The sequence below is a fragment of the Scomber japonicus genome, chromosome 8, assembly GCF_027409825.1.
Source record: "Scomber japonicus isolate fScoJap1 chromosome 8, fScoJap1.pri, whole genome shotgun sequence".
Lineage (NCBI taxonomy): Eukaryota > Metazoa > Chordata > Actinopteri > Scombriformes > Scombridae > Scomber > Scomber japonicus.
The window spans coordinates 27,138,177-27,210,265 of NC_070585.1; positions in this window are offsets into that span (position 1 = coordinate 27,138,177).

The following is a 72,089-nucleotide window of genomic DNA, read 5'->3' on the forward strand; positions in this document are numbered from 1 at the left end:
TTTTTATTTTTTTATAAGTACCCTTGGCTGGGAATCATTGCCATAGATAACAAGATAAACTTCTCAGCCTGAAGGTGAAGACTGTGGTTTCCTTTCCGCAACCTTTCAGTGACCCAGGATGTCAATTTAAGATTCAAGGACAGTTTTTTTTTAAATCTTTTTTTTATTTACTATCAGCAGCTGCAGATCTGCATCTGAATAAATGTATTGATATCATCATTTCTCACAGTGCACTTATAATAATGACATAGAACTTTCTGTACTGTTTGTAGCTGCCAGGTTGGCTGCAGAAACATGTTTTAAAATATTGAATTAGTTGCTTTTAAATGAAACCAAAGCTGAAAAAAACTTTCAAAGTAAAATATAAAATCAGTTTAGCACAGAGCAACAGACTTGAACCCCTTTATGTGGTGTAATAGAGCTGAAACATTCAAACCTAATCTGTGTGGTTCTCCTGGCAGGACAAAGCAAATACTGAAATGAATCGGCTAAATGACATCATAACTCATTTGCATAGCATCCTTCTCTTTCACTGACCCACATGACAACAGTGTGGAAAGCTGAGAATAAGTTACAGATCGACAGCATTATTTATGGGTTTGCATCTTTTCCCAGAATACACTTGTAATAACAATGCTCCTGTCGCCTAGCAACTCCCTCACATAAAATTGGACAGCAGCTGAGCATGAAAGTCATTCCATAGAGCGAGGTAAAGAGGATACCATCTATAGCCTCCACAAAATTGGTGATTTGGTGCAGGTAGGAGTTTTAAAATTGGAAGAAAAACCCTTGAAAAGGTTTTGCGCTGCATTTATTCTCAACACATTTCCACCCTCTGTGGTGATAGAAGGTATTACAAAAACATTAATACCTGTTTTGTCACAATTGTGTATTCATAGTTATTCAAAGCCACTGTTGTGGAAGAAATCATAATGACTAGTATGGTGTTATTGAACCCTCTGTCAACACTGCAGCGTTGACCATTCGCCGGGCTCTGCGATAACAACTCTGTCCCTCTGCAGGCAGATTACAGCTTTGATGCTGTAATTGAAATTTCACAAAGGATTTATTTGAAACCAAAACTCGTTGCTGTTTAAGTGAGGCAGACAGGTTATTAAGTTTCTTTCACAGCATGATCAGCTTATTTCTCAGTGGCTGTTTCACCAGTGCAGATGTACTGTCAGTTGAAATAATCCTCCAAGTCACCGGCGCATATCCATAGAAGATCTTTGCACAGCAAAAGCAATATCAAATCATCTTAACATTATTCATTGAGCATTATGTTTTGTTTTTAGCACATTTTCTTAAAAATGTGTTATCTGTTTGAAACAAATACTTGTCTGTCTGGCTTTAGTCACAGCCTGACTCTGGATTCTCTCAGCATATTATTATTATTGGCATATTCTTAGAGAGTCAACAAATATAAAACAAGACAGCAGGGGACTTGTTTTCTGTTCCTATCTGTGCCTCTTGGTATTTATAAATAGTTTCTGGAATAAGGAATTCAATTTCCTCCAGATGTCATCTTCCAATCAACAGCGTCTTATGTGGATAACATCTCTTGGCAGTCAAATGAAATTATTGGCTTTAACACTGGCATCCTTTAAAATAACTCCTATTTTCTCTCCGTTGCATTACATTCCCCACGTTGTATGTGGTGAAGCAAAACATTTTATCAGTGTTTCTGTGTGCAACTGTTGCCATTCAGCCTGCTCCAGTGTTACGTATGGCTAGATCCAGCTAAGCCCTCTATCAGCAGAGATAATCAAGCCTACTTAACATGACAGGAGATACGACCAGGAGGGAACCTAACCTTGTCAATAAACTGGCAGACCAAAACAGACATTACCCCAGACCATTTCACCCAATTGAAGGGAGAATAATGCTGATGAAAAGATTATTTTTTATTTTTTTATATAGTCTTTTTTTCTTTTGATGGGATTTAGTGTCCAGCTCCACTTGACTTAACCAGAGGCCTAATAGTTCTTTGTTGTTAGATGTTTCTAAAGCTCAGCACTGACTGTACTTCATCTGAGTATCATCTGATACTTGATGGCTTCTGAACAGGCAAATGCACTGTTGTTATTTCCCATGAGCCAAACACATGTGTACAGTGCTGTTTTGTGAATATTTATTATGTTATGTAATTATGTAAATGAACTTTATATAAGACATATATTTGTTTTATTCTCTGCCATTTAAACATCTGGGCTGGAACAGCATATGAAAATGTTCACTGTAGGCAAACTGTCCCATTCACAGTCTTTTCTACTGTTAATCAATGAGCACCACCACTGTCAAAGTTATTATGTGAAACTAAGAATTTACAACTTGTGCATGTAACAAATATCTTCAGAGCTCAATTGGCAGAGCAAAATGTCATAAACTGGCTCAGGAAATGTGATAAGGAGGGAGTCCACATAAGAATTATTCTTCAAACAAATGCAATTCATTAAAGTCAACTAAAGTCAACAGAAAAGAAAAAACAAACAATATTGTGTGTGCAGGTGAGCAGCATCAGCAGTGGGAGCAATGCATTTGTGCGTTATGTGCTGTGCAAAATCAAGAAAGAAGACATAAAAAGGTAATGCATGGTAAAGGAGGGATGTCAGCTGAGGAAGAGAGAAGGGAACTGATTTTATAGCTTCTAAGCCCAGGTGAACTATAGGAGCTGACAACCCTTCCCTGTCAGCTAACTGTCTGCTGAGCCTCCTCCACACAGACATGTCACAAATTTAAAAAATATGGGATAATAGACAAAGTTCTGCCATTCTTCACACTTTCAATACTTCTTAATGAAATGGCATCAGTCAGGTATTGAGTAGTGACTTAAAGGATTCTTTAATTCACATGAATTCTCATCATTAAGCAGATATAGATTACAAGTTAAATTTTACAATCTTACAATAAAGAGATGCCTTGAGTTTGATTTGCCTGAACTTTTAGTGACCTTAAGTATCATTTTAATGTTTCAGGACCAACATTTCCCTTTTTCTCACACTGTTTGCATTGTTGCTGTGTGCAGTCTCATGATAGTATACTACAGTGCTATTCTTAAATGGCCCATTTATAACATCTCTCTATTTCATTGACCCATATGATAATGATGTTGAAGGCAGATAATAAGTTACAGATCTGGTGAATTCATTTATGGGTCTCATCATTTCCCAGAATACACTTGCAATAAGGATGTTCCTGTCGCCTAGCAACTCCTGAAGATAAAATTGGACAGCAGCCAAGCATGAAAGTCATTCCATAGAGCGAGGTAAAGAGGATACCATCTTTAGCCCCCACAGTATGCCCTACCGTAGCAGTAATTTGGTGCCAGTTATCTGCACTACATTTTGAGGAAAGTTAATCAGCATTTTAACTCCTTTGACTGGTTATTTAAAATATATAGATTTAAAAAAATATGACGCCTGTACATGATTTTTATTTAGTGACTGGCACTGGCATGTGGATGCAGTTTTTGTTAAAATGGTCCAGGTGTGTGTGATGGAAGATTTCTGTGATATAAATTGAGCTAAGCTGTGTAACATGTGAGTACCACCCCACTGGGCAGAAGTTTCAACTTCACTCCAGTTCAATGCTTTCTCTTTCAACTGAGCAATAAATATATCTTTATAGAATGAGTAAGCCAGAGCTTTCCATATGTTCACTTATAAAACCTGTGTAAGTGTAATATCTGTCTACGACAATTAAGCATTAAGGAAAGTAAAATGATAATCTATAAAAAAGTGATATTGCAATACTTATATTGTACTTTTTATCTAGTAGTTGACACATGAAAGCCCCTACACACCTACATTTTACCCACACAGGTGCTTTTAGTTACTCTGACTGATTCTCCACAGGACTGTGTGGGAGTGCACAGATGCTGCTTGATTGACGTTGAGACTCTCTCCTCTGATTTCATACTAAAAACTGATTTTAAGCAGGTTAGTATGCACTCACAGATGTTAGTATGCATACTTAATTAACTTTTTTTCAGTGTGCTGTTGATGTACATTATCTGACAATGTAATGTACAAACAGAATAGAAGAGATACTGGCTGCTGTAAATAATTTATATCGCAGGTGAGAGTTGAAAAATATCTATATTTGTCTCTGAAAAATATTCAGCTTTTTATGTAAAGTATATTGTCGGTATGCTAATTGGAACTCTGTTGTAAAAACAGTGATGTATGATGATTTTGTAGTGTAACTATAAAAAAAATATATTATAACAAATAATAAAAAGTACATGTAGGCAGTCACTATGTAGTATAGAGGCGGGGACACATAAAATATACTATGAATAATACAATGTAGCTCATACTTTATACTGTAATATGGAGTCAGGACACAGCTACAATTTATAACTCTTTTGAGTGTTTGGAGGTTTGTAACCAGCATAGCTCTCTCCAACTTCAACCTGTGTTTAGTGTGATGAGCTGGTCTCAGTGTGTTTGGCCTTTACAACACCTCACAACAATGTCATATGAATGTAAATCACATGTACCAATGTACTGATTCAAATAATTTTCTCAAAGCAAAGCAGAAGTTAAAATAGTGTAAAGTAAACCAGCAGCGATGAAAAGGTGCTGTGATGAAAAAAAAAGTTGAAGGTCAGATTCTGACAGACACTTCATTTGTTCCTGTAAACACACGACAGGTGCAGCTAAGAAGAGTCTCATTCATTGAAGGGATCACAGCAACAGCTCGACCCAACGATCCAGTCAGCTTGTAGCTCTGCACAGTTAATGTGTTTTTGTCAGTGGGAAAATTCCAGTGCTGCACCGGGTCCCATGTGGTTGTGGTTTGGGTGAGAGGCACAGTAATGCGTTTGTGACGCAAGAGGGAGGAAATTGCAGAAGCTTCCTGCACAACTGTGCTTTTGTACCACTTCCAGGTGGATACTGGGCCAGTCTGCAGGCAAACAAGACCTCTTCGACTTTGAATGGAGTGCAGGAAGATGGTGCAACAGCACAACCCCAAGGATGGAAGAGGTACTTTATCTGGGCAGATAAAACATCTTCAGTTTCCTAGAAACAGGAATTTGATACAGAAGCATCTTCTGATGTCTGTTTTGAGGTGTACAATACACACGTGAATACAGTATGTTGATGTGGAAAGCTGTATTCAATGGAATGATTATGAGGCCCAGATAAATTGTGTAAAGCTTGTGTAAAGCTAAAATGTATTATCATTATTATAAGCAAGGTCTAGGGTATTTTAGGGTCCATGTCAAATCTGAATATTATTTGTACAGATGATTATTAGTGCCCAAAAGGCCTAGTTACAGTGGAAAATAACAGAGTGCTTTACTCTAGTAGAGTCTTATGGAGCCCCCCTGGGGTCAACTGAGGAAAGAAAAAAGATCCATGTGTGTATCTGTGTGCCCAGTTCATAATATATGCACTCAAATGACTTTTTTCTTCAGAGAACAAGGACATTCACGTATGGTGCACTTCAACTCTGACCACGAGTAAGTTCAATTTATTTAGATTTAAGAGTAGATTTGATGCAATATTGTGATTTGAACATTGGTTGATCGAAGTCTGTTTGAAATGTCTACATTAATGGTAGAAGTGAGTTAACTGGATCCTATTCAGTCATATATGTATGGTTTAGAGGTATTTGACATGTATTTTTGATTTAGTGCAGTTTGCGTCTACAAATATGTTACAAATACTGGCACTGTAACTATACATGCAGAGTAAAAGTAAAGAAATGTTCTAAATAATACAATAAGTGTCATGTGTCCCTATTTGACAGGTATGATACCCTCTTTAGTAGGCTGATGGATAAACTCACCCTATGACTGCAGCAGGATAACCTGGAAACTGCCAGAGGGAAACTAACAGCTGGTAAGTAAGCAGAGTACAGTCCAAGCTCTTTACTCTGGTCCTCTGGAAACTCTGCAATAAAGGAAAATGTTTTATTAAGTTTAAAACAGATGTATTGAATAAAGACTGCATAAAAAATAAATGACTATGAATAAATGGAAGTCTCTAATGACACAAAGTTTGGCTGGCAAGTTAGTCTGGGAAGCTGAAGTTAGTAGCTGCTTCCCCGCTGGCCTCAAACTGAAAGGTTGGTTTTGTAATGAAAGCTGTGAAATGTCCAATGTACAACATAATGTAGCATTGAATCTACAATTAAATCTAAATAAATTTGAGTTACTGCAAATCCAAGAGCGCGGTTTACAAATGTGTGGGCATGTTTTACAAATCCATAACCACAGATTATAAATCTGAGAGCACAGTTTATAAACTATGTGTACAGATTTACACATGGAAAAATGTTTCCTCGGGGGTGCTCCATAGAGTCTTAAATACTGTGACTTTGAGTAATTTCTAACTTAAAATGTACTCCACTACATTTAAAAATAAAATATACTTTCTACTCCATACATGAGACAAATAAAACTATATTCTGTATCTTTCCATTGTGATATTACCATGTTTTGCACCAATGATCAAAGTGTATTTATGCAGCATAATAAGGCAAGGCAAGGCAAGGCAGTTTTATTTATATAGCGCATTTCATACACAATGGCAACTCAATGTGCTTTACATAAAACAGAAAAACATGTAATTTGAGGAACATTAAGACATACAATTAACCCTCCCACACTAATAATAAAAACAAAGTACAGAAAAATAGAAAGAGATAAATAAAATGCTAGAATAGAGCATTAAATATAAGATTGCAGCATAAAATAATAAAATAATGATTTTATGCTGCATATTGTGGTACAAGCGACCATGTATTCACTGTCTGCAGGGGGCTGATTGTCACAGGTGGGAGAAGGACTAGAAAAATCCCACTCAAGTATACTGTAGGACTGTTTCTCACCAATATTATTTATTTAACTACAGTTCAAAGAGCCAAATCAAGTGAAATTAATTATCATAGAAATGTAGAATATATACAGCAGCTTGGTTCTGACCTCAACACCTCTGCCAAAGAAACGCAGCACAGCAGGGGAGAGATGACAGGGAAGTGTTGTTGACTCAGAGACTACAGGTGGATGCTGAGGTGGAGGTGGCTTGACAATGGCTAAATGAAGAGCGGTGGCAAAATGTCAGCATTACTTTCAGGTGAGCATTGTGGCTTCAGACATGGCAGCAAAAGACTGAGCAGAGCACTGATGGTATATGTGCACAGCCATAATCAAAAAGATGCTGCAGTAGAAAAAAAAAGTATCCAACATGAGTGTAGCTGTCTGAACTGGCTTGCAGTGTTTGCTTCATTATAAAGAAAAAATACTTTTTAATTAGCACTCTATGTTACGTTTACTTATTTAATTATGGTATTTTTAAAGGTCCAATGTGACATTGTAGATATAGCTTTATTCATTTTCCCTATCTTTGAAATATATTTCTAAGATGTATCTAAGATATTTTCTTATCTTTTAAAATCTCATTGGTGGTGTGGTTCTTGCTCATGAAATCCCATCTAACAGGAAAACCCACCTAACTGTACCACAACAGTATATGCTACCATGAAATTCTTCACTTCCTGGAACTATTTGACTAGCCTGCAATTCAAAATCTACTTTAAAACACAATGCCATCATTGCTTTTACAAGTACATCACAAGAGTACAAATGTAAGTTTTATACTTTTCTTCCTTGTCTATATTCTTGGTCAGTATAAATGCCTCACTGAATTATTTGCCTGTTGCTGTGGTTTTTGATTGTAGAAGCTACATTTCTACAATGAAGACACATATAGATAACAGTGCAGGGAATGTGCAGCATAAAACATACAAAATCAATTCACATCTTGTAATATTAATCATTTTTTTCAATATAGATGCTTCAACCCAAAGGACTGAACCAAGGAAATAAAAAATGTGTCTGGATGATAATTAACAATGCTTGTAGTATAACTTAATGAGGATCTATTGTGAATTGATGTAAAATATGAAAAATAGGTTTTGGGGTTAATCTTAAATTCTGGCATTGTATTGTAGTTAAATGATAATTTGTACGTCACTTTGGTGAAACTTCTTTGGGTTGAGGGTAGGTAAATATTCTACTTTCAGTGTTTTTTTTTTCTAAAGCAACACCAGTTTGTAGTTTACAGTTTTTACATTAAGGTTCAGTTTATGTCTAATTATACTGGCTGAATTCTGATGTGTTGAGTATTAGTGTCCCCAGCTACAAAATACAGAAAACAAAAATGAACACTAACTTCTTTTCACTGTATTTGGCTCAAATCACAGGGGAAGTTTAGTCAGGAATAATAACCATTCACAATCTGCCATATGCCTTAATATACTTTAGTCTAAAGTGTGCTTTTTCTTCATAATTGAAATGCAACAATTCCCATCTGGCACAACCATGACTAACATTTCCCATCTGCTACAGTATATTCATTTTATATTTTCCTGTCTCCAACTAATATCTTGCTCAAAAGACCCTAATGGCCACCCAGGGCAAAACATAATAATTAAAAATTAAAATCTTACTTTTGAGAATATATTTTACTATAGAACTTCCATTTCTAATGTGACAAATTTAATATTGTGACATTTCAATGCCATATTTTCATTAGAGAGTTATCATAAGGGACCCAAGTGTGTGTGTGTTTGAGTGTGTGTGTGTGTGTGTGTGTGTGTGTTTGAGTGTGTGTGTGCTTCTTGAGCTAAGGGATGTGTCTGCACTGAAGGAGCTCTGTTGTGTCCTGTTGTTTCTTGTATATTTTAAGCTCTAGCACCACCTAGTGTTTGATTATTGTTACTACAAGTTAATATCATGTATTTTCTTGAAAAGGGAACATAAAAATATATATATCTGTGAAACTAAATATCTGCCAAAGCAGGATTATCAGGATCTATGAATAGGACACTTTTCACTCAGATGACCTTGACAGATGTGTCCACTGACTTCTTTCATTGCAAACATTTATTTGGATACCATTTTCTTAAAACTCCTCATATTAGATTTAATTCATTATTATTAGATCTAATTTTTATTATATTGTTGAAATATTATACCATTTTAAAATGCATATGAATAATTAATAATAATACTTTTAAAATAAATACCAAATATTATTATTTGGTATTTTATGTGTTTTATTAAAGGTTGAATATGTAGAATATTTATTAAAAGCTTTATTTTTTTAAAATAATACAGCCACGGGGCGTTTTGAGTGGTACAGAATGAAAGTATTGCTTTTCCATAAAAAAAAAAATTTAGTCTGAATTAATATGTTTAAAATTTGTTGACGGGTTGCCAGTGTTATCTGTTGTTCCGGCGCAGCTACTGTAGGCTGGCACTGGGTGAAATGGAGTTGTAAACAAGTAGAGCCGTGTTGGACTTACTAAAACCAGCGTTTTTTGCTCTCAAGTACAACTTTTCATCACAAAACTTCGAAGGTAAGACAGAATATCTGTTAGTCGCTGTAAATAAGTGGTTGTTTAACTTTGTATTCTTTGGCTTCTGGTTCACTGAGTTTTAGGCGCAATAATAGTGGTACTGTTGAACTCGCCAGGGTCTTAGCTTTCATATGAGATGCTATTTGTTTGTGTACCATGAAGTATCAAAACGGTAGCAATGGAAATGTGGAGAGTGGGTTGACTTTCTGACGCCATTCGGATTTTGATATTTGATCATTAACCTCTTAACGCACGCTGTTCCGTTCACGGGACAGGACGGATGTTAGGAGGTAGCCACGCGTTCTTCTGAATGTTTTAAAAACCAACCCTTAAACATATATACTCATGCCGTACATTGTTGGAAAGCTTAGATTGTTCTGATTCATTCAAGACCACTCAGGACTTATATGGTTGCTCACAGCCGTAATAGTATTAGCGATTAGCTCGGCTAGCCACTCAGCTAAGTGAGAAAAGCTATAATGCCTACATACCTTCAAAGTCTTCCCTTTATCCACAACGATCATCTTATGACTCAGCACTTTCTGTACAGCTCGCCAAGTATCCATTCTTGTGAAATATGAAATCCGTTTTCCATAAAACCGGAATACTTTCCTCAATATGTCCATGTATTTAGTCCAACACCTAACGTAATAACACAAATAACAAACCATATACTGTCCGTTTACGTCATTTCCTGACCTGCGCGTCCATCTCAGAGTACACGTGACTAGATGTTTACGACCGTGAGCCTCTTCTGCTTCTAACGACACCACACACAAGCCAATCGGTGTTTAGGATTAGGCAGTACGCAGAGACATTGCTGCTACTCCCACTGGCGTTACAATGTAATGTACCTCGGTGGTTTCAAGTCAGTTACAGCGAGGGTATGTTCGCTTCCTGTTTTCAAAATAAAAGCACCAACTCTATCGTTATGGTTTTCTTAATAATAAAAGGCAACGGGTGTTTTATTTTGTGAAAATGACCGGAAGTGCGTTACTCGCTACGGCTAACTTGAGTGGCTCCGAATTCGCAGGAACAAAACTTTAAACAGATGTTATTTGGACAAATTAGCGTCACATTGTGGATCTAAATGGCTACTTTCTCGTCTAAAAAGGTTAGACATGTGGATAAAGTGGTATATTTACAGAGTTAGAGCTAAAATAAAATTTGGCACCGGACCTGGCAACCCGACTGCTGGAATTACTTTTTGGTTGTTGCGACTACGATCTCGAGACATTAGATGGCGTTGTTCTGCTCATTCTACATATTCTACCTTTAATATTTTTATGAGGTTCATTTCTTATAATGTGAATTTTATTTCACAAATTGGAATGACAATAAAACCTTGAAATCTAACTGTAATTACTATTACCCTACCTGCACCTCCTATAAGCGTCCTATTAGATTGGACTGGAGGATCTCTCTCTAAATTTAATTTCTTCCATTCTTGTTATTCAAGTTTTTATCAGTATAATCTTTTCTTGTTTTCTTAGATATTTGGTTGCGATGGAAACCATTGCTGTGTTGCGAGCCTATAAAACTAACCAAAACCCAATTTGTGATCAGGACAATGGTCTCACCTGTTGAGGAGCTTTAGATCTGTTCCTGATCAAAATCAAAATCCCACAGCATCTACACATCATAAATCCAATCAAGATACAATAGTACAAGAGGTGAAAAGGGCAAAAGAAAAAACAGAGCAAGCTATAGGCCAAATATACAATCAAATATAAACTCTGATAATATATGTGAGTGCAGATTAACAGTCTTTCCATACTTTCAGGGTAGGAGTCCCTTCTCCTAATGCACAGGATCATTGTACAGTCTGATTACAGTTGGCAGGAATGACTTCCTGTAAGCTTTTTTTTCATAGTGTAGCTGAATAAGTCTCTTATTGTTGGTGTTCCACTGATTTACCAGCAGGTCATGCATAGTTTTTAGAGGAACTAAGCTTCGTCAAGACATAGAGCCTGCTCTGTCCCTTCCTGTAGACAGACTCTGTGTTGCCTTTCTAGTCCAGTCTGTTATCGAGGTGGACTCCAAGGTATTTGTATCCCTCCACTAACTCTACCTCCTGTCCAAGAATGCTAATGGTGTTTATTCTAGTTCTGGTTCTGCTAAAATCCACAATCATCACCTTGGTCTTGGCCAGATTCAGGAGCAGGTGGTTGTTCCCACATTACACCACACCACAAGCGGACAAGCGGTCAACCACTTCTCTGTACTCTGCCTCCTGCACACCGCTGACTTCACTCCATTACTCCTGAGTCATCTGAAAACTTTTGCAGATGACAGGACTCACAGTTGTACTGAGTCAGAGCTGTACTGGTTGAAAAGAAAAGTGAGAGGACGGTGCTCATGTGCTACTGACCACCAGCTCAGAAACACAAACTGTAGTCTGACTGTCAGTAGTCAGTAATCCAGGAGGATATGGAAGCGTCTACCTGCGTGCTCAGGAGCTTCTCTCTCAGCAGTACAGGCTGGATTGTGTTAAAGGCACTGGAGAAATCAAAGTCTCACAGTGCTGCCTGTGGTGAGAGAGGACTCAGTGAAGCAGGTGACATCAGTGACATCATCAACTTTAACCTGAGGGTGAACAATCTGCAGCTGGTCCAGAGAGGTGCTCGGCTGAGGTCTGGAACTGGCCAACGTCAGTTTCTCCAGGACTTTTCAGGATTATGTGATGTGGAGAGATGAAAGCTAATGAGTGACATTTTTCCTCTCCTCCAACAAAAAATACGAAATGCAGTTGCACAAGCCTTTGAACTCCCACGTGCCAGGTGTGAATATGTGAAACTGCTGAAAATAACAAGCATGCTCTGCTGATAAGTAAAGTGAAAAGTGTCTGATTGCACTCTGAGAGGCTGTTAATTAAAACCACCACCGATGATTGTTTGAAATATAACAGCTGCTTGAAATACACACGAGGAAGGAAATCAGACTTTCTTTTGTTCCCCAGCCAAATTATGACATCTGAATGCAGCAGGAAAATGACTTCAGAGCATTTATGATCTGTGTGCGTGTGTGCATGAGTCTTTGTGTGTGTGTGTGAGTTAAAGAAATATAACAAAGCATAATAAAAAGAGTCACGCACAGGATTAACGTTTCGACTCTCAAGTAGTGAAGGAAATACTGACTCAAATATTTTACAGTTTCTATACTTACTCTTGGTACTCTGTGTATTTATTATTGCGGCCTTGCAGAACTTAAGACATATTGTGCTGTACAACCCGATGTACATTTGTTTCCAATAACAGCTTCATCAGAACCCCTAAAACACAAAAATAGATATGCCTATTGTCATTCCAACACTGAATTTCTGAAGAACTCATCACAATAGTTTTCTTCTTCTTCTTCTTTTTCTTCTCATTATTATTATTATTATTATTATTAATGACATTATGAACTTCAACCTGAGGGCGAACAAACTGCAGCTCTTATCAAATATATTTTATTATTTTTATTATTTATTATTTTAATAATTTATTTTATTTTATTTGTAACGCATTTTACATTTGAAGCAAATGCAAATGCTACAAGGTAGGAGCATCAACATAAACGACAGATAAAAACATAACATATCATAAAATAAGAGCATAAAAGCAGCAACCAGCAAGGTAATTAAAAGTAAAATGTTCTGCTATCATTATTATTATTATTATTATTATTAATAATAATAATAATAATAAAACACATTATAGTAAATCACAATGCATACAATTATGAATAACAGCATGCACAGTACAAATAAAAATAATGTTTCAAATTTAAATTATGTAAATTTAATTATGTCTGTTTTATGTATGTATTTATTTTTTTTATTTGCATTTGGTATGAAAAAATGCTTGTCCATTTCATCAGTTATTTGTACCATTTTCTTTTGTTTTGTGTTTTGTTTGTCAGATGTCAGATTTAGGAATCAGAATGACCGCTTGTCCTTAGTGTGTGTGTGAGGAATCACAACAAAGTGTAATGTCTTCATCTGCCATGAGGTGGCAGCATTATACAGCATTTAGGTGAGAGAAAATCTTTTCCCATGATAGGGAAAAGGTGTTAAAGAAAAAGTTGAGGAGTGTAGAAGAGAGTATCACAATTTGACAGCTGCAGATGTGCTATGAGTACAGAAATGTACAGATACACACACACACAGATATACAGTTGATTAGCTTGATTATCGCTGCTACATATCGCAGCAGTTTTCCAGAAGCAATAATATCACACATTGTAACGTTGCTTTTTCAGATGAAAAAAAGAAAGTAGCATCAGTATTTTCCCTTTTTGATTAAATTACATTTCAATAGAGAAAATTTGTATTTTAAAGAAATCGGAGAAAGTTCACATTCTCAACTGATGGAATTGAAAACTCAAACTAAAGATAAATCTTCTTTATGTCTGTGTACGTTACAGAGACTCAGAGAAACAAGTAGCTTTCAGAGTGAAAGACATGATAACAGAGTCTATCTCAGCGCCATATAATAAAGATCATGAAAGCAGCCTGGACATCTCCTGTGTCTTTGTGTTAATAGAAATGAACAGCAATACTAACCAGGTATTTAAACCTTGAAATTAGCCTAATAGAAAACATTAATGAGTAATACTCTCCTTAATCCACATTTATGACCTCAATGTACAGTGGTTGTGTTTCCCTAAGAAGATTATTTGAATCTGCTTATTTATATCTAAAATGTGCAGCATTTGTTAAATTATTAACATCATGCAGTCTAATTGGTATGTTTATTATATCTCTGCATTGTGTACACAGATTTAATTGTATGTTTATGAACATACAGTATGATTTACTGCATGTAGTGTAAAGGTTGTTTGAGCATGGTACTGTGTTTTCGCCACAACATAAAAATGATGCTGAGTTATAACCTCTAATCAGATTGTAATGGGTATATTTGCTATTTTCTAGTGTTTAATTTAGTTTTTAATTGTATTCTGGTTAAGATTTGAGAAGATGGTTTGAATTAATAATGAATTACCATACTACAGTACCCTAACCCTAACCCTACAGTTTTTAATAATCTATTTATCTCTATAATTACTCCACTTGTGCTCAAAAAAGTGTTACTTTCGGATATTTTTTCTTATTATACACATTCTGAAATCAAATCTGCAGATCTGTGATATGTCTGATTTTGGCAGATTTTTCACATAGTTTAAGGTGAAATGCAAATATGCAAACGGTGCTACCAGAAAAAAAGAACTTTATATGTTCATGGTATTGTCTAAAACTAACCTATTATTATAATACACAAGAGTCCACAATACTATTCAGATCATGGTCTTTTGGCCTTTTTTCTGCATTGCCATATTAATAAATGTGGATAATCTATAAAATAAAATGTCTTGTCCTGACTGGCTGAATTCTCAGTCCAAACCATCTGTTGCTTTCTGTTTTATGCCTCTCTTAACTTAACTTGCCTGACTTAACTCACCACAGGCAGGAGGATCCATATCATTTCCAAAGGAATTTAACCATTCACAGTCTCTAAAAACTCCACCTACCTCTAAATAATAGCAGAGTTTTTTTTTCCTTTTATAGCCCCACTCTCTCTCACACACACGTATACACCCTCCAATGAATGTTAATGCAATATGGTCACAGCCTGGCCAGGGGTGGGGATTGACTTGTTTCCAAACACTTAATTCAATTTGTCATCGCCATTCAGGGAGGCTCAAGTGGTCTAATTTGTGTTAATGAGGGGTAATAAAGTCATAGCCCCCTATATTACTGCCAGGGGGGCGTAAGAGAGTGTGTGTTAAGGGTGTATGTGTGTGTGTGTGTGTGTGTGTGTGTGTGTGTGTGTAGGGATGGGGGTTGTAGGTAAGCTATTGACTTGCTTTGGTCTCAGGCGGCCTGCCTGGCTGTTCTCCTTCTTGCATGCTGTCCATCAGGAGACTGCCGCTCCCCCTTTCTCTCTATTGTACCCCTAATTAGATAGCCTTTGTTGGGCTAATGCTGCCGCCATCTGGTCGGCTGTCCAGGGGTGTTGGCCGGAGGGTTGAGGTGGGAGACCCAGAAGGAAGGGTCTCTGTGGTGGGGAGGCCACCTCCCATCCTCCTTTTCTGCCCTCCCCTCATTTAATAGCACTGGTCAGGAGCATCTTCCCCCTTTGGCTGACACCACAAGGACCCTTTCACACTTGAAGAAATTAGTGAAAGATTGATGTCTCCCTCTCCCTCTGTCAATGTGAGAAGGCGTAGCGACACAGCGGTGGGACTTTCTCCCTGCAGCCGCCGTATTGTGTTCCCCATCCAGACTGCAGGAGTGCAGGTTTCAGCAGGCAGATAAAATGTCAGTCTGAAACGTTGTGAATTGTAGATTTGAGTTTGGTATTAAAACAGTTGATGGCCATAATCATACTGGATGTCTCGCAGGTGTGTATGTGAAAGAATGTATTGCAGGTGGTGTTGAAAGTGAGCTGATTCTAAAATAATGTGACATAACAGACAACAGACTGGATTTGATTGAGTATTCGTCTTTATTGGACTGCAAATAAAGATGCTCTGAGCGTTTTTTTCTGGAATGTTTTCTGACAAATCTAGATATAAGATGCAGATATTCATTTACTTTAACAGCAGCCAAAGTTGTAATAAAACTCCATGATGCAATTTAGCTCTGTGCACAGACACATTAAATGACATGAGTACATTCAAAAGACAAACATAATACAGGTGCAGGTCCAGATGCACATACAGGACAATACATGAATAATATACATAGCTATACTCACTGTACAACATAACCAAGCATTTCTGACTCACCTCATTCTCATTCACTTATGTATCTGTGAATAGAAAACTCTTTTATTCATGTGTAAAGAGAATAAAAACCTGAATGTTGCTTTTCTTTCTTAAAAAGACAATATTTGGCTTATATCCACCTTACAGGATTAACTGCAGCCATCACAGCATCTTTTTTCTTCTTTCTTTCTCATAATTATGAAGACTCTGACTAATGGTATATGCTCACATTGTACCAGACACCTCCTTTATAGAGATGTGGAAAAACTCTAGCTAAACAACATATATCAATGGAAGTACAAACCTCCTAAGAATTTCCAAATGGACTTTCTGTATCCAAATAAAACTAAACACAGAAAGTAGCATATTGTAGATAGCTGAATAGGGATCTACTTAAGGGGCAGTTTCTCTTTAACACTGTCATTTCACAACAAAACAAAGTTAGTTTCAGACAACAAGATGAACAAAAAAGACGTGCATAAATAGCCTGATTATTCCCCTTAGACAATCCTTAGCCAAGGCTCTGACATCAAAACTCCTACACGGTTTGGATGAATCAAATGTGGTGGATAAATTTGTCCATAGTGATCAATAAATAAAAACTGACTTGAGTGTATATATATCACAAGACACCCATCACCATGCAAATAATTCTTTGGTTTTAAGCGGACTGCGACCCTGCACAGACTAAGTTGGTGTGCAGAAGTTCATGGATGAATGAGTTTCAGACGAATGTACTGTTTGTTCACTTCTAACACTGAAAATGTGGCACAAGTGGGAATGTCTTAAAACTGGAAAACAGAGTAAAAAGTCATTATTGCACAACACACAACTCAACCCAATCAATCTTTCATTTGTTCCCTCACAAGTATTGATCATCATCTTCTTGCATAATGCAGTATATTATGGTCAGACAGTAAAGACCATACTTGTTACCACTTTGACACATTATGGGGGGGGGGGGGTGATTACACAGAACTGCCCAAAGTTTGATTGACAAGTGGCCTCTGTGCTGTGCTAAAAAGAAGAAAAGCTAAAACTCCTCAGAGCAGTTACACAACAAGAACATTTTCTCAGTGACACTCGACTTGTCTTGTCAATCAGTGTGTTTGTTCTGTTAATAATGTTTGTGTTAGGGATCGTGCATGTGTGAACGTGTGTGTGTGTGTGTTGGGTGGGTTGTTAAGATTCTGTTGTTGATGTCTTAAGTTGCCCTGCCTCTCTCTTTCAAGCGGAGAGCACAACCCTTACATGACCCTGAGCAGTTGGCTGACTGTGCCTCCTTCACGCCTCTTTCATCCCACCCAGAACAACATCGTCCATCTGCCCCCCCCTACTCCACTCCCCCCGCCACCCCTCCCCAACAGCCTGGGACACAGGCTGCCATGTGCCTGCAGAGACACAGACTCGAGTTTGCTGCCTAAACTTTGATCCATGCTTTCATCACATCCACAATTGACTACTGCAACAGCTTTCTTTATGGCACATCATCCAAAGTCCTAAATAAACTCCAGTGCACCCAGAACTCTGCTGTTTGTCTGCTCACACGCTACCGCTCCTATTTCCACATCACCCCTGTCCTTCAGAACCTCCACTGGCTCCCTCTCCCAAAACGGATCCAATTCAAAGTCCTTCTCCTCACTCACAAAGCCCTCCGTAACCAGGCCCCCCTCCTACTTCCATAACCCGCTCCTGTAACGCTAACCTCCTGTTTCCACCACTCAGGACCAAGCACTGGACCTGGGGGACATCTTCTCCATAGCTGCCCCCTTCCTCTGTAACTCCCTCGCCAAACACACCTGAGACCGCACCGATCTGTCCAGGTTCAAATCATTAATCAAAACCCACCTCTTCAGAACTGCTTTTAATGTGTGATTAATGATGTGTGTTACATGTTTTAGTGTGTTGTTTTCTATTATCATTTTAACTGTAAAGTGTCTTTGAGTACCCTGAGAAGTGCTTTATGAATAAAATTATTATCTTCAATTATTTTTTATTGTTGTTGTTGTTATTATTATCATTTTTGTGAGTGATTTAGCTTTCTGGTGAGAATTTGGAAAGGTTATAATTATTACAGCTGCCAAAAGTATTTTAATACTGTCTGTTGCTGAACTATGGTGATTCCAGTTCCTGCTCATTAAATCTTTTAAATGTGTTGCTGTGCCTGGTTGGACTTTATTGGAAAATCCCAAAGCATTTTAATAATTTTGTTATGTTTGGAATGAGCAGTAGTAGAAGCAGTGATAGCCACCATGGATAAACAGATACAGGAAACAGCGCCATCTACGGAAAAATAAATCCAGGAAAGAAGACATCTCCCATGAAGAAGACATTATCTCATGGCATCTGTCCAGCCTGTTAACTTAGATTTGTCTTTGCTCATTTCACCAGTATTTTTCGAGCAAACAGAAGGCAGAGTTTTGCTTTTTCCATTGGCAAAAGTGAGCCTCACCATACTCTCAGTACTGTAAAACTGTTTTAACAGAAATTTAAAAAGTAGAAACAGTGCAAGAAAACATTGGCACCAGCTACTTTGTTACATTATGAACTATATTTACAGGCAAAATAACCAGGATCATACATAACTACACTCACATATTAAAAACACAACCTTTTTGCACAGTGTTAGTAGCATACAGTGTATAGCATATGCATGAAAAACAGTACACTCAAAGCATGTTTTGCAGACACTGAGCTTCATTCCAGCCATTTTTACACCGGCAACGTATCCTATTGAAATTCACAAAACACTGCGGACTAAAGCTCCAACAGCAAGCAGCTTTGAAATGTATTATTTTAGCTGTGAAAGTTTTTCTTGGAATTATAAACTGTGCATAACTTCAGAGCGATTTGGGCCTAAATTCCCTAATCCTGAAAGTCAAACTTGATTAAAGCTTTTGATTTATCTTCCAGTGCTCAGTCAAATTTTTTTCTCAGCCACATGTTGAGCACACCCTTCGTGTAATGGTCTTATTAAGAGGGAGTTGGTTTCCAAGCAAACTGGCCCGTGTCTCCAATAGCAAAATTAGGCTTGAATGAAATCAGATACAATTAAGGAACTTATTAGTTCTTGTCATATTCTTGCGGGTAATACAATAAACACAGCTCTCAAATAATCACAACCATCAGGGCTGCAATCATACTAACAATTGAATTCCCCTGAACAAGTATGTCTGCATAACAGTGTCTTGGCTCAGCTTGATTCAGTGTTATTATAGGTGTCTTTAAAGCCTACATCCATTGTTCCAAAGGTGTTAAGCAACACTTCAGAACTGTAAAAACATTTTCATAGCCCCTGTACAAATGGCATTTTATTATATAAACACTATGTGACCAGAGGACATAATAATAATAAAGCTAATAATAAGTGTCATCAGGGCTAAATGTACACAGGTACTGTAAAACAATAAGAAGATCATTTATTAAGGTTTGTGAAGATTGTGTAATGCACTTTTTTGTGTTGTGCAGTGCAGGACGTATACAGATCCCTTACTAAAGGTTACACCATGCATGGTGTCTGCTGCACTGTCACCACTAGGATTAGCAAAAGTCAAAATTCCTACACAGGAGGGGGTTATAAATAATAGTGATGCACAATACTGCCTTTCATAGTGTCAACTGATTAGAGATGAACTACTGTACCTTATTGGATCATTATTACAGATATTACAGATGATCAAATAGTCTTCATTGTAGGCCAAGAGCTTTAAACTGACTCTCATTAGTTGAGTTTGTTCACAGCAAATGAACAAACTGGTTAATTGCCATGATGAATGATTGATTGTTTAGTGTATAAAATGCTTTTTTTTTAAAAGTGACCATCAAAATTCAACGACGCCCAAGCTGACATCCAAAACCAATAGTACTTCCGATTACGATCTTATAATCAAAATAATAATAATATATTTTTTAAAAACAGAAAATCCACACATACGAGACACTGGAGCCAGTGAATATTTGTCATTTTTTATTTGATAAATGTCATTCAACAATTATGTGATGATCAAAACTTTTTTCAGATGTTCTGTTGATTTAATTTTTTTATTATTATTATTATTATTATTATTATTATTATTATTATTATTATTATTATTATTATTATCATTATTATTATTAAACTTTTATTTAACCAATAATCACATTGAAATGACAAAATATCCTTTTTTGAAATTAAATTAATTGATTGAGCACAGCATTATCAAGTGTAGTTTAATTAATAGCAATGAATCATGTGCAGATGATCATGTGTTGTATGTACAGTCTTAATCTGCAAAGTAAATCATACACATATACACTGAAGTAAATGTAGTGAAGGAAAATGATTAATCATTATTCTTATTATTACAATTAACTTCCTCTAAAATGTAGTGGTGTAGATGTAATAAGTAGCTAAAGATTAGACAGTGCAGTCCTTGAGTGTTGCGTCTTTTAACATCATACTCCCTCCACCAGGTGACCCAGCAGAGGTTGATCATACTGCTGCTTGTGTCCAGATGGGCCCAGGGTTGTTCATTCTTCAGCCATAGCTAAGTAAAGGCTCTCGCTGCTGCACTGTTGGGCTTGCAAATGGCTGTTTTCTGCTTTTTTCCCTCCAGTGCTCAGTGTGCTATGAGATATGGCTGGTGAACATTCAGCAAATCATTTACATCCAAGCTCTATAACCCCCAGACACTTGCTGATAACATCTTCATATATGGCTTAGCTATAATTTTCTCTCATGGGTTTCATCCAGATTTTCCTCCCATATTACTGGCAGCTCCAATAAGATGGCATGCTTGGTGGAATCTGACCAGAGAACCACATCCGGATGTAGGGTGGTAGCCGTAATGTGCCGGGGAATTTGAGCTGTGTCCTCAGGTCCACAGACATCTTCCAGTCTTTTGCCAAGGCCTGGATTCCTGAAAAATTTCTAGCAGCAGGTGTTGTTTGTTCCCCAGCTCTGACAAAGTTGATGAGCTTTTAAGAGCAGGTGTGCCAGTTCGTCTCCAGTCCTTCGTTGATGGTTTGAACAATGGCCTTCAGAATCTGATCGTGGCGCCAACAATATCCCCCGTCTGCTGAGGCTTTTGGACAACCACTGAGTATTTGCACCACATCCTCACCACAATAGGAAAGTTGTTGACTATTTTACCCCACGTGTGGAGATAAGTAGCCGGGTTGAATAGTATGTCATACATTGCCTGGATGAGAAACTGTGTGTGGCTCAGACTTCCACCAGGTCCACTCAGATCACTTTCCTTTCAAGAGCATTGTCTCATTTTGTCCAGGCTCCTTGCTTCTTCAAGCCACCAGCTCTGCTCGTTCTTACTTCCTCCACAGCTGCCCTCATCTCATGCTGTACCAGGTGCCAGTTTTCCTGACCGCTGGTGTTTATATGAGGGACAGAGATGCTGTATCGCTCAGTGAACGAGTGCTGTTATATTATTTCTTTTAAATTAAAGTATATGTTTTATGTTGAATGAATTTTTAAACTGTTTATATAAGAGAATAACAAAACTCAGGAAGCCTTTTTAAAAGCACACACTATATATTAGCTGCAAAGAAAAAGTGTCATGAAGAGAACGTTTTTTATCTTGATTTAGGTTTTACTCTGAGTGACTGTTCATGACAACAGTAATAACATATATTGAATGACATACAACAAATCTGTGGGCCAACAAAAACACTTTAAAAGTTGAGAGATATACTATGTGGTGTTAGGGGGGGAAAAAAGCCTGTGCTACACTTTACACCTCATGGTGGCGTGAACCACTACGTCCTCACATAAACGAGCAAGGACCCCAGAAAAGCTCTTCACCCTTGAGTGGACACACACACACACACCCACACTTGAAAACGCACACAAAGACATTCATGCACACACACACACACACACTCACTCTATCTCCAGGCCTTTACGCTCCTGCGCCGCTCGCAGGGTTAAAATAAACGTTACTGCTGAACCATATTGTACCCTCCCTCCTCTCTCCATATCCTTTATTCACAGGCGCGTAATTGGTAGTCAATTTGAGCTCCCCCTTTGCCTATTGTGGGCACATTTTGCTCTGACAGAGTGCGGAAGATTAATGGCTACGAGCAGCCAAGGGAGGCTCGCCTCAGCAAGCATGAGCGCCCTAAATTCATTACACCAATTTCCCCCTGTCCTGTGCTCCCTTCTCGCACCCACAAGAGAGAGAAAAAAAGGGGAAAAACAAGAATGAAAAGGGATAAAGGCAAAATAGTCAGATGGTGTTGGTGAAAGAAAGACAGAAAGAGGTGAAGAAACAAAAGATTAAAGAGATGGCTGCGTGTTAGTGGTGTTTCTGAGGCTGCGCACACACAGTCTGGCACTGTGGTGTCAAAAAAAGAGCAGTTTCTTTCTGTAGCAGAGTGTCTGTTTAATTTTCAGTCATTGTTGACTGCTGAAGTACTTACAGGGACTGGTGGGGCTCACTTCCCAGATTCACACATACTCACACAAACACACTTTGATACTGTGCATACATACTGAATTGTTCTCTTGTGCATGCACTTAACACACACAGCCCGATGTGTACTACATGTTCAATAGATTACCCAATTTAACTGTGAAACTTACCTTCATCAGAACATCCCAGCAAGCTTTTAACATCCAGCGAACTGCCGCAGCATCAGAAGTTGTTCAGAAAATTTTGATCATGAGAGGGCAGTGAACATTTGAACTAAAATAGCATTAGCAATTCATTTGAAATGATACACAGAGACTACGTAGGCTCTAGTTTCACAAAAAAGATGCAGTCAGCAGCTAGGACCTGTCACAAATATCATCTTAATGTTTATATCGTTGCTGCACTTCAACATTGCTGCTTCATCAATATCTCATCAACGTCAAAACCCCTGCTGGGATGTGAAGTATCAGCTCTCTGCTTGTGCCAAGCATTTCACAAGCATCCAGGGCACATTCATATCTCTGTCACTGGCCATGGGTCTGCTGGCAACAAGGCCTGGCTGGCTCGGATGAGCAGGAAACACCTTGAACTTGGGAATGATAAGGGTGACCTGTCCCTATTTACTTGGGCCGGCCCATAATTGCAATGATTTATATCTCCTGTCAAAGCTAAAGGGAATGCCCCCAGCTGCCCCTGTGCATTTATGCTCCCTGTTTTTTCCCTCTTTTTTCTCTCACTGACACGCATTCTCTCCCTTTTTGTATCTTGGCTGCAGTGTGCTCTCCCTGCTTTGAAACATATAAAATGTGAGAATCTGTATGAGCACGTGCAAATGTGGTTAATGTACAGTATGCGCACATGCATTTCTGTGTGTGTGTGGTTGCTCGTAAATGCAGTATGCCTGCATGTATGTAGCTTTCCGCCATGACAACCTATCAGCACGACTGTGTGTTTGACTGTCAGATGTTCTGTGCCCCCGGCGATGGCACCACGCCCCAAGGACTCGCACAGGCCGCTCGAAGAGGATCTATGTCACGCCGGAGTCCATTGTCTGGCAGTGACAGGCCTCATGGACGACACCGTGAGGGATGCCACCGGGAGCCCAGCAAGGCCCAGCTCCTGTAGCTCCACAATGAAAATGTCTGTCACATGTCGCCTTCCCTCCGGCTGTCCTGCCACAACGCAGCCAAAAACACCTCCCCCTTATGTTCCTGACACTTCTTGTCTGCAAATGGATGGAAGTTCTGCAGAAGGTTTTCAAATGGCAAAATCAAGACCCTCTAGTGGCCATTTTGGATGTCCTTACTTGTAGACAACAATAACTAATGGCAGATTGCATACCCACATGCAGGCTATTGACCATATCGGCTGAAACAGGATCTTCAAAAAGAGCACATTTACAAGATTTAATTTAGTTTTTTATAGTTTACCATCCAACTAGCATCTTGTTGTCTTGCAATCGCTATATGAAATGCAAACTAGCAAAATTAAACTAACTAAAAACAAATAGTTTCTTTAGATAGTTGCAGCATCTAACCCCCCACTTCTTATTTTTTTATCATTCTGTTTGTGTACACAAATTTAAAAAATGAGATCCATACCAATTAGTAAGCATTAAAGGTGATGGTAGGTGTATTTTGGAGCAAGGCTAGCTGTTTCCTAGGTTAATAGCCTCCTGTCTTTAGCTCCATGTTTACTGTACAGTCATAAATAGGTTTTCATGTACTGTATCCTTTAGCTTGAAGTTTCATCAAGGCCTAAATCAACCAACCAGATGTGATATGGGACACCCATTAGATAATCCTGTTGACATAGCTGTAAGCACATTACATGTCACACAAAACCGAGGTGGCTGGTGACTAGCCTGAACTGGCATGTAGATTTATGATGCCATATTCAGCAGTCATCATTCTTTAAACAAATTAATCAGGCCTTGGTATGATCATCCTAAATATATATGGCACTTTACCATACTTTGTTATTGGTAAACATTCAACAGTGAGCAAAAGAGTAGCTTGCTTTTTTAAAATTATTATTATCCTTTTGAAAAAAATACAAAAGGAATACCAGAGGTTTCAAGAGTGCACGGGTACTGAAACCACTGCACACATAAATTACTATGTGTACTTTCAAATCAAGTTAAAAAAAGAAAAAGAAAAAGGAAAGCATGTGGTTTTGAGTGACTGGTAATTTCTTGACCAAACTTAGTCAAAGTTGATTTAATCTTTGTCTTAAAAAAATAAATATATTAAGGAAGTAGTTTGCAGTGGAGAGATTTTTACACAATATGTACCTTCATACTTATGCAAAGTGTACGATTTCTATGGAGCCTGGTTGGCTGATATGTGGCTTATATTTATATTATAAAAATACTTGTTATGCTGCATGTATTTTGACAATATTCCAGCTGTTATATTTTCAACATGTGGGTAAGTGAGGTTTTAGTTTGACTTATTTGTTTTGTACTTTCAGCCTTCATGTGTGGTTTAAAATAAAAATTCAAGTATCATAAAAAATAATAAGAGAGTTTTACATTTTTTGTTAAATTGCAGCCAAACATCTCTAGGCTAAGAATGAGCTTATGGTTGCGATCAAAAGTTCATGTGAACGTCATGAAGAGTCTCAGCTTTGCAGCACAGTCAGTAACAACCTTTGATGGTGGCAGTTGAGTCCAGGAGGAAGACTTTTTCTTCTTTGTCTCAGGGTAAATTCACTTGTCCTAACCCTCAAAGCTCTTGGCAGATTAACACAGCAACAGTGCTGTGTGATTTGGCCTGCCGTGTAATTTATGTACCTTCTCAGGCTCACGGTTTGCACTCTGCACCTGTTCCAAGCCTACAATAAGCACTGTTTCCATGCCAAGGCCGCTTTGGAGAGAGGGTGACAGTGGAGGTGGGTGTACAGGTCAGTGCTTCAAAAAAAAAGCTGCACACCATTCTCTTATTTTATTCTCCTTTGGACTTGTACAATAAAGGGATAACTTAAGGGGGTTGGAGGTTTTGGGGGGCACTTCCAGGCCAAATAATAAATCAGTGTAGGGGAGATAGATTCATCGATAGGAGAGCAACATAAAAGGCCTCCATTGTAGTAATGTAGACAAGGTGTGCAGGTTCAATCCTCTGCTGTTCCCCCTTTCACAACTCTCTCAAGATGGATACTGAGCAAGTTTGCAAGGTTCCACTTAGCAGCACCCTTCGCAGAGTCCTGGAATCGGAAGACACTCCAAATGTTTCGCATTAAGGTTTCACCATCGCTGGGAAGAGCTGCAGCTCTGGAGTTGGGGGCGAGTGGGTGACAGTTGGGGGTGTGGGCTGTAAGGTTTATTGTGAGGAACACGGCAAGAACTCCAGTGGGTGATGCGATGGGTAACAGCAAGTGTTCATAAAGATGTCACAAGAAAACTTCAGGAGACACAAAGTCTCCATTTCAGCCAAGGTGCTGCCAGCCAGATGTGGAGGCAAGGAGCAGCAACTGGATCACAACCTGCCCGTCATCCATGCCAAATCTGAAGCTAACAGGCAGAACCTTTGAGTTCTTTTGAAGTGGGTGCCAAGAGGTGTCCAGACCCTTAACGACCTGCAATTTATTACAACACCGTCCAGCAAGGAGTGAGAGGTTGAAGTTTGTCCAGTGAAAGGTCTCTTCATTCCCTCTTTTTTCCTCAGTGCCTGCCTTCACTCAGATTATTTCTCCCACTCTCTTCTCTCTTCTCGTCTCGCACCTGTTTAACACCTTGACTTCATTTACGACCTTTGTCAAGCTGCCGTTAAGTGTTTCATGTTACTGTTGCCTTCGTAGGAGTGGAGCTGGCTAAGCAAATAAGGGGTTGCATGTGATCTTTGAGGCTTCTCTCCCAAAATGTTCATCCTAATAAACAGACTCAGAATTAGACATTCACAATGTACGGAAAAAGCCAAACAATGGTTGTGGTTAGTACGATATGATAAGCATTCAGCTGTGGTGGAGGGTGCTAATTATTTTACTGTACTAAAACATTTTATGAAAATATAATAGAGGGTAATATAACTGGTACTTTAATGGCTATCACAGGGCACAGATGGGCACCCATTTGATAACCCCAGGGACATAGTTGCAGCAACATTACATGTAAAAATTAAGTGGCTAATATTTTGTGTTCATGGTTAAAATGTGGTGCCTTGTTAACACACATTAGATTTATGACAAGGACTTAAATTATTTAAATGGTAGATAAAAATGTAATTCTGTATCATATAAAAGACTGAAAAGAAGGCTTATCCCAGTTGGAGACGTGATAACATATGGGATTATTAGCTTACACATATCTGTTATCACACCAGTTTATATTTTGAAATGGTCCCCGTACTGCACGCCTCAAGTAGAAAGAAAAAACAAAATCCCTTTTCACTGATGTTAAGTGAAAGTAGTGTTTGACCTGGGAGTGACTCAGGCCAAGACCAGATGGCCTGGTAAATTAATAAAAAAAAAGCAAAGCCTTGTGAAACAAAGCATATGGACTGGAAACGGCAAATTCCAAGGGGATTCCCCCGCCTTTCATTGAGACAAGCGTGCAGCCGCAACATTTAACTGAAACAAAATGTGAGCAAATTGGTACCCATAAACGTGAAATTACTTTTGCTCATTTTAACCGCCCTTATCTCCTCACTGCTGCCAAATAAGTCTTTGAGGCTTTGCACAGGCGTGCGCACAAGAAACAGAGTGATGTATACAGAGAGTGAGGTGGAAGAGGAGAAAAAAAGAAATCAAAGAAAATATCTGGCAAGGAGATTTACAACTCTGGTGAAACGTTTCCACTGCTGCTCGAGCAGAAGCAGCAGCAGTAAGTGTTTTGAACCTGAGGTCTGACAGCGCAGGAAGGGTGGCAGGGGAGGGGGTGGAGGAGGGAGACGCCTCAAAATGGCTTTACGACTCTTGTTATCAGGTCTAAATAAATCAATAAAAATCCCACTTAAGCGAGGCTAACATATTTCATTCTTCAGCTGTTACTGATAACTCCAAGCCATTTGGCCCGCCTGGAGTTTTATATTTTAAAAATCATGGTGCTTCAATTTGTATAGATACGCAGCTTGATGTGGTGCAGGTGTGGGGTTTTGATGTTTGAAGTGCATAAACCTCTGGTGTGAACCTCATGGAAAACTCCACAGCCCCCCTGTGGTAATAGCAGATTATTTGCAGTGGTGCTCCGTGATTAATCATGTAGTATTATCTAATCTGTTGCTTAATCGTATTAAGCAACAGTGTTATATATTTTCACTATCACATGATATAATATTGAGATAACATGCTTAATAAAGACAGCATATTGACTCTACATGTGTTTTGTTTTGAATGATGAACACCTGTTGTGCTCCAGAGTGACAAATAATGTGGTCAACTCAAACTTAGCACTTGAATAAACATTTTAGCCTGATAACAAAGCATTTTTGCTGTCACTAAACATGTGTTTGTAACGTAAACAATGTCATATCCACTTGTAAAGGGCTGATGATGTGTCCTTTTGTTCATTTTGATGATCAGAAGTGTTTAGACAGGCTGAACTCTTTGGAATGGATAGAAACTTTCCACAGTTATGCATCCATTTAGCAATCTGAGAGAAGGAAGTGTTTATTGTGTCAAGGGAATTTCAATATAAACTCAGACAGACAAGGACACCCTCTGCCAAATTTCTGTCTCTCAGGATCAGGGATGCCTGTATAAGTACGAACATGAACTACACTGGAACTGCGATGTGTTTTTCATTGTTATCTTATCTATAACAGTACACAGGTGAAGGAGGACATTTATTTACACGTGTTCACATTTGTGACGTTGTTGTGTGAGCGCACAATTGTGGATATATGTTGCGTGTATGTCAATAGATACTAATGTGTGTGCTGTTCCTCCCAGTTTACACTTTCAAACACGCCTGATCTAACACATGCCTAAGCCGTTACATCTGTTTCCACATTTCACTTTAGATGTTTGGCTTTGCTCACAAGAGTCACTCAGGCATTTCTTGGGCTCTGAGAAAACAAGACATAAAAACAAGATGAGAATCTTTCTGTTTTCTCTCTTAATTAGTCTCAATATGTTCGTATTTATGAAATTATACACAGATCACAATTTGTGATCATGTACATTCCAGCAAACTAAGTTTTGTGTTTGAATAAAGTAATTATGAACATTGATTAAGCATGCTATATCATGATCATTTTGCATTTTTATTGAGCTTTTTTTGTTAAAATAAAATTATAGTTGCACATTTGATAATCAGGGTACTGACAAATAAGCAGCAGGAGGGATACTTGTGTTTGGTGTATGTGAGTACACTGAATGTGTGTCTGTATGTGTGTTACGTGAAGGGGAAGTCCCATCCTACTATACTGTAAATTACAGCATGTAGTTGTGATAGGACATACTGCGGAGATACTAGAGACAAGATTACTAGAATATGGGGAGTTGGGGAAGACAGCCATGCTTCCCACTCATGCCTCCCACATCCCATGCCTGGCACAGTGGGGGGTTCCTGGATGGCACTGTCGCCCATATGGCCAATCACTCAAGCAGGGCCGAGGTGTTTTCAAAGGGACCCGGCAGCAACTTGACGCGGGACTGTCTCCACAGGGGTCAGCGGCCGTCTGGGCAAGAGAGGCCAATCTCCTGCTGGCCTTTGAGAGACAGACATATCAATTCTGAGTTGTAGCCCCCTTCTGCAGCTCCACACCCCCCTCCACCCCCCTGCCCCACCCACACCAACCATCAACCCTTTCCATGTATAGCATGCGGGGCAGCCATGGCCTGCTAACGGGCCAGGGACCATGACCTTGAGAGGTGGACAAACAAACGAGGAAGCAGTTTGTCATGAGAGAAGGCTGACTAACCAGCCTCTTATTTACGAGTTTATTTTTACCTCTTTAAAATTGTACTCAGTTATAATGACTAAATATCAGACTTTATTTATATATTTTCAAACATTTAGTAGACTGTGATGTTCAAAAATGGAACATGTATAAAAAAAAAGAAAAAAAGCAACTTATATTTATTGTTGATTTATGGCTCATGGTTGGCAGGCAAACTGGCAATAACATTTTTGTCCCTTGTATGTATCTAAATGTGATATTAAAAATATGTCTGCATCAACAGGTGAACCAGCACCTCCGACACAGTGTCAAAAATACTAAATTAATAAAAACATTTCTTACAAAGGCAGTATTCACTATAGAGTTGTTTTATGTAATGGTGGTAGATTATACAGCTTTATCTAATTTAACAGTCACAACATAAACTAATAACTTGGTGCTTCTGGAGGATTTATTTAGCTAAAACTGTGATCTATCTTACACGATATATGTGACAGCCCATCTTACCTTCCCGTCACCCTGCTGACGTCAGGAAGTGTGACAAATATAAACATGATAACTGAAACATGACATGTGTTTGGCTGGACATAGTTTGACCTGGTGAAGCTTTTTGCTAACTGCGCTAGGTGTGGACATCTATAATTAACTCCACCTTTGTGTCTATTGATTGTAAAATTGCCAACACACACTCTGAAGAATGGCCTCTTGCCTGAAATGTCAGTGTGGCTATTAAAAAAAGTCAATTTAGAGTGCTGTCCTAATGTTTCTTTTTAATTAATTACTATTTTAAGAGTGTTATGTTGTTTCTCACTAACTGTGCTATAGGGCATGTATAGTATAATAATAAAGCTCTTGAAAGTACATGATTAGAAATAACTGGATCTCTGTAACAGTGATCACATTTTTTGTTTGTTTATCAAGAATGAAGATTTAGTTTGTGTATTTAAATATTTTACAATTACAATTATTATTACTATTATCATTATTACTATTATTACAATTACAAGGAAAAAGAATTAAAGCCATTCGATTAAATAAAAATCTTATATTCATGTGACTAGAAACTATTTTTAATTACATGTAAATTATGCAATGATAAGGGCATTTCTTGGGGTTACGAAGGTCAAGGGATGAACCCTGTTGAGAATGCATGGGAGTGTCTATAGATTCAATTTCTCAGTCTCAAGACGGCGTTTACGAGTCTGTGATGTTATCCACAGCGACAAAGTCTCACATCTGCACAGATTTTCAGCTGTTAGAGTCATTCACAGGGGCTACAGACGTGAGCGGGTGTTGGCCTTGAGTTATCGGTGAACTGTAAAGGGCAAATGGAAAACAGAACATATATTTGATTGTGCCATGACCGTTTATTAAATTAATTACTTTGGAGATTTACTTGTTTACTTAGAGTAACACGAGTATAATGTGAGAAATAAATGGAATTCCTTTGCAAAATTAAACATAAAATGTCAGAAAAACTAATGAACACTATTTGTAGATCTCAGGCTTCTAATGCTTATGAGATTTGATGGATTGATGGATCACGATTTAGCAGACTTTTCCTCCCTCCTTCCAGAATCCAGTTCTTCTGACAGGAATCTAACAGTTTCCCAAGGCAGAAAACATAAACCCAGGGTTTTACAAGGATAACACGGTTCATAGCAAATATGTCCCTTACTCAGATGTCTGGCTCTATACCACACATGGAATAAAAACCTGGTCTGATTTGACGATATGCCAAGCCTAGCTGGACTACTTTTCCTCTTTTTTTTTTTTTTTTTTTACATGCACACAGTGCCTCCCTTTAGAATAATAAGGTTTATCTGCATTCTGAGAGGTTTTGAATTATCGAGGTTTAAAGTTTTGACATCCCAGTTAGCAAAACAACAAAATATACCATATAGTTCTCTTTTATTTGTCAAAATAATAGATACTTTTAATGTACTCAAAAAATATATCAAAATCCTATAACATTTTTTAATGTTTTTTAATTTATTTCTATTATTATTATTAGATGGGTTTCAGATAGAACCTTAACTTGCTTTTTGTTTGAGATTATAAGGGTCTATCTGCCGATTCAAATAAACAAAATCAATGTATGAACGTCTGAAGGGAGTCATAATTTAAAATTTAAATATAACTACACTTGGTTTTCACTGACAGATTTGACCTGATAACAGCTAATCAAGTTATACCGATGACAAGACAACTGGATACAGAGGCATTCATTCCTACGTTTCTTAGTGGCACATCAGGCCAAAAAAGCCACTTCCTGTTGTAATGAAATACCCAAATAATACTGTGCATGCTCTATGGGCCCAGTGCATCCACGGAGCATGCTCAGTATACTTAGTAGCGACTTCCCCCGGCCAAGACTGCTGACTTCCAGTTTAGCTCTCCAGCTAACTTGAATGAAAAGTGATCAAATCAAATGGATCAAATTCTGATTTTTTCGGAGCTCTGATGCTCAAAAATGTATCCACTGAATTACAGATGACTCTTTCACAATGCCAGTCTATGGGGAAAAGTCATTTTGGGCCCAGTAGCATCACGTGAGGTTTCAAGGTTTCAAAACTTAAAATTGAGCAACATTTCATGATCTTTTCAGCTCCTTTAACCACAGTCACAGACTGCCTTGTAGGTGGAGCTTTATAGAAGAGATGGTTGAGAAAAGAGAGTCATTTACTGTAGATGTGTCCCATGGGTTTCCCCACTCTACTACCTTTTAGGAGACTAACAACAGGTCAGCAGTCATTAGTCTATTCACTCCAATGAGAGAAGTGAACATGAGCACAGATTATGACCTATTCTTTTGCCTATAGTTGCCAAAGTAAATATTGGACACATTTGTTTTATAACCCACATACTTGCCAAACATTCTGACTCTAAAATGGCATTTTTCAGAAAGACAAATCAGTCGACCTTAACTGTGTTTGAGACCTGTCTCTATCTCAGTAACACACTCTTGTGAAACATAAGCCTAACTCTTTTCTTTGCCAACCTTCATTTAATTCCTGTGAAAATAAACCAGAACACCACAGTAACCCGTAAAGCTCTGTATTTGTGTTGTTTGCATGTTTTGTTTAATATTTTGTTGTCATGTCAACTGTCTCTCATCGCGATGTTTTGCTAAATGCTAACTAACTATCCAGTCGCTATTGCTAATATTAGCTCAGCCATACATCTGACTGCTTCCTGCCTCATATAGTCAACATAATGCAATTTCAATAAAGGTTACACACACCAAGGTTGATTACGTTGGGAATTTACACCTTAATAACTAAATAACTAAATTCCACTGGAGGTTATGGCAGGTTGAGTTTGTGGGGGTGAAAAGGCAAAGCTAGCCTGTTAGCATAGGTTGTGTCTAGATGAGGTTAGGGGATGTGGATAGTCTACGATTTCATACCGCTGGCACAGCTAGTAATGAACCATCCTTTGTTATAGAGCATCTTGGTTTATAGCACCAAGTTTGAGATTGATTTTGACATAGAGCCTTTTCTTCTCTCAAATTTCACAGACAATAATTCAGAAAAAACCCTACACAGAATGTGAATAACTTGTCAAAAATAGTTTCGTGTGAATAACTCAGCATTGCCAAAAATGACAGATAAAAGTTTTTAATTTTAAGGGGACAAGGGAGAACAGAACTTTTACCATTATAAAATCCTTCTGAACCAGACGGATAGGTTATATAACTAATAGTGTCTCAATCAAACATCAAACTATTGAAAAAAAAAGTTTGTTTCATATATACAAATGTTATAGTTTCTCTATTGACCCAAACACATTTGATGTTTTCATCTGCCTCCGTTTTTTGGTCTCATTAGTGAAGTAGAAGCTTGAGTGATGTTCAATAATGCTTCAAGTATATCATGATTCATTTGATAAGTCTGTTTCCATTGCACTTTCCTGCTTGTTATTATTGTCAGTACACAAACTTTTCCACCGCAGCCAAACATAAAAACGTTTTTGGGACATTTCAACCTTTTTTTCCACTCAGTCTTTTTTATTTGCAATGTGAAAAACTGCAACAACAACAAAAAAAACACTGATAAATGCAGATGTCATCTTAAAAGGGATATATTCAGTATGTAATACATTACACAAAGAACACAAATTAGGGAAAACTGGCTAGGAAAACTAAATACACTTAATCATAGTAACCAACAGATAGTAATGAAACAAAGCACCCGTTCAGCCAATTGGAAATGCAACAACAGTTCTCATATGATTCTGTGAAAGTGAGGAGTTGACGTTACCTTCTCAGATTTGCAGCTATCACTGCTACACAATGCATACATCTTAACTGTAACATCTGACAGACAAGTAAGCATTTTTCTTAGTCAGTGAATGCTCCAATAGTAAAGGCTGTGTGATAGACGTATTAGTCATTGTAACATTGTAGCAGACTGCATTTGTTGATTTGTATTTAATACAAAACCTCTGTGCTGTTAGCTCAAGCAAAAACAAGTGCAAAAAAGTGCTGATGGTTCCTTGGATCATTATCTTCATTCATCTGGACCTCAATCACTATTAGCTCCAGGGTGCTTCTCTGTACTATAGCTGACCCTGAGCTTTGACTTTTCTCTGGAGGGCATTCAGTGAATAGAGAATTTTCCCTTTGGGATCAATAAAGTCTCAAATTATTGTTATGTATTCTGGAAGATCTAACAAACAGGAGTAGCGCAGCCAGAAGCAGAGTGTCTCCACTGCTATACATGGCTGTAGACTTAACTCTGTTGTCAGCATTCCTCTTCTGCTCTCCTCTTTCAGCTGCCCAGTCGCTCAGCGCGCCCTCCTTTCGGGGTGATCGTGAATCATGGAAATTGATTACGCTGTCACATCTCAAATCCCCCTGCCCAGGGCTTGACCGCAGAGTGTGTGACTGCAGGTCGGTCAAGCCTGCTTAAGGGATGCACTGTTGGCTGCCCTGGAGAAGGGCCAGTCAGCCCCTGCAGGGTCACGCAGCTTCCAACCGTGGCGAATGGAAGAGGATCACTCACGTCGGCAGGAAGGAATGAAGATGTCCTGCTTAAAATACAAGAGTCCAGGCATCACCGCCTGTTACTCTCTTGCCTCATTTTTACCCTTCCAGTTCCTCGTCACCACTTTCCTTGTGTGTCATCTGTCTTTATCAGTGTGCTATGCTAATGACTTCATCTCTGACTTCAGACCCTTCCTCATAGACTTCCATTTAAATTCCTGAAGAAGTCTTGAGTAACATCAATGAGCTGCCAGAGAAGTTCTTGGGGTTTTGAATATCTTCGCCTCATCACATATGACAGACACAAGAGTGATTCCGGGAAAAAATGAAGAAACACTAATCCCCCCGAAAGCACAAACACGAACTTGCTCCTCCTAGAACCTAATTTTGCAAAATCAGGTGTAGTTACATCTGTTTTATATACACAATTAAGACTTAAGATAGGCACCTGTATACCCCTGAGTGTGAAAAAAGTCCACACAGAGAGTTGTGATGCAGAAAAAAAAGGCATGAAATTCTTAAATAAAAGAAATAAGGTCCAGACATTTACATAATTGATTTGGACCAAACAATGTTTTCCTCTTGAGCCTATTTATCTCTTACAAACAATAAAAATATGCAGGATATTCAGTCATTCACAGAAAAAAGCAAAATCACTTTTCAAGAAGGTTTTTTGCTTAAGTTCCAAGTGTTTGTACTTCATCATATCAACATTATTTTTCAGCAGCTTCTGGTGCTGCTCTGCCTTTAACCCAGAGTTTCCAACAGACTCCCCTTAATGATTTCTGCAGATTGTTGTTCTTTTTTATTGTGAAGATAAATCTGCTGTAACAAGCTGAAAACACCCATAAATCTGGAGCTGGGCTCAGGTTGCAATGAGACTTTAAGGGTCAATGTTGCTATGGCGACGCATCAATCCTTCTTGGGGCCGAGGCGAGCACTATAAAAGAGGTGAGTGTCTGTGACAGTGTTACTGTTGTTATTGTGGGCTCGCCATTAAAGCATTTTTAAATGACACAGACTGAAGGGCCACTTAACCTCTCTCAGGCATGTCTGCACTTTAGGCCTTTACCGGATTACTGTTGAATCAGCAAATTTCCAACTCTGCTTGTTACTGTACTGTACTTTTCATATGTAGACATTTATTTAATCTTTATTTACAGTATATGGGAAAGAATTTGCTGAGGACGTAGGTTTTAAAGAATGTCCTGCTTCGCTTTCATACGTCCACCTCTGGGAACTGCCCTACTCTACCCAGATTGAGTTTAACTGCCTTGCTCAAGGGCTTCTGCACAGAAATTGACGAGACGAGAGGGCATTGTTCACCTTTGCCTGGCTAGATTTTTCCAGTTAAAGTTTCCAACCAACAACACACCTTCATTCATAACTTTTTGCTCTTTTGATGAGTTAAGCCAGTATCTGCGCATGATCTACCAAAAATATAGTGTTTTCTAAATTAATTTGTCTAAGCCAGTGCACACCAAGAAAATCCCCTAGAGGAAGGTAGTCTAAGATCAGTTTCAGGTGGACTGGGGTAGAGTAAGTAGACATATCGCAATCGACAGAAAGAATTTATGTGAGCCCTTCATGATAACAGTGGTGGAATTCTTGCATTATTAGCACAATGAAGAGAAATGTGAAATACCTCTCAGTTGTATGAACAGAGAATAATATTCAAGTCAGACCTGATGCCACAGTGGAAGAGTGGTGCTAAGTTTGTATTGTTTCCACCTCATATAGTTGGTTGTGATACTGTCGGTCCTGCTCACATTGCTTTGCTCTCGTAGTTTACTTTCCCTCGTCAAAATGGCCACCATCATCATTTCCTGGCAGAGGTGGTGAGCAGGTGCGCTTTGATGAGGAAACCATTTCGCAACTATAGCACGAATTAGAACAACGGTAAAAGAAATGTTGGCACTGAACGCTCAAAGACTCCCCTGAACCCAAGTTTTTGCATAATCATCCAATAACATTGTGTTTGTCCAGCGTTTTGAGAAATTTGCATTGGTTTTAAATTAAATTAATTCCCTATTACAGACAAAAGACAGACCAAACATGCATCAGCAGATCAAAGACAAACACTCTGTCATAATTTGGTGTGCTGCTCTTTGTTTCTTGAGCTTCCACCAGCAGCATCTGTCGGATGGAGCGCACGCCCAACAAGGTGTCTCAGCAAAGAGCCAGAGCCCGTGCTGAAAGACGCATCTCACGCTAAAACTGCACTTGGTCTCAAGCAAAGCACTCACTTGTTCATTTATCTTTCCAGGGACAGTTCACTCTCTCTACCATATTAATGAATGCCAGTTGTTCCTGTGCTTCACAATCAGGGACTTCATATTTGGCCAAGGATCAATCAAATACAAAAGACTTTGCAAAAGCCAGGTATGTGCTTGCTGATTGACCATTTTTTTCTCTTAATTTTTTTTTTTATCGTTAATGTTTGGTATTAAATAGGAATCCACCTTCATGTATTTATTACATTGTTTTCATTTGATAAAAGTACCAGTATTTAATATTATACTAGCATAACACTCATTAATTCTTCAGTTAGTCCTCCAAGCAAATGACCACGTTGCTTTAAAATCAATTTATCATGTTAAATGTTGCAGCTGTATGAAATTGGTCCGGAGCGTCAAACTCACCTCAATCAATCAATCAATCTTTATTTATATAGCGCCAAGTCACAACAAAAGTCAACTCAAGGCACTTGACACATAGAGCAGGTCTAGATTGTACTCTTTAATTTATATTAAAGAAATACAACATTCCCGCATGAGCAAGAACTTGGCGACAGTAGCAAGGAAAAACTCCATTTTAACAGGAAGAAACCACTGGCAGAACCAAGGTCTAAGTGGGCCGCCATCTGCCTTGGCCAGTTGGGGTTGAGCATTATCAACTTTTAACTAATCACATGACATTAGGTTGGACTTTCAGACATTTAAATCATCACAAATCCTTAAACTATCAGAGCACTCAATCTCCAAAGTATGTGTTTTACTCTGTATTTCATGAACAGCAAGTACAGGAAAGGCAAAGATAATCAATTGAACTTTTCTTTTCACAAATAGCCTATTAATGCCAGTTGTATAGAAACAAACATATTACAATTAAGTAAAACTGATCAAGAGCATTTTGAGTCAGTCATTTGTTCCGAAACATCAGTCTAGATTAAATATGATTAACAGTAATCTTGAACAATGAATGGTGTACAAACATGTATTCATCCTGTGTGTTTGTTTCCAGGTTACATCTGGACTGGTAAGACCTCTGTTGGTTTTCAACAAAGTGCTTACAGTAGTGGGACAAAAGTAACACTGTGTTACTTTCGTCCCTCCTCCGTCCCCTGGCATCAAAGATAAGCTACCATTATATTAAACCCTGATATTTAGGAATACGTCTATGGACAGCCTAGACAGATAGGTCTATTAGATATACATTTACAATCTTCAACAAAAACATTATTTTAAACAGTAAACACTTTTATATTTCTTTTACTTAGTGAAAAATCTGTTTTTCTACTGCAACTCTGGCAAAACTGATCAGAATAAGGCTGGTTTCTAGCTGTGGATCCAATGGTGGGGTGGACTTTCTCATAGTTGTCCCATGGTTTCCACCCTGTCCTTGGACTTGACCCCTTGCCACTACTTGTCCCTCCACCTGACCCTAGCTCATCCTACCCATTGACCCTCCTTTATCTCTATCCTTGAACCTTCTTCACCCCACCCCTCAACCCTCTTTCAACTCTCCCCTCAATCCCTGTTCATTCAACTCTCCTTCATCCCATTGTACCTGACCCTCATCCAGCCCTTCACAAATTTACCAGATTTTGACCTCTCCCCTTGCTCTTGGAGACTCCTAAGTGCCATCAGCTAGCTGGATGCCATGAGACTGGCAGAGTGCCATGACACCCAGCTCGTGACACCTAGACTCACACCAAAACACATACCCCTGATGGCAGATCTTCTCAACTGTTGCATCCAAACCCTTTGCATAGGATATCTATGCCCTTTCATTGACCCATCTCTTGAATCAGTGTCTCTGCTACCACTTCCACCACTCTTACAGCACACAAACCTCTCAGATATTTCCAGATACCCTCATATTTGATTTCACACAAAGCAAGACCGACCAGCTTGGCCACTGGGGTAACCATATTTCTCTTCTTCCTAAATTCATATATGTCAGTCATTTGGAACCAATCTAAGGCATTCAAATAAGGAATATCAGACCACGCCATCAAAATTCTCGGCCATCTCCAGCTTACCACGTCTACATCCACAGCTTCTCAACCAACATCCGAAGACCCCACTCTCACCTCGTCATTTGAAGCTACATTGGTGGATGATGAAGCCGAAGCTCATGGAGACATGCCCCCATCCTGAGTTTTGCTCCTTGGGCTCCTCGACATTCCAGAAAAACCAAACCCTTGTTTATACCCCGACATTTGACCCGCTTTATTCCTCCTTTGGAACTTCAAATATCCCACCATACACAACCCTCATCCACCCGTCAAATGTATTCTGTTCAAATGGCAAGGTCTTGTTAGTGAGATTCTATGTAAAAGTTTATATGTCTAGTCGAGTGCCTCTGTTCCATCGCCACACCAAACGATAGTCTGTTTGAGGTTAAGGAGTTGTGAGTTTGAAGAAGATATTTCTCAGAAATGCACTGGCACAGTAAAGTCTTTAAAGGAATAAAATTGCTGTGCTGAATCATCTGACTGAGCATTTCATCTCCGTCCAGTGAAGGAAGGCCTGTGTAGTATGATAGAAACACCAGCATCTTCAGAGAAATCTGTTCTATCAACAATGTCATATATTCAAAAGTCGAGGTAAGTCTTTTTCCATCTTTCCTCCCCTCCTCACCAAGACTGCAGGTCTTGTGTGTTCTTTTGCACTTTTTGATGCATTGCTCCTGTTGATTAGAGGCTTTTAGGTTCAGGTTCAAGACATTTTTGTCCACTCCCTGACCGATGAATTACACCACAACCAAAACCCTTAATTTTAGACGTCAACATTTCAGAGCCTAAGCAGCTAGCCACATCAGAATATGATTGCTTTTCAAATACTTTGACCCAATGATGGGATTGCCATGAAACAACCATCTCTTGCCAGGGTTGCTGGAGACTGAGTAAACAGTCCTAAATGTACTACAAATCCCCCATCAGCAGCTCCACGCTTGATGACAGCTAAGCGAAACACACATTTCCTGGCATTAAGGGAAAAAAAGAGGGTATAAATAAGAAATTCAAAATAGCTGTGGTTGTGTGCCTTCTTAACAGAGCATCTGTTTGGGATCTGTTTTTATTCTTGCTCATTAGATCTTTCTTTACTACAAAGATCAGGATAGCTTTCTCATAGAAGCTCAGCACTGTTGCAGAACGCTACAGGATACGTTGATTTTTCAGACAGCTGCCAAAGCTGGTTATCACTCCAATCACGCTTTCATCAATTACTTAGCTCTTCTTCGCCATGCAGATCAAACAGCTCAGCAATCCTCTGGCGACATACAATCCTGGACCATTCTGTTTGCGACAGGAATAAGAGACTAGAGAGGAAGAAAGAAAGAAGTGGATATAGCAGATTAATAAGAACCATTCAAAAATGCAGTCATAAATTGTAATCATATGTGTAATCATATGTGAAATGTCTTCATCATCACGTGTTACTGAGAAGAAACATTCATGATCTTACAGAAATATGCACAAAACATTTGAATACATGTGCATATGCTACAGTTTTCTTTATTTAAATTATTGCAGAAATATATATTTTCTTATTATTTCTAATACTATTTTGTAGTATTACAAAGCAGAGGTTCTAAAGCTTTGTTTTCACAACATCGCATACTTTACTGAAATGAATTCCTTACAGAAGGCAGTTGACTTTATTTTTCTTTTTTTCTTTTTTTTTTACACATTTTGTAGACTTTTGTTGCACATCTCCAAGGCTGTAATATCTCTATACTCTATACTCAAGTAAAACACTGGAACACTGAAAACTTTGGATTGTTCAGGCAAAAAAGTGTAAGAAAATATTTTAATTTCTACAAGACGCCTCTAATTTTAGCTAATGAAATGTATTGTTTGAGCAGCATATGGAGAGGAGATGATCTGTAATTGCCTGCGTAGAAAGGGTTTCCCAAGAGGTATCACAGCAGTTTGTGGAATAGTAATGAAATTTAATTTATAGATCAGTGTACATGGATATAAATTTAGCTTTTTTTCATGACACTCAGTGACTTTCAAACTATTATATTTCAGCTGGAAACTGACTACCTCCTTCAAGTTAAACCTTCATCGTCACGGCAACAGTAAACACCACGAGAATTGTAGTTAATTATTTTAAAAAACTGTCTGAACTCATGGTTAGAAACACGATACTACCAGTTGGAAGCAGGAAGTGAACAGTGGTCTCCTGTGGCAAAGGTCATTTTTTGCAATTATCCATCTGTCTAACCCGCCACCTCCAAATATGCAAGTTTGTCACTTTATATTTAAACGTCATTGGAAATGCACAAAACAGTGGAAATTAGTGTTCATGCACTAAATTAGGTGACTATTTCATGAACTGCTGTGATCTTGGTCTGATCCATCATATAATATTGTTATTGCCTGGAAGATGAGCTGATGAGATGTCAGCTGTTGTTTAATAAAAGGGATTAAAACGTTTGGATAAGATCCCCAAGTGGGTTTCTGTGTTGTATATCTTATGATCATGATTGTTCACAAACATGTACTTAAAATAACATGGACATTATACAACAGTACAGTACTGCTTGTGTCCAACATAAAACCTGACTTTTTTTACAGCAGGATGTTTGTTGATTATCTGCTATGTGAGACTCAATCTTTGTCCACCGTCTTTTATGTAGTTTGAGTCTCCCTTTTCTTTCAGTCACTGTGGCTCATTCTAGGTAGCCAGTTTATTTAGGGTTTATTTCGTATTAATTGTTTTGCTTTTATTCAATGTTGACAGTGACAGAGAGGAATTAGTAGTAAAGAGAGGTTATGACTTGCAGCAAAGGTCCATGACCAGAATTGAACTGCAGACATTGGGGCTATGTGTCTTAACTAGTAGGCTACCAAGGCGCCTCAACAGTGTATTTCAAACAAATAGCTGTTGCTGCTTCCAAAAATGTAAAATGCATGACTTCCTGTGCACCAGATGAATTTTCCTTGGAAAGAACAACCAGTCACCTAATATTTGGAACAGCAAACAAAAAGCCTTTCATGAACTGTGGGTTAACTCACCACTGTGTTAGATTAAAAGAGAATACAAAGAGATCATTTTACAAAAATGTCTGATTATTTCTTTCACTTTTTACTGTAACAAGAGTCAGCCCTTGCTTTCAGCCATTAGCAAAGCTGGAAAACTACTCTTTATTAGTAAAGTATGTCTGCTCCCACTTCCTGTCCCACTGTGGAAGCCCAGAATTTATGTTCCGTAGGGAGCGCGCTGGTGAACAGACGACTTACGTGTCTTTGCGCTGCTTCCCTGCGGCCTCCTTTAAAGGCATTCTGAACTGATTTGGGGGATATTGTAAAGCAAATGATAAATTTGTACCCCTGTCAAGTGCGGCTGTGCACTGACGATTTGCTCCAGGAATCATGTAGGAATGCCATATATCCCGACTGATTGCTACTCCCCGCTAGCTGATGGCAAAATACATTACATCATTAAAGGTATTGGAGGAAATAACTTAGGCTTTGTTCCTGCTATTGTTCTGACATCGAACAGCCTGTTTGATGTAATAAAGATGTATGCTGAGAGACAGACACTGAACATGTGTCTCCATACTAAAAACAAATACATATTCATCCACTCCCTGCTTCACTGTGTTTTCCTCCAAAGCCTCAACATCCTGCAAATGGTTTCTGGCAAGTGGAGATACTATATCTGCCATTGTGAATCGGCCTGCTATTGCATTTAGTAATATACATCCTTTTCATGAATGTGCTCTTTTGCATGTCTTTGATTTTTATTTCTGCCATACAGAGGATATTGTTTTACCATAAAAGAACATATTTTATAATCAGAAAATAATATTTTTGTGCCTTAAGACATAACACAAGCAATATAACTTTTGAAAGGCATAATAAATTGAGCAAACATTGAACTGTTTTTTTAATTCAAAATATATGATTGCTCCATGGCACAATGAATCAATTAGCTATTTGAACAGGCCGCTAGAGGAGTAAATGGTATACCACCCTGAATCCCTTTGTATTTGGAAGAGATTAGCAGGATTTGAGCTGTTCTTTCAGATTAGATGGCGTGAGAAATGTGGCTTGAAGGTTCAAGGGAGCAAAGGGGCCTGATGCCGCCGACATGGCGGCTGCCCCATCCCTGCCTCAGGGGTGGCTGGTAATCCCCTCGGGCAGGGGCAATAAAACTCCAATTTCTACTGTACCTGCCAGCTGAGCGTCTTGGTGCGTTCCAAACACAGGGAGCATGAAATTCCTGAGGAGCCATATCAAAGCACCAGCCCCCTTCATTATGACATCAGAACCTTCTGAAGTCAACAAGCATGAAGGCAGACTGGAGCGCTGCGTGGGTTCACAGCCTTGAAGGGGGATCCGTCGCTATTAAGGGCTGTGCAGGGGGATAGCAAACAGAGGGCAAAAGGGGGAGAGAGGGATTACATCTATCACCATGCATATGTGCTCCCATCTAAAAGGCCTGCCTGCCATTTTTCTGCCCCCAGCAAGTCCCCCAACTGTTATGATAGCCGAGACAGTAATAAAGGCTTTGGCGGTATCATAAACACAGCATGATGTTGGGTATCAAATACTTAAGGGCCCGTGACGAAGATCTGAGGAGAAGCCCAGAATGTTGGTAGAAATGTAAACATGGTAATGGTGATAATTACAGCTGGTTGTGACCACAGTCCATTTGTCATCTTAATAAACGCTTCTTAAAGCAATAAAGTAAAGCTGAAATGAAAAGCAACTATAAACTCAAAACGACAGCATTATAACATCAACATTATTGTCAAAATTATTTTTCATGCTGTGATCAGATGCAAAAGATTTAAAATGTTACTAAAACATGTCAATACTTTTTTTTTTAAGTAACTAACCCCCCATATAAAATCTGGCCATTGCACTGAAAGTGACAATGAGACAAGTAAGATAAGTAAGCAAAATAAATCAGTGGGAAATCTTTGAGCAAATATGACATTTTATGTGGTTTCTTCTAAGGCAGATAATATGTTTCACGTAGAAAAAGTGAGAAATATTTGTGTTCAGCCGAAGCCCGGACAACCTGGGCTCTGATCCCAGCTTGTGTCAGTACTGTGAAAGTTTTATTTCCAGTGAGTTTTTCAGTATATTAAAATAACCTTAAATGTAGTTGTTTTATTTGCCTAAGCAGAACTTGCATTAAAAAGAAAAGTTCTCTTATAATAAACATCTGAAAATATTCAAATTCTAATATTTTCCCTCATGGTATTTATGGATTAATTTTCACTTAAAATCTAATCATAGTAACACAACAATAAAACCACTTTATACACTGTATTCTCAAACTGAAGTTAAGTCATTTTAACACTCCACGCAGGTCAATTCAAGTCCAACGTATTGTTTCTGATTATTCATCTCTCTGTTTTCATCCAGGCTGTGTAGACCCTGACTCTCGGATACTATATCATACACACGCTCACAGTTTTCTTGAAGGTGTTGACAGAGGCAGACTTCATGCATGGCAGCCATTACAGTCAAGCCCAATGAGATGGCCCATTGGAAATGAACAGATCTGTTTTTGTAAATGACCATCAGCGACTGTGATTAATTATTTGGGCAATAATTAATCATGGGGGGTTCCAGTTAATGTTTCACAGAGGAGGTAATCTCAGGCAGGGGACTATGTTGGCTCCTTCACAGCAATGTCTATGCAGCACCACTGTGTAGTATTAAGTTTTTCTTGTGAATAAAGTTCGGATGGTCAGGTCAGGATGAGCAATGATCAGACAATGTATGATTGCATAAAATCCCTTAACATGGTTAAACGTTGAGTATGATATATATTTGGTCTTTTTTTTTTCGTGAAGCCTGGACTGTGATCCTGAGTTTGAAATAGTTTTGTGTGTATATGTGTGTGTGTATGTTTGAACAAAAATGAAACAAAATGCGAGTTTTCAAAGGAATGTGTTTCTTGACAAATACGATAATTTATTAGAGCACTCATCAAAGCTGAACAATCCATTTCTTCTGTGGGCTGGAGTGAGTGGACACACATGTTAATAATCTAAACTGTTTCCACAATTGTTTAAAAGGAAATATTGGAGACATTTAAAACCAGGATCGAGTCTGGAGTGGAATGTGCTTTAATTGCCGTCCTTGGCAAGGGAAACAGGCTTGAGTATTTGATCTTGCCCAGTGTTGGCACCGTTCTGTGCAACACGCCTCCATTTTAAACACGGCCAGTCACTCTCTTCCTGCCAAATCAATGAAAGACAATAATTGTTGATGATAACAATGACTGTGCACGCTCTGTCCACAGTCCAATCTGGCCAAATTCTGATCATTTCTGTGGCTTCCAAAACAACACGTAGACCACATTAAGGAGCAAAATGAAATTCCTCATGATGGATGACTTTAGGAGGCCCCTGGACGGGACTGGCCATCCAACGCTGGGATGCGATCCCAAATCTTTGCATAATGGCTTCAGCTGCCTTGTCAGTCACCTGAGCCCATTCCGCTTTTTAATCGAACCACCAGTAATGAGTCGGTCAAACATGACCTGACAAATTGATTTGGATTCCCATCTGATGAGCCTTTCCATGAAACTATTTCTCTGTACGTTGAGCCAAACATTGTCACGGAAAGAAATGAAATGAAGAAATGCAACGAGCAGAGATGCAATAAAGTTCCAGACAAGCCTTTGATCAATATGGAAGTTGTATAAAAATGATTGTGATCTGTCTGATTTAAAGGGACAGATTATCCAATTAAGCTGCAGTGATGAAAAAAAGGCTTTATTGTTTGATTCGATTGAACTTTAGATGAGCACTGCGGCTGCCGTAATTGCCTCAAACTAATATTCATACACATGCGTCTTATTGCAGCATAATGCATGTGCAAACACACATGCTCAGTTACACAGACACACACACACACGTGAACACATCTCTAAAAAATGACATCGCTGAGGATTCCTTTGAACAGATGATCTTTCTCATCGTCTTGTATTGTTATATATTATTCAAAAGTTACAAAAAAATATAGCAGCAAACGAATGATGAATGCAGTATTTTATATCATCATGAAAACTGGGATATTAGACATACTTATATTAACAGCCTCAGACCACCCAAGTTTCTTCTATTATTCAAGATAATGCTTAATTAGATTTTTTGGTAGTTTTTTGCAATGACTAGTAAGGCAACGTCCTCCAGTGATTTAAAATAATCACAGGGAGATCAGTCTCCCAAACTGTATTCCAGAGTCTGGGGAGGCCACGAGCACAGCATGAGGATTCACTTGGGAGGCATTTCACTGTCACTGACACACAGACTCTTTATCAAATTGTGTCCGACAAACACATCTCACATTCTGCCTCTCCGTGCTCTCCAGACTCCCCGGAGGAAACGTCTTGATGTCCTATCTGCCTGCCTGAATGATGATATCTAAATCTCTGAGCAGCTGCTCTGCCAAAAACAATGAGGAGAGTCAATGGGAAGGGGATCAGGAGCAGTCAGAAACATGTTGGGATTCTCCAGAGACAAGCACAAGGCCCTCATGGAGGAGGGGGGACAGTGAGGAAAACTGGACTAAACCAGAGTTTTGTTACAATAGTAGGAAGTAAAAACATTTGTTCTTTAATTTGGTTTTGCCTTTAATTTATTCATACCTATTTTTGGATTCCTACCTAAGACATTATCAAACAACATTCAAACTAATTAAGTAATTTGTAACGCTTGATATATAGCATCAAAGTCTTTGACCAGCAAAATAAAAACACTTCTATTTGTTTTATATTTGCAGGATATTGAATTATTTTTTTGTGCTGCCAGAACTGTCATGAGGTATAATATATAACTCAATTTCTTATTTAGTTGCTCCATGATAAAAAAAACAAAAAACGTTCAGGTATCTACGAATACTGCTGAGAATGTTACAGCAGTTACAAAAATATTAAATATTATTAATAAATACGTTGTATCGTAGGTCGATGTTGTGCAAGAGATGGCATGCAATAACTTTACTGGTTCAGTCCTTCGTGTGAAGTTGAAAGACATTTCCCCTCCTCCTCCCTGCTGAGTGAGGTGAGGCGAAAACTTTCCGAGCGCCATTGGGAAGCTAATTAACAAGGCGGGTGTGAAGAAACTCTTGCTCTTGGTTGTTTTTACCCCCCGATGGGAAACACCCACTCACTCAATCGTTCTACCTCAGAGTGTGTCTGTTACTTACAGAGAGGAAGTTGGATGTGTTTTCCTTTACTGCCCTCCCAACTCCCCTCCAACTCACTCTTACTAGTGAGCAGTCAGTCACACACTGGGAAACACACACACACACACATACACACAAAGCACAACCGAACACACACATGCACAGATACCCAGTAAATGAAAGTAGCGGATCAAACACAATATTTGCAGGTCTTATTAAATTCTTGCTGCAGTAGAGCAACTTCACAATAACTTAAAATATGCTTTAATGTCTTAACTTGCTGCAGTGATGTAGAAGTGCACTGTTGGGTGTGGTTACAGGTGTAATAGTAATATTTTTCAACAATGAGGCACAGCCTTTTTATTAAAATGTTGCGAGTCTGTCAAATATGTATTCTGACATGAACAACAAATACCACAACAATCAGCAAAAAATAACTATTTGCATTTTCTTTGCAGATGCTGAAAATCAATGTGTTTGCATGCTAAGCACCCAATAACAAGATCAACAGAGACAAATAAGTCTTATCTGAATTGAAAAGTCAACTCCATCTGCGTTTTGAGGAGAGAGCCGGGAGCAGAGCTGGAGCTTTGGGATGAATAACACACGGGTCACACCGGATTCTGCTCTGATCCGGAGCCGTTTACTGGCAGGAGAACAGCTCAGAGTTTATTTTTTAAACTTTGAGCAGCAGCAACAGTGAGTTCTCAGTCTGTCTCTGTGGCCTGGCTAGGAGATGTTTATCGGTTCATATTTAGCAACATCATGATGCAGAAATCTATGTCAGGTCATATGGGCTTGGAAAAATGGCATTTTGACTCTAAAAGATGCACACTTCAACCAAAATTCAAGTTTTTGGATTTGAATACGTAACACTACTGGAAAGCCACAGAATTATATAAAAACCTACAATAAAAACAACAAAAAATGAGCGCGCCCTTTAAAGGAGGATACCTGGGTTTATCATTAATATCCAAATATGAGTAATGTTTTCTTTGGTTTATTTTTGGACTTTAAATTGATAAATGAAAATGACTTTGGGACTGTTTCCAGCATTACAAAGTTGTGACACAGAGGCATCCTCTCCCTGTTTTGCTTTTCGTGAGCCAATGTGAATGTCGCCCAAGTCTCAACCCTCTTCCATCTCTGTCTTTCTCTCCTTCCTTTCTTGGGATCCAGTATTTTGTTCATGTGCTGTCCTCCTGTTTCTTTTGGCACCTTATTAGCACTGCGGCTGTTCTCAAGGAGCACATCTGGACACAGATCGATGGGCAAATGGCCACGACTTTTGCTAAGTGCTCTATATATAATCTTTGTATTTTTAAGTCTATTAATAACGCACAGTAGGTTTGATCTATAAATTGTCTTTAGTGCTCTTGAACAGTCGCTGGCTGTTTGTAATACCTCTTAGTGAAGTACTTTATGAATTTATACATTTTTCCTGCCAAATGGACGAAGCAGTTTCAATTTATTTCCTTATCTCAGAAATGGTGAGCTCTCAGCGGACAACATGAAAGTGTTTTTAAGTTCACATTAATTATTGGCTGAATTGTTGGAGTGAAGAATATCTTTCATTCAGTATAAAATTATTAACAGTCAAAGTAAAAGGTGAAAATTATGGTGCTTTTTTTTTTTTAAAGATTTTATCCAGACTGTTTTTAAAAGGCAGCAGGGTGGTGTAACAAGTCAACAGACTGTCTTTGAAACAGACTGTTCAAGTTCAAAGCTCCATGACAGCAGGTGTCCTTGAGCAAGACAGTGAATCTCTGCCAGTTTTATGGTGCGGCTTTGTCTGATCCTGACCCTTGAACTGCTTGTAAATAAAGAAATAGTAGTAAATAGTTCCGTTTAAGCTATCACACTACACAACATAGTTTATCAAATGTTCAGGTTTTATCTCAAGTTAAAGTTATTTGGTAAGACTAGACCTCACATTTGCAGCATTCCTAACTAAAAATTGGTAAGGGCTAATAATGTAATGTAGTAAGGTTATAGTGTGTCACACATTGTATGAAATGGAAAAATCGAATCACTCCTCTCCCCCTTTGCTTACTCTTTGTGTTCATCTTTAATGGGAAATTTGAGATAATACTGAGTACAGAGCTTAGTCTGTCACATCACATGACGCGCTGCAACTAATGCAGCCGACAAATGGGAATATCATGGATCCCAGTTTTGTGAACGATCCCTCCTCAGAAACAGGTGGCAGCCGCTGTAACACCAGATGTCCCAGTGCAGCCGTGGTAAAATGGGGTCTGTCGCAATACAGCGGTGAACAATGCGTGACGAAGACCGAAGGTGGTCCAGCTTGTGTTCAAGCCCCAGGAGGGCCAACAATGGGGGTTAAGTCTAGTAAAGGGGGGGTTGGGGTATGCAGACTCTCTTAGACTGCCCCAGTTGTGCCCAGTGTCTGGTGTACATGAAAAATATGATCAACCCCACCTTTGAAAACCATCCCCAGCTCCAATGTGAGGAAGTGGATGCTTTTCAACAATGAGGAAGTTATCTCAAACATCCCCCTAAGCTGCCTTTCCCCTCACCACATAACACTTCATATCCATCGGTTCCTTTGTTCAGATATCTCTGCTTGTTAATGCTATGCCACAAAACCTGCTATGACCATTTGCTCGCACTGTATAAATAGACACTGAGCATTACCGGAGCGATGGAAGTAAGGTTGTGGACTTACGCCAACCTCTGTTGAAAGCTGTCGCCAGATGGCATGGGATCAAACCATAACTTGACTCGGCTGTTACAAAATTAGCCGTAACACTTTTGCCCCATATACAGCAGCTTGAATAGTGTGTTTTGACATGTTGTTAGTATTTTATACAAATATGATGAGAAGATCTGTCCAGAGAAATCTCCTAGAGTGAAAATATGGGAGTGTGACTTGTTAAATAGCAAATGTCTGAATCAACAGGTGTTCTTGAGAGCTGAGAGCACGAGAGTGCAATAAAAAATATCAACGTTAAAAGGCTTTACTGTACACTGATGAAATTGGCTGACACATTTCACCTTAATAGGTCTTTGCCACTGCTGCTGAAAGTTTTCAGGCTACTAGAATCAATTTAATGGCCAAGTTAAACACAATGTATAGGTCATACTGTCAGTTAAACAAGCTATATACAGTAGCACTTATGAAACTAATGAAAGAAATCAGTATCCTACAGCTCATGGTATTAAATAAAGCTGTATTGTAATAATAGAAATATTCATATTATGACTGTTTAATTGATTCCACCATGCAGTACAACATAGTGGTGGTACATGTTGAAATGCCACTGAGCTTTGTGCTAAGCTTATTGTGTAGATGTAGTCTACATGGTTGTAATTCATGTCATAGCTTGAGATGGATCAAAAGGACATGTATTTAATAGTGCATACACTGGCATGGCTTGAAAGGACAAATCATTCTTCAACTACTGCTCATGTCTATTTGTAAAGACGTGTGTGAGATACTTTCATTCTTTCAGGTGCACATGTGCGAAACAGAAATATTGCCCCTGCAGCGGAACTGATGCAAATATTGACCTAAATCTTACTCATGAATTAATACATATTAAATATTCTTTTGATGATTTGAGGTTGCTTTTCAGAATATTCTTATTTTTATGGCCATTGTAGTGTTGGAGATTTGTTTGTGGTAAACAATGAAGAACAGTTAATGAAAGTAGGGGATCAAATATGATTTTTCACTACACTAATCAATATTGTTGATATTATCAAAGAATCAAACGTATCTGCAGTAAGATATGACAGTTTCATTTTTCTTGTCCCTGCCTGCTGTGACTAATTGTGCATGTTATATAAACGTAAGCTCATAGTAGACAAAGATAGTAGTAAGCTGGTGAGGAAAGTCGAACTAAAGGAAACATTTGTCTTGGGAATTGTTGGATACTAGAACAGAGCTATGAAGAGAGTAAATATTGGACTTCTGCCCATCATATTGACAGAAACAAAACAGTTTCATTAGCGTGTTATGACTCATCCAAACTTGTTAGCCAAGTTACAGTACAGTATGTGTAATGTGTGTAAATCTTGCAGCTGAGTGGAAACAGTGTGGCATGATTACTGCCACACTGTAGGGCCTCATTTACCACTGAAGCCTTGCAAAAAATGAGAGATCCTTTAAATTGCATTGAAGAATTACTCACATTACTATGTGGTGTTAAAGTTGAATAAAACCTCAAGCTGAAATTGTAGTCAACAAGAGCAGTGAAGAAGATGACTGCAAGTTAGTAAACAAGTATATAAAAGTGCAAATGTTTTATGAGGAAGGAAATGCATTAGTTAAACCTCAAAGACACACACACAGAGAGACTGTGTTGTGGTGAGAACAACTTGCCTTTTTATGGTTTAAATAAATATTTTGTAGCACATTTGCAGAAGAAGCAACAGAGTGTGACTTGATTTTTGTATGCTTCTTGTACACCTCGGACCAATAGTACTTCCAAACTGCAGCTACTGGATTTCATTGTTATTATAGTTTGATGGAAGTAATAATTAAATTTTTTAATGAGTTTTAATACTATATTTAGATAAATTGAGATAATGTAATGACAGAATTGGGGAAAAAAATAAGACGTAGCAACTTTAGCGGAAGTCAATCAAAAAAATGTACATATATTCCAAAACTTCATCTGTAAATCATAATGTAGGTGAGTAGTAGCCTAAGCTCTAAATAACTCATAATGACCACGCATGCTGTCTTTGGCAGAGGTGTGCATAAAAAGCCATATAATATTTGACATTTGGCATGCTCTTCACATAGCGGTCTCCACATAAAGGTGGTGATCCAATTTCATGTTTATCACGTTAGACCTGCCCACTGTCTGGGTGTGACAATGACACTGTAAAATCAAAAACTCAAATAAAAAAAATATGCATTTCTCAGCTTGTGGATGTTCTTTCTTGCTCTTCTGTTTAGTTTTCCTTTTCATCTACTGTACTCCTTTCTCCTTCCCTCTCTCTTCTCATCTCCCCCTTGTTTCCTCCCCTTCTCTCTGTCTCTCTGTGGGACTTCTTTCTCCAGCAGGTGGCTGGTCAGTCAGCAAAGACTTCTCTTGCTGTTTGACACCATGACAACAGGCTTAGAAAACAACACACACATACTTGTATGCAAACAAATGCAAATGCATTCACACTATATGCTTGCATGCAAACAGAAATGACTGTATGGACACAGACAAATAAGCTTAGAAACCCATGCACACAAGGGGACAAACTAAGCCTGCACACACACAGTTGCACACTTGCTCACACTGTAGTACTTGCCACAGCTCCAGCAGGGATTTTTTTTTTTTTAAATCTCTCACCTCATAGCAACATTTTTTACAGCAATAAGCAATTTAGCACTTCATGCCAGATCAAGCAAACTGTATCTAACTGGCTGGAGTTAGACCAGACGCTAACGTTAAATGCAATACCCCAGCAACAGGTCTTAAATACAAACCTCATTTCTGTCAGCAGGGGTCAGACCTCAGCTTGGTGCCTGTCCCAGCCCGGCTGCCCGCTGGGGAGAGCTGCAGCAACAGAGGATGCATGGAAAGGAGAGCAGCAGCCAGAATTGGGGTCACGACAAATGTACAGAGCAGGACTGTGACATCTTGCCAAGTAAAGACAGCGCAGTCCAAGTCTTTTCCACATGTTTAAGTTTAACTATTCCTCAGAGTCTTAGCCCTCTGATAGACACTTTTATTCAACGTGCCTAAAGGAACACTGAGGGGCATTCTGTACATTTCCAAAAGAAAGTAACAGCTGAACGATCTTTTCTTAAAACTTTATGCAACTTTTTCACACTGCATCTTGTATAGTTACACTAAATGCTCACTTGGTTTTTCAAAAATATGCAGTAAATAAATTCAAATAAATAAATGCTGGCTTTTCTAGTATAATGACTACATGTACAAATAATTAAATGCTGGCTTTTCTAGTATAATGATTACATGTTATAATATCAGTTGAGGGTAAAAAGTGCAATTGCCAGTTTATAAATGTTTGAAGAGGAAAAACTAAATTGAATATGTTCACAGTAAAATTACATAAAAAGACATCTAACACTAACCATTGTTTCCCCTCAAAAGTTAAAGAAACATATTTTATATTGTATCAAAAGTTGATGATGTAGAAGATTTATCAATATTACTGTCTCTAACAATGACACATTGCACATTTTGGTTAATTCATACCTTAAAATATAGCATTTTAACTGTATAACTTGTTAAATATTAAACAGACAGATATTGCTTTTCATACAAAAAGGTGCACATTTTTCACAAAAAGAGGCTTCCTTACTGTATAAGCCAGGTTATCTCAGGAGGTAATATTTTGTCCTCAGGATAGTTACGTGCACTTGCAGTCTCTTTCTAACAAATTCCCACTGTGAGAAATCATAGAGAGCATGTCCAGAGCTGTCGGCCAGAGTCTTAAGTCTCTCTTGCACGTGAGGATCTCCCGAGCAGCACGAAGAAAGGGCAGTTCATTCATAACCTCTTGGTGACAGGAAACTAATCAATCAGAGGTGGCAATTTCCACACTCAGCTAGCATGAAGAATAACGCACCACTTACTCCCTGGGGCTAATAACATGGAGCTTGGTTCCCAAAAAACACCTCATCAAGGCAGGTCAGTGAAAAAGAGGGGATTCCAAGCAATTGGCCGCTGTCAAAATATCCCATTATGGTTTTATGGGGGGCCCTATTTTCTCCCTCTCACGTGGAGATAAGGGAATTTTGATGGCCGCAGTCATGTGATTTGGGATTTTGGAACAAAGGCATAAGCGCAAAGACAAGTTTGCTTAACAACTACTAATCATTTTCAGTTGTATTGCTTACAGACATTACATGCAGGTTTTTCCTAAATATACTTTCTAAATATGCTTTCAAATAAAATGAGACAACCACTGGTAGAGTGAGAATAATGTCCTAATTGGTCCAAGTCAAATTACAAAGTTTTTTACTTTCATTGCTGCTTACAGACATCTTAATTACTCCCCTTAAGACATAAACATGTTGAAAAGACCTTTAATAGATGCTTAAGCAACTTGAAATAGTCTTCACCACATACTTTTGAATTCAATAGAATAGACAAAGAAAGGTAACATCTATCTTTTGTTTTCAGGCAGTTCATAGCTTCAGCAGCAGCTGTAGGAGGACACATATTTTGGGAAAGTTAGTGAACAGTCTGTTTTAATAGAAAAGATTTCAGAAAAGGTTTGGAAGAGCTGCAACAAATTCACAGAAATGAACCTCGCCTTGACCTTGTCCCAACCCCACGTCCAACTCTAACCTCCAATAAAGAAGTCCTATAATGTCAAGTTAACTGTGATTAATGGCAGTACCAGGCACACAAAGTCTTTTCTTTGTACAATACCCAGAACCTCAATACAGCTCACAGCATTTCAGCAGTAATCTAAACAAATATTTGAAGATGTCTACTCCAAGACTTTGTTCACTACATCTGTGTTACAAATACTTCACAGTTTTAAAAAAAATTATGGATGATTCAGTCTATATAACTGTTAACATTTAATCAAAACTAGGATGTAGGTTACCATGTAGTGTTGAAAAAGTACCGTCATGTGTTTTCATTTTGTGTTATTGATCATTGTGTGCAAGCAGCTGTCACTTTTCAAAGTGGTTGATGTCTTATTTTGGGGCTGAAACTCTTCATTCCTGTCCACCTTATAGGTTTATTAGCTAATGTGAGAGCTAGCTGTCGAAGTGACACCCATGGCAGGGGAAAGTTTATCATTCTGCTGACAGGCTAAATAACTTGCGCCGGGGCAACAGATAACAAATGGGCTCAAGTTGTGGCTTGAGTGTCTGTATGTTAAAGACAAGAACAACTGGGCTGCAGCAGAAATAAATGGTCTTTACTTTTTGGCTCGTAGCCATTATTCTTGGGGCACCTGAAGTACACTGAAGATTGATAAGTGCGTCTGTGTGTGCCACAGAACATGCATTAAGTATAACTGCAAAATAATACATGTTAACATGTTAAAAGTGTTTCAAAACTGTCAATGAGCCATGAATTATGAGCGGTGACAGTACAGTTGCAAAGAAGAATGCTCTGAACACCAGGCTGTGCTCACCATGAGGCATAAAATGTAACCACCATTATAAAATGCATGCATTTTCTTTTTCCAATTCTTTTTGTCAGTTTTAGTTTCATCTTTAAAATTATGTATAAATTGAACCAGTACAATTGTGAGCTCTGTATTTTACAAGTGAACCAGGTTTAAAATTTGGAGGGGAAAAAAAGCACAAATTCTGAGATATTCTTAAATGCTGTGGGGTTGAATAATGTAAAGCTACATATCTCCACTGCTTTAAGAGTATGTGATAATATTGCATATTTATCATGAAGAAATTACGTTTGAGCTATTCAGCAAGTTTAAGTTGAAGCTTTGGTCATAGAGAATTAAGCACACATTTTACTGAAATTAAAACGTTTTATTTAGGTTGTGCATCAAATGTGGACTTGAAATTTGTGTGTACTCATCCATCCACCATCATAAAATCTACCGTCACTATCTACTATCACTACCATCAATCTACCTCCTCCTGCTAGTTGTCTCTCCTATGTATCTATTTATTCCACATTTCCTGCATGGAGCACATAATTTGCATTTTAAGACATCATGCTGATTTGACAGAGTTTCATAAGACATGAGTGGATTGATTTATTCTGGCTCAAATTACTCATCCTTCATAATAAGCCTTCAGGATCTGGTGTCATAGCAGCAGGCTAATAAGCTAAGGCTGTTGATAGCGCCACACTTGCCGTTCACCTTTGCCTCGAAGGTGTCAAACTGTCAGTAAGAAACCCCGCAGGCTTCAGGAGTTTACTGCAACAGTGGCATGACATAAACAAATCAATATCCCTGTAAAGAAAAATAGTGGCACTGACGGAGGACCTTTAGAAGACTATGCACATTTGTGTAGCTGTGATGTGTCAAAGCATAAACAAATGTGCTGTTCCTCTCCCACTCAGGTCTCTATTTACAGCTGTTTCTGCCCATACAGTAAGTGAGATACACCCGTAAGGCAACTAGGGTGCTCTCTTAAGCCTGTGAAAATGTGCTGCAAGAGATAAATTCCAAGATGTCAGAGAAGCTGTCAGTGTGAAAGAATACACTGGTCATTACCACCTTCTGATCTAACTTGCATGCAAACTCCCCCTCCCTCCTGAACAGGACCCCTGCTGAGGATGAGCTGATTTTCCCACAGTGAAAAACTGTGTTGCATGCAGCCGTTGATCCAAACATTTACCATATCTTTCATATTTTCTCATGCAGCTCTGACAGTGTTTTATCTGACTTTCTTATGTAAACATAGAAGCAACTTAAACCCCAATGCCCAAACCAACAAGACAAGAGATGTAACACATTTCTGTCTCTAGGCTCAAGACTTGCTGTGTTGTTAGAGTTTTCTAATTTGAGACGTGTGGAGTTTTCTTTTATTATGCTATTAAGCTTTCACATGCTTAGTTCTCTGGAAACAGCACTTCTTCCAATGGAAACACTTCAAATAATGCAGTCTACTTTGACAAAGCAGCCACCTCATCACTATGTTAAAACCTACATCAGTATGTTTCGGGAAGAACTTGCCTCAGCTGTCAGATGTCCTTATTAAGGCTGTCTAATAAGCACAGATTACAAGATTCTTCTGAGAAGTAAGTGATATCCGCAGAGCGTCTCACACATACAATAAGGCAGCGAGCCTTAGTGTGGATTTCATACTCAGGGTGAACATACTCTAAGCCTATTTTTGTTATCCTGATCTCAGGCTACCCTGGACCCCATCCAGAGTGGTTAAAGTCATATCCACCAGTAATGCTGCCCACTCCTATGAAGTCCACTGAAACGTGCAGATTGGGCGACAAGTTTCAAGATTTTTGGTGACGATTGATACGCGGTAATACCAGTTACGAATTCATAAAAACCTTGTCTTAACACGATTACTGTAAGATTTAAGTGTGACAATTTTGTGATGCCCTTTACTTGTTCATGCGGTCTTGCTCAACCAGAGGATTGCGTCCTCCTTTTATAGCCCCCCACCCCCCCACAACACAACATACAAAATACTCCACACTCCCAAAGTCCTCAGTTAAACTGGATACCTGATAAAGACTAGAGGCCGCCTCAACTGCCCAATGAGATACGGGCACAAACATTTGTGATAGAGCATTCCGTACACAAAGGAGGCCACGTTTTGTCGTTCTTACGCTGCTATCCTGTGAATTTATGGCCACCGGGGGCCCTATGTTCTCCCTCTCCCGTGGAGATAAGGGGTGTTTTTCTTCTGAAAATCTACGGGGGGTTGGGTGTAGTTAAAGGACACACTCAGCTGCTAGATTAACTCATCAACGCCGCATTGCAGGGTGTCAACAGAAATGTTTCACAAACAAGACCGACAAGGAATGAATACCATTTGGAGGTCACAAGTGGCAACCCCTCAGTCCTTCAGGCCTTTTAAATGTTAGTGTCTGCCTTTCAGGAGCAAGGATGTAACCTCTAAACCTTTGAGAGGGAAAGAGATACGTGTTCGACATCCCTGCCTGATGTCAGTTTCTACTGTACATTATGACTTAGAGTGATCAAGCTCATGAGATTTATACCAAATAAATCAGTGGGGATGAATTGTTCATTGTCATTTTGTAGCTACAAATAAGTTATATATTTAGACCTCTGATGCCATTCACATGACCGAACATTTAATAATAAATCAATGAGACATTTTAAAGACAGTAACCATGCACCTAAAAGAACACAGCTAGAAATAAGCTGTCACTGTAAAATCTCCATCTGGTGCACAGATTGGAATAAATCTTTGCTGAAAACAAAAAAAATATCAAGTGTATAAAATCTGTTCCATTTATTTTCCTACCAAAGATGAGATATGAACAGTGTGAAAGTAGATCACAGTTTCCATGTCTTAAAATGCACAACACTATGACAAGCCCAATAAACAATGCTGAAATACACCTGCAGTATGTACAGTTTCTCGCTTCAGCACCAGAAACATGATTCAAATAAATGTTTGTAGCTGTGCCCTCCTCCTTACGCTCTTTGAAGAGCATATTTTCAGGGAACGAAAAAACAACTGACAACCGGAGACGTAGGATCATCTTCAAAAGAAAGACGTATGTCTGTGGCATGCTGTCTTTTAGCTGCTTAAGCAATGCCATTCCTTGTAGTTTGAGTCATCTAAACTCCTCACAAAATAGCTTCTAAATTTAGACTATGGTGCAAGTTTCAACCTAAGTTTCAAATTTGTTGAGAAGCCTCACTGAGAGCAGTTAAAGGTCTTGAAAAGGACCTTGCAGGATCTTAAAATGTGTCCCTCGCTTGTTGACTCAGGGACTGGGACCTGGCCAGGTTCCTCACCCTCTACATGTCCAGCGGATTGTGAGGCCTTTGCACTTGGCGGGCAGCAAAGCTTTGATAGCTGTTTAGGGAAAGTCATTGTTTTCCCTCTAAAGCTGCAGTGTGCTGGGGTGGCACGGCTGCCATGTTGTGCCTGTTTGCTTTAGATTTGAGGAAGATCAAGCCTCGTGGCTTTTCATTAAGCTGTGTCCCTGTGGGTGTTCGCTGCCCTCTGGAACGTGATAGATTTGAGTACCATTGAGAGGTCTTTTCATATGCTGTGTCATTGTATGGGTGTCATATGGTCATAAGTCCAAATTACCCCAAGAGGCTGACGTCAAAACGAGATACAAAGTCACACCTAAGATCCCTGCAGATATACAAGACTTAAGATCATATCCACCATATGTCATCAGTATGGGGGAGTGCACTGGCTGACCATAAAGTAAAAGCTACAGTATATTCACCTTCAAGTGAGTGTGGTTGGTTGCTGACTTTTTAGCCTTCAACATAGTTGGACACTGCCAACATAATAGAAACAATATTCATTGAGCACTTCGATCTTTGTAGTCATTTAAAGGCCCACTCTACTGATTTTACAAATTCAACTCTGAATTACTAACTCGACACCTGCATTTCAAACAACGGTGTTATAAAGGGTTTTGTGTTGGACTGTTGGTCCACTATGAGCAGTAGAGTCTTTGTAGAGACTCGAATGGTTTCTAAGCAACTGCTTAGAGCACTGAAATTACAAGAAGATAATAATTAATAATATATGAAATAGTGAGTTTTAGAGGTGCTGGTAGTTGGTTTTGTTACCACTGGATGAGCTTGCCTTGCTGGTTCCCCATGTTTCCAGTCTTCCACTGCTAAGCTAAGCTAACTGGATTCTGGCTATAGCTACATCTGCCTTGCATTAACAACAGAAATGAGTTTCTGATAGACAGGAAGAATTTGTATGACCATTTAATAGTGACCAAAATCATAATGTGTCCAAAATTTATGAAATGTTGTTCTAGGACTGATACTGGTCTCAAATATCACCGTCTACAGTAACTATTTCCGACGTGGCAAAATCAACCGATTTTGAAATTAGTTCAAACTCACTGCTTTTATTCCCTGGAAAATGGGTTAGGGAGGAATCAGCACAAAGCTCAGATATTTCTGTCCCTCTTTTCTGTCATGAGGACACCATGACAGGTCTGCACAGTGTTTACAGTATTGGGTTCCAGGGTGCCGTTTGGCATCGACAGGTTGTGGGAGGTTAAGGGGCGAATGGCAGCATTGGCCCTGTCAGCCCCCAAAGCTCACCAGGTCCCAGGAGCTGGCGCCAGGCTAGCCCCGCTAGCAGCCGGAGCAAAAAATAACTACACTGCAGTTGTTGGGCAGGGGAGAGTGACAGGGAGAGCATGTCACACCGGGGGATCAGGTTTCAGTGGCTGTCATCAGAGAGCAGTCATTACTTCTGGGCTAATTATCTCAGGCCACGTGTAAACAAACAACCTGCCAGTGTGAAGACTGCATTGTGTTCACAGCTCCAGGCTTTGAGGTTTTCCCCTTCACTTGTGTGATATTGGCACAAATTCTGATGTTTGCTAAAGTTTTCAGGTCTGAAAGAACAGTTGATTTTAGGGGTCTGAGAGAAGGCGTTTGAGTTATAAGTTGAAGGAGCTAAATTAACTTTTTCTGCCTTTTGTTCTACACATTTTTGAAAAAGATTTACAATACAAAGAAATCACTCATTTGTTCATAAAATGTTAAAATAAAAGTTATAGATATATTTCAAGACCTTAGCCGACTGTGTTTAAATGTTTTCTAATTCAATTTTGCGCAGAGACAAGGGTGCACAAATTACACAATAGTTTTGTAAGATTATACAGTACATATACAGTATGTATGGTACAGTATGTATATTTGTGTTTTACCTGAAGTTGAAGGACTGCAATTCAGTATATTGATTAAGAAACTTGTATCTGTCATAACCCACAAGATTAGATGAAGCTCCAAATTGCAAGCCTTGCATATTGTTTCTTTAAAGATTGACATTTTAAACTACCATTATTGATATGAATAAGAATAGTGTGGTAAAGGGAAGTCTTTTTGTTTTGTTTTTTAAGAACCAAAGCTGTCCTCAAAATACACCAAGTAGGTTTAATTCTTTAAAATATATATGCTATTAAAATTAATCATGGCACTGCACATAATGTAGTCAGAAACCAGATCATGAGGAAGAAAAGATACTAAGAGACTATAAGAAAAATACTGTGCATCCACATAGACAAGTTTTGTTTTTTAAGATTTTTTTTAAAATTCATGTAAAGTTTATTTAAGTATATTTAGTGCTCTCTATGTAAAATGTATTATTGTTATTATTGTATTTAACTGCTATTTATCATGATTTTTATTCCATCAACTAGAGTCTAAGAGGACTTATGAGTACACCCTCTGACTGAAAACTCAATCCAGCTCAGCCCAGCGCCTGGACTCACATTCCCCAGCCTTCATGCCACGTTTACGGTTCAGGCTCATGTTTCTATCACACGCCTGCCATACCATACCTGTGTACTGCGCCCACAGCCAGAGACCAGTTGCGCGTGACCCGTGGTAAAGTTGTCTTCATCTCTTCAGGCTTGAGTTGTGCCTTAAAGAGCAGTTGCAATGTAATAACCATAATAATTTTACTGCAAGTACTGAAGCATGGTATTGAAATTAGTGATGCCGCTTCCGACTCTGTCACACTAAATAATATATTTACTAAATTAAACATTGCACAGTGTGGTTACATTCTTTCAAGTTAGGGAACCTTTAAAGTACTTTTTGTTATTGTTGTATATTGTTAGGGAAATAAAGTGCATGTACAGTCAGACTAACCCCATAGTACATTTTTTGTAAAAATACTTACAGATCGCATGATATACAGTTTGTTTATCTATTTCTATTGAACAGATTGGTTTGATGTAAAGAAGGCTGTCATCAGATAATACCAGAAAACATTTTATCTTTTTCTACAAGGCAATTAAAACATCAGCTGCTTTATGCTTCTACAGCATTTGACCATACTTGAATCAGTGGATTTAAGTATTATATATTAATCCTGTGGCATAAATAATTACTAGTAACTTCATTTCACCCTTGTTCACTATGCATAGAGTAAACAAACAAGGTCACCTACTTTCTCCCTTGCTTTTTAAGCTTGCAATTCAGCCCTTAGTTTGTAAAATAAGGGTAAATGTGATTGTAAATGTAAAGGGGTAATTTGTATGCTGATGACATTATTTTATATTTGTAAGATGTTTCATAGTCATAAAAAACACATTTTACATCATAAAAGATTTTGGAAAAAAATATTGCATATAAAATCCACTGGGAGTTAATTTATAATAATGTCACAACTCGAGATGTCAAAGGAAAGGCACCATCAAGACTGCAAAATCTGAAATAATTTATCTTGGGTTGAAGTTTAGGAATAGTTTAATAACTAAACATGACATCAATCTTTAACATTTATTTAATCAACTTGAGGTTAATATGGCAAGGTAAAATCATTTGCCCATTACCCTTTGGGTAAATAGTAAAAATTATGATTTTTAACAAAAGTTAATGACATGCTCAGAATGATACCTGCAATTAGACCAAAGAGTCGGTTATAAAAGCCTAATAAAATAGTTGTTTCATTTGTCTGGGGTTTGAACAAAGCACACTGTTCCCTCAAACGGCTTACAGTACCTTACACCTGTAAATAAAAGTAGCTTTAATATGCCAAATTTATATTTTCATTATTTAGCATTTTAGTCAATTCCAATTAAGATTGGTTAAGCACATACAAGTACACATATAAGAAATACTCTCCTTTAAAGCGTTGCCTAGTTTCATCCAGCACATATGGTTTAATCCTATGTGCAAACTAAATGACAAAACATTCAATTGGGAGAATAATAGACAGAAAATGTATCAGCAGTGGGTTATTTATACTGTACATTAATATCCAATATTTCACAGAGACTGCTGCAGCCACTGACAGTCTTAATGGGCAAACATTTTATCTCTCCGGACATAAAATAACATCTGTTGTGTATGTTATGACACTTTCTAAACTTATCTCAAAGCTCACATAGGGGAGAAAAAAAGTTGGAGGGAAAAAAAGTTAACAACTCCCAAGTAATACAATCCTTCAGTGGATATTGGATTGTTTTTCATTAAAGATGCATAAACAAGCACTATACATTCAACCTCTTTAAATACATCAAACTCTCATCATGCACTTATTGCCCAGCATGCAGTGGGTGTGGCACACAAATCATAACTGATTTAAAATAGCATACAGTGATTGCCGTTGCACAAGTTTGAGGTATTATTTGATAAAGCATGTCGTAATGGAGATGCAAAATGACATTAAGCCCCTGCTTGCATGCTGTCACTTATGCCCCTCTGTGGGTTGGTGGCTTGTCAGGTCCAACTACATTATTAATTGCTCTCTTGTACCCATCTTTGTTTGGAAGTGTTCTAAGTGACCAAGAGTTTGTGCTGAAATATTTATACATGCCTTCCAAACCAAATTACTTCATCCTTGAGACGTAGCTAAAGACCTAATTTGCATGCTAGGGCCTTTTTGAAGGGCGCGAGTCAACAGCAAACATTACAACACTACTCTGTCAAGCAAATGACTGACATTTCTAATGGAACATGAGCGCTCCACTGAATATGGATTTAGCTGTGCCATTAGCCCTGAGTACTTTGATGACCACAAGAAATGTGATAGGTAATTAATTTTTGGGAACAAGTTCGCTCATCCCCACCAATCCCTATTAAGGGGCTGCATGATCCCCCATTTGCTAATTGAGTTAGCTGCATCAGCCTGGATTTGAACTTGAGAAGTGTCACAAATCAGACTCTGTTTATCTACCATTATGTCGAAGCGAGAGGCTTAGTTTTACGATATAATTATACCTCGCAAGACAGTGACCCTAGCCAACCTCATTTTGTAATGCAGAGCACTTTGGCAGAGTCCTTGATGCATACTGGGCAGATTTCATCGAGCTTTATCTGCTGTTTTTTTCCCTGCCTGTATCTGGCTGTACCCCTGTCTAATTGGAGCATGAAATCTGCGCACAACAAGAATACTGAGAGAAGTTCGATTAAAATTCCTTATTTCCTCCAGATGGCATTGTCAGTGTGAAGTCACTGAATATCCATAAGGATATAGTGTACATAACCTTTCTCTTTCTTCCTTTTCTCAGTCATTGTAAGAAAAAGAAGCGACTTGGCATTTGACGAAAATGACCCAACAAGGCGCACAAAAAGCAATGGGTCAAAAAGCCTCAGAGTGGAAACACAAATCCATTTTGTTGTGGCCCTGAACATGATTTGATCGACACTATCCACTTGCACTGTAGGCCTCGTTGTGCCCTCGCCAAAGACATTTGCAACTGGTGTCAAGGCCCTATAAATCATCCTGTATCAAAGAGGCCATGTAACGCTTTCTACATTTCAACATATGTGGAATCAGAACATGTCTGTCATCAATGTGAGCCACTCTCAGAGAAAAAGGTTTTTTGGAGGCCTTTCCCACTGTAATGTGGACCATATGTGCTATTGATTTGGGAGGTTTTACCTGCCACAGTGAGATACTCCCGAAATGAGGTGAGGCAGACACTGTCATACCTCTTCAATGGTAAAAGATTAGGCCTGTAAACTAAAATCAACAAGGTCGATAACTACCATGAACCAGGGGGGAAAAAAGAGAAAAGACCAGCCTTCTTTCTTTTTTCCTTTGTTCTGATGTTTGTCTGATGTAAAGTGGACCATAGAGTTTTTTTCCCTCCTTTTTTTTATCAGTATGTTCTCTTTAAATAGTCTCTAAACACACAGTGATCTGGTTCATTTGCATCAAACGAGACAAACTCCCAACCACACTGGCTGGTGCCAGGATGAGACTATTCATCTTAATATTATAAATGGCTCTCACTGTCATCCGAGGTTTTAAGTTCCCAAAGCAACTGATCCTGGTCTTGTACTGGCCATATATCTCCCTTTGAAAGCCAACTCTTCCATCTCCTGCTGCTTTATATTTAAGATTGGCCCTCTATCTTTGGTTTAACCTGCTTTCTCAGTGACTATCATAATTTTGAGAAAGCAAGGAGCTTCCCAGTTTCTGGACTAATTTAGGAATCTCCATTTGTGATCTCAGAGGTTGAGGAGAAATTAAACTGTAAATCAACTAAAGACATCTTAAATCGCGCACTGTGTCCAAGCTTGTTTCTAACAGTGAATGGAAAAAAAAGAAAATAAAAGACTGGTTTACACTGAAGAAAAACCTGACTGGTTCTAAATATAAACAACCTACAGCAAAAATAAAGTTTGTGTGCATGTTGCATAATACTCCTTTCTCTGTCTGGCTGGACTGATTTGCAAATATGTTGAATTAATATGTAAAAAAAAAAATTTTATTGTTTGCTTTAGTGTGAATAGTCAAGTCAAGATTCAAGGCAGGCAAAGATTACTTGGACATACTGTTTTTATGATTTGACCGTTGACATCTGGCTGTCAAACAGAGATGGCCAGATTGTTGGCTTTTAGTGGTATATGTGGATAGTGGAAATTTGTCGTCCAGAGGTTTAGCAAACTGTAGTTCAGACTTTAATGTCTGGGAGAAGAGGTTTATGTGAGTTTTTATTTAATGATCTACTCTCAGGCTGTGAGATCTCTGCTGCCATGTTAATAAAATGGAGGTGCAGCGCTCAAAGCAATGACAAATTTTAGAAAAATTCAACTGCATCATCTTTTCTACTAAAAAATAAAAAAATAAAATAAAATATTTGACTTTGAAAAATGACTCAGACGTCACTGTGAGATTCTGAGACCATAAATTAAAACAATCTTTAGGTGAAGTGATCTTTAAAGGGACTTTTATGGCTGTAGTTTAGCAGGGGGAAAACATTTATGTCCTTGTCCATCCAATTTTTTTAGAATATTACTGAGCACTTATTATGAGTACTATAGCAACTAATCACAACAATGACAATATGTAATGAGAACAATACTACCATTATATTAACAATGATATTATGCATCACTATTGTCAAAAAACACGTAACTCTAACCCTGGTGAATGATACTAAGCCTGTTCTTTGTGTCTTAACAACAGAATAGCCTTGACCTGAACAGTCATCCATTTTTAACCTTGTTGTGCGTAACAGCAGGCGATACCTGGGAAGGAGGGATCATCCTCACCATTAGCAAATACTCACCCCTCATTCTGAAGCCAGTGCATGCTGATTACAAAGCTCCACTATTTTGGGACGCCCGAACCTCCCAAGCATGCTCTTCCCTTCACGAGCTGAGGCTGATATAACATTCCCGGCTCGGTACTTTGTGTCACAGAGAGGAACATGTAATCAGCTCATAAAACAGTTTATGGGTGTGTGTGTGAAATGCACTTTCAACTGTCCTTTAGTTACAGAAATGACATTTATATTACAGTGACAGCCCTACTCAGAATTAATTTATATAAATATGCATGGATTTCTCCTTCTGCAATACTCTTCATCACGCACTTCCGGGTTTAGATTTGTAGCTGTCACAATGATTTAAGTATGATATGTGCTTGAGGAAGTCTGTATACTGTGATGCAGAAACTCAGATAAAGCCACAAATTGCTTCGGCTTCACTCAATACGGTTGAGATCATATGAACAGAGCTCTATAGGAGAATGCCGCCGCCGCCGCTGTCTTTGGTTCCTGGTAAAGAAATCTCCAGCAGCCGCAGCGGTCCGATATCGAGAAGTGGAAAAAGAGGTATTTCGAAACGATCTATGTCATCCTTACAGCTGCTGTGTTGTCTTGAATTACCTTGATGCAGCGTTTCCAAAGAACAGATTGGATTTCCCTTCGCCACCGTTTTTATCCAGATTTTTCCACAAATGAAGGCAAAAGATTTATTTACAATTTGTCTTCCTGATAGCTGATTTCTTCCACGACAAGCCTCGTAGAGTTCAGGAGGATGGGGTAAGTGTATATAGGTGGTAGTTTGACGAGTTAGTTTTGAAATAGGTATTAATTTCACATATGGGCATTTGTACAGGGCCTGGCATGGTTTATGGACAAGTGTTGGAGTTTTTCTTTCTGAAAGGATCACTTCAAAGGACTTGGCAAGAGACAAGTTTGAACTTATAGCTGAAGGTGAGAGCTGCAGATCTTTACGGCTGAGGTAGTAATAAAACTTTGACATTGAGAAGCTCTGTCATTTGAATCATAGTAGGATACTGTAAATCTTGGGTTGACGGTACACAAAGGTTTACAATTGATTGATATTTGATCTACACTATCGTTATGTTAAAAAAAGATATAAAACTTTAATATAGAAAGATATCGTTTGCTTTAAATGAAGAAAAGCTCACGTTTAAATTAGCACAATTATTAAGAAAATAAATACAATTAATATTATTATCATAAGATCTAAAAATATAATATTGTGGTCGATATTAAACATCTGCGTTCCCTGGCAATCTTATTACATTATTATTTACAACCAAGTGCATGATATGGTTGTAAGGCTAAAACCGGGCAAGTATCATCATAGCTGTTGCCCTATTTTGTGTCAGTTAAGTAAGTGGAGCCTATGTCTTCATGGCATGGTGCAAATTCCTGAGATTAATGTAAATGATAAGGAATCTGCAACTCTCCGGATTCTGAGATCCTCAGGATTAAAGGTTCAAGTTCCATTCGACTCTGGAAAAGGATGACTCACTGTCCAGGCCGGATGGCTATCGGGTGTCTCGTCTCCTCCCAGTTAAGAAAGTGAGGAAGAGTAAAACTCTCACAGCAAGGCCTAAAGCTCAATGGGAAATAGCAGCTTTCCACTCGGGCCGAGAAGTGCATCTGTAAGGGAAAGCACAGTTGAGGGAACGAGAAAGGAGAAAGATTTTATTTTAAAAAATATGAAAACTTTTTTATTTTAAACCTTCCAGTTGTGCTGATTTATCTGATAAAAAATGATGCAATGTGGATTGTGTTGTATTTAACATTAAAATAAGAGAGAGGAAAATGACTGAAGAAAGCACAACAAGAGGATGCCTTATACATAAAGACTGGAAGTGTGCACGTGTACAGAAAAATACAGACACACAACTCAAGAGAGAAATGCAGAAGAATTGAAAAGAAAGAAAAAGACGAGTGTGATGACCTGCATCGCTTCAAGGTTACCGTCCATTTCATCACAAGACTGTTTCATTGATCTCTGTCCTTGGTCTGAGTCTCTCCTTCGGCAGTGTCTCCATTAACAAAGTTAACGCTCTTATACTGTGACCTCCTCCTACTCCTCTTGACCCGGGCAGACAGCTGTGCTTACCTTAGCATAAAGTGCCACAATAGGTCATCATTATCAAATTAATCAAAGCTGTCACAACACAGCACAGTGCTGCGGTCAACTCTGCGCTGCGCCTCGAAAAACCACTCAGATCACGTAACAGTTGAACGTGCAGCAAAGGAGGCGTGCAGACGTCCGTTGCACACACACACTCGCTCTCACACACACTCTCAAAAGCACTCGATGAGATGTGTTTAAGAACCAGAAAGGGTCCGAGAACTCTCTGTTGTAATAGTGAACGTTAAACGGGTGTGACTGGAGGTTTTTCTTTATTTTATTGAATTCTTTAGAAAGCAAGAACAAATATTTAGCACAGGTTGTGTACAGTACATTGTGTACAAATACTAGAAAATGAAACTGCTTAAACATTTTTTTTATCTTCTTCAGCTAAATCTTTTCCTACAAACATTTTTGACCATCTGAAAATGAAAGAAGGTGATGTGGGTGCAAGTTAAATTTTTGGTTAATATGTCACTGTCCAGTCTTTGCTGTTGCTGTATATAGTAAAGCAGAAATAAGACACAAACTCAATAAAAACATGTTGCGATATGAGTGGTTATATGTGAGTCACTTTTTTCCCGTCTTTTTTTTGTTTGATTTGTTTTCATTGAGTTTGCCCAGGATCATTTTTTTCCCACTCGCCCCCAAATGTTGTTTTCTGCTGCACGAAAAACTTTTCTGTTTTTTTTTTCTGTTTTTGTTTAATCAGACGTCAGATAGGAAATAATTAGCCCTAGTTTCTGAGAATAATTGTTGTCATGGCTTAGAGGTATTATTTTTGTTATGTTTTCACGCATACATTGAAAGGTAATTACACTCACAGGAACATAAAAGGTTGGAATATCTGAGCTGTGACGCATGAGACCAGTCATCAAGCCATTGTTGAACCACTTGATGTTTTTGACTCATAAATATATCAGCCATGTACTACCCTTACTTTTCATCACGCTATTTCTCTGTCAAAATACTTGTTGTTTGTAATCCTTCCACAGACATTTCTCTCACTTTTCAAGCAGGTGTTCTATGTGCACTTCACTCATTTTGTGAGAAAAGCCTGAGATAACAAGAAGATAATTTCCACCTGCTGTCTAACAACTGAAGCTAGAACATTGCAATACAAACACCCCCCCGCCCCCCTTTTCTCCCCGCTCGGTGTACGTGTGTGTGTGTGTGTGTGTGTGTGTGTGTGTGTGTAACACCAAATTGCCAGATTGATTAACTTGTCTGTCAGGTTCTTCACAGTGACAATAAACTCTGTACCTCAGGGAGCTTATTGAGAGATGACATGTCTGGGACCCTCAGGCACACACACACACACACACACACACACACACACACACTGACACACATACACTAGCTCCAGCTCACCCTCCCTCCCTCCCTCTAAGCCCTCATCTAGCCTCTCCCATTATAAAACACCTTTCCAAGTGAGTCCTTGCTTGTTCTGAAGGCAGCAACTGACCCTGTCTTATCCCTCACACACACACACACACACACACACACACACACACATACACCATGTAGTCCCTGGGGGTCTTCTGAGCGCTGCTACCACACCGTGCTCCATCTTATAAACCGCTTCTCCTCATAATTGAAAGGGAAACTCTGGGGCGTGTTTGGCCAGTTAATCCATTTAAGATCATTATGTGCATCGTCAATCGGCTTGACCCAGCTGCAGAGAGGACGAGACAATGAGGGGCTTGAGCAACCCCAACTCCCCCATGTGAGGTCAGAGGGGTTAATGAATGATTATTTCTCACTTTGTAACACAACGGGAAGCCAGTTTAAAGGGCTTCTCTTTTCCCCCAGCCCCCTACCCCTATCCACTGAGAGCATCCTCAGTGGTGCAGGCTGGTGTGAGGGGTACAGACCTCAAATAAAACAGACATTGATGAAGGTGTTATATTAAGATTTATGAGCCTCAACATGGCAATGTGAAGACTATTTATGGACATTTTTTTTCATAGAATAAAGGTCAGGATTAATACTGTGATACACTTTCATAATCTTATAATTATTAAAAGTTAATTACATTCAGTAGATTAAACACACCAGTTTGTACAGCACAGGTCTAAACTGAGGATTAATATCATTTCTATTTTTTTAATTGCTCTATTTATATGAACAATTTGTGTAGCTTTTTTGATTTTGTGTTTTGTTAATTTATGGTAGTGAAATATCAACATTTCATAATAAAACACACATACATTAAAACTATGTATGTTGTTTTAAAATACAAATTAAGAGACAAATTTAGTATGTAATTGTTTTAGTAAACAAAACTGTAGTTTAGAGTTGGTGTCATCAGTTTTGGATTGTACTTATAAATAAGGATTTTATTTCAATTTTTTTTTAATGGTTGAAAATTGAATTTAAACCAAAACAAATCAGTATTTACTTTTTTTAAAGTTGATTTTTCTTACATGAATATACTCTGACCTGCAGTTATATCAGCAGCGTTTTTAGCATTTTCTCCCTGTTTTCATCCTCATTCCATTATGATAAAAGCATATTTTCAGCAAGTAAACTGCAGTGAACATTTGCACTCTTCAAATGTCCTCTAGCAGCAGAAAACTGAGCCAATTTCAGATGTTTATGAGAATATAAAATGTTCCTCCACTGAAAGATTAGCACATACCGTTCTTGCGTATTAATGAAAAGATAAGAAAGCAATAACTAACATGAGTTGAGAGTGTAAAGTATAGTAGGGATTTGATCATGATTAAATAAACTTGGCATCACCAAACTCTCTATAAACACCATGTTCTGGTTGAGATCCAGCCTGTATCATCCCTCTCTCTCCCAGACATCGCTGTCTCATATTATGCCTACATAACAGCACAGCCAACACACAGTTCAATAAATGCTAACCAAAAAAATATTAATAATTTACGAGCTGAAATATGAACTGAGTTATAAACCCAAGCCATCAGATTTTAAGTCAAACGTGTCCACACATCCATCACTTGACATCAAACTACTGGCTGTTTCAACAGTAGTCATGTTTCCTCCACATACAACATTAGCAGGAAAGTGAATACATGTCTCTGATTAGGCACAGTGTACAATGTTTTCATTGTTTGAGACTTGAAAAAATACGTCAAACGATCCTTTATAAGTGAGTTGTGACAGCTTGAAATAGACAGTAAATGACAATACAGAGAAAATAGATCAAACGAGAAAGCATTGCCAATTTTTTATTCCACTCTGTCTGCAGCCATTTCTGCCCCTGAGCTCAGTGACAGAAAATAATGTGACAGGAGAGAAATCGACCTCGGGCTATTGTTTTTCCGAGCTCCTGTTTGAAGTTGGAGGGCACTTCCTGCCCAGAGTCCTGAATGAACCATTTGTTTATGTCCTCTTGGTCTGTAAATCACTTAGCGCATCAAAGAGCTCCATTCTGCCCCCATACAACAATAGGGGGTCATGCCAATGTGCAAACATGACAAGGATACAGACCAAGAAAACGTCTTCCTTTCCTGAGGTGATGACAATTGTTCAAAGATTTATGCAATGCTGACATTAGTACGACAGATTCTGGAAATCATAAAAAGGCAAATTGTAGCTCTTTTTACACACTAAATCATGTTTGGACTCTTTTACAGGACTGTGGGTGTGAAATGTAAAAGTCTGTGTTACAGTTCACAGTTTTAGGGTTTTATTCTCAGTAAAATGTTTTCTGCCTTTGGGGGGATTTTAACGTACTTTCTCAGTACTGGTTTGAATCAGAGTTATTTATAAGATTACCCTCTTCCCATGCATATTGCGAATCAAAGGAAACTGACAACATTTTGAACATTTTCTTCAACCGCAAAACCCTGAAGTTTAAAATGAAAGACTGCCACCGCTGTGTAAAAACAGATTTCATATCAATAAAATTGAGACTCATAAATGCTACTTACTGATTCACATTCCACGTTCTAGGCCAATAAAAATAAAGGTTGTTCTCTAAATTTTACTATGCTGTAGCAGGGTGGAGCATACTGTTATATTGGCCTTGTAGTCCTTCAGAAGGAAACAAGTGTCAGAGTCTTTCTCTGTAAACAGACGGCGCTGAGTCATACTGTCGGAAAAGTAGCCAATTCATTTTCGCTTATTTGTCAGCTATCGACACATCACGCGAACCCAACACATCGCTGACGTCAAGAAGGGATTTACTCGCCTCCCGTGAATATTCTTTCACAGTGGCCGCGTCCCTGGTGTCTTGTAGGTCTAAAAGCCATGCGAACAGGAAACCACAAGGGTAGGCTACCAACAACCGCCCCCCCTTTACTCCAAAAGCCCTGGAAGACTGTAGCGTGGTGAGACTCAAGGCCAACAATGTGCCCACGGCCCATGTTCACATCCTCTCTGGAAGCGCTGCCTTTCCCCCAATCCCCTGCAATATTTAGGGGCGGAAAAGGCTTCAGTTATACGAGGGCCGGCAGACCATTGTGTGGCTGTGATTCATGTGAAGTTGTATGAACAGCTAAATAGTTGCGGCTGCAGCCAGAGCCAAGTTATTCCCACAAGGTCCAGCTGAATGACCAGTAGTAGAAATTTGGCTTCAATTCTGGGATGGATTTAAGTCAAGTACAGACTTTGTTAGCACTTTATCTTATGGTACACCA